The sequence below is a fragment of the Xyrauchen texanus genome, chromosome 32 (assembly GCF_025860055.1).
Source record: "Xyrauchen texanus isolate HMW12.3.18 chromosome 32, RBS_HiC_50CHRs, whole genome shotgun sequence".
NCBI classification, from domain to species: Eukaryota; Metazoa; Chordata; class Actinopteri; order Cypriniformes; family Catostomidae; genus Xyrauchen; species Xyrauchen texanus.
The window spans coordinates 35,053,269-35,125,357 of NC_068307.1; the positions used below are offsets into that span (position 1 = coordinate 35,053,269).

At 37.1% G+C, this 72,089-nt stretch overlaps 1 protein-coding gene across 1 annotated transcript; it reads left to right on the forward strand.

Annotated features, from left to right (window-relative positions):
* The first annotated feature begins 28,087 nt into the window (after positions 1 to 28,087).
* Positions 28,088 to 57,670, forward strand: LOC127625728 (kelch domain-containing protein 8A-like). Its single transcript, XM_052101092.1, is given in 7 exon segments — positions 28,088 to 28,240; positions 44,899 to 45,360; positions 47,360 to 47,377; positions 47,380 to 47,523; positions 51,319 to 51,537; positions 56,167 to 56,268; positions 56,356 to 57,670. Coding segments are annotated over 6 exon segments (1,062 nt in total). The 5' UTR covers positions 28,088 to 28,240; positions 44,899 to 44,984; the 3' UTR covers positions 56,559 to 57,670.
* Positions 57,671 to 72,089: the final 14,419 nt, after the last annotated feature.

The window sequence follows — 72,089 nt, forward strand, 5'->3', positions numbered from 1 at the left end:
GAGCAATAATAGCCCAAACAATTTTCCCTCTGGGGTAAAAACTACTACACTTTACTGCATGTTTCAAAGAAAAGTCTGGCAATGTCACTGTGTTCTTTGCTTACAAAAATGTTCTATGAAGAACAAGGTATTCGGAATGTCTATTTTTCTTCAAATACTGGATTACGAGCAAGGGTGTGGTAAACCCTCTTAAGATCAAGCTACATCAGGCTTATAGTGAATGTCAGAAATTGAAGGATTACTTGTACTTCAAGGGAAGTACAAAGAAACCCAAGGTTCCCGTCAAAGTGCTTGGGGAATCCACTACTCTCACAACCCTTTCATTATGCTATTGTAGTCTTGCTCATGGTGCACAGCCTTATATTGATTTAAAAGGTGAAGTGTGTAATTTCTGGAATATCATTACCAATCAGAATCGCAAAAATAATGATTGTTTTCAAACATATAATGAAATGGTCCCTGAACCAAACTTAAGCCATTGGTTGAGACACTGATGTTGTGTCCGGCTGATAGGGATGCTCAAACAAACTCTTCAGGAAATCAACCTACCAATGGCTTACGTTTTTACTTGGTTGTCACTGCATATTAAAGTGGGTTGCGAGAAAGTATTTTAACATAAAAAAAATCTGTTTACCATTTTTTATACAAAGGCAGGGGCGGACTGGGAAGAGAAATCGGCCTAGGATTTTACTTAGAAACTGGGCCAGAAGTCGTCGCTGCCCATTTCTGCATATCGCTGCCCCCTTCGGCATTTCGCGGCACCATTTTGTGGCTGTTCTGCATAACGCCGCGGCCCATTCAGCTTATCACGGCCCTTCGGCCCTGTTTCCCAGCCGGCCCTTCGGGAAAAGTTCTCCCGATGCCCAGTCCGCCTTGTGCAAAGGTTACTTCCACAATGTTTGCTATGTTGCTATCTAAAAAAAGGGCATCTATCACTATGGAGTTATCCTAATATAATAATTACTTATAATAAGATACATAATATTATTATCATCCTGGTAGACATTTTAAACAGACTGTGTGTTCACAATAATGAATATGAGACTACTGATATAGACTTATTGTATTTTATTTTTACAATGAATAGAATAGAGTAGGCTAATTATGCTAAGTTAAGGGTAAGATAAGGCTAAGTTAAGGCTAAGTTGAGGCTAAGTTGAGGTTAAGCGCATTGAAGGATCACATAAATGCAGAGAAAATAATTAAGGATAAAGATGATTTTCAATGTAACACCGCCACTGTGAACTGCAAACTGGCTTTTTGGTCTTACATTTTTAAGCATCTGTTGGGAATAATTTGTACAAAGATGATGATATCTACTTCTTTGTCAACAGGGATCTCTATGTCCCTCTCTATGCCAAGAAGCAGTAAATCAGACAGACTTTCCTGTCCACAGAGACTCCTCAGTCTGTACTTGACCAGTTTAAGTTTTGAGAATGAATGCTCCACTGTGGCTGTGGAAATTGGTAGTGTAGCATATATTTTCACCAGCTGATATAAGGCTGGGAACACAAGGTGAACACCGTTGTCTTTGAAAATCTCCAACATTACCTACAAATGCCCAGTGAAAAGTGCCAAGGTAGAGTGAAACACTCTTACTTCCCTCTGCAGCTGCTCTTATTCCTCAACTCCATAAAACCTGCAGAGGATATGAGCAGCTTCCTTGGCCTCATCATCCAACACACCTGTCCATTTAGATGCATATGTCAGTGTATGAAGTGACTTTATGATCTTGTTAGTCTTTATCTGCATTTTTGGGTTCTCTTTCCCTTCAAACTGTTTCTGGAGCTCCTGCAAACAGACATCCAGAAATGTGTATAAGAGTCTAACCCTGTAAAATTCTTCAAGTGTGTGTGTGGCTCATGATCTTCAGTTGCTGATATTGAGCAGTGCATCAGCTTTGCAAGTATTTTTCTTCATCGTCCATGACCAGGAATGGCATCAGGAATGTAAATACCTGCTGTCTCAGCATGGCTAGTAGCTCTTTCATAGATGCTCTTGAACTCTTCCTCAGTCCATAGGTCTCTTAGTTGATTGGCAATGCCACTCACTATGTCGTATGCAGCTCCCAAATCCAAGTCTTCCTTTTGAAGGGCACTGGAGGCACATGCCGTTTCAAGGAAGACAGGAGTTGTCATCTCCAAGCAAAGCAGGAATTCAAAGTTTATTGAATGCAGCAGTATCTTTGCTTCTCCAATGGCTGCATCAGGTGGATCTTGTTTTATTAGTGTGGTCAGGAATTTCACAACCGCTGGCAGGGTCTTTAAGGTCTTCATGGCTTTCTCCCTACATGCCCACCGAATGTCAGAGAGCCTTTGTAGTTCAATGTATGCTGATCTGGACACATTTCTTTCTGGGTCTTCACAAAAGAAACATGCCACTTTGAGAAGTTTGCAATGAAAGCGTAAAGCTTTTCCACCAAAGCAAAAAAGGTTGCCAAAAGAATGCTTGACTTTGCAGAATCCACAAGCTCTAAATTGTTCATTTTGTTATTGGATTCACGACTGAAGTCCTTTGTAGTGACCACTCATATTAGCAGCCCCGTCATATCCTTGGCCATATACACTCACCTAAAGGATTATTAGGAACACCTGTTCAATTTCTCATTAATGCAATTATCTAATCAACCAATCACAGGGCAGTTGCTTCAATGCATTTAGGGGTGTGGTCCTGGTCAAGACAATCTCCTGAACTCCAAACTGAATGTCAGAATGGGAAAGAAAGGTGATTTAAGCAATTTTGAGGGTGGCATGGTTGTTGGTGCCAGACGGGCCGGTCTGAGTATTTCACAATCTGCTCAGTTACTGGGATTTTCATGCACAACCATTTCTAGTGTTTACAAAGAATGGTGTGAAAAGGGAAAAACATCCAGTATGCGGCAGTCCTGTGGGCGAAAATGCCTTGTTGATGCTAGAGGTCAGAGGAGAATGGGCCGACTGATTCAAGCTGATAGAAGAGCAACTTTGCCTGAAATAACCACTCGTTACAACCGAGGTATGCAGCAAAGCATTTGTGAAGCCACAACACGCACAACCTTGAGGTGGATGGGCTACAACAGCAGAATACCCCACCGGGTACCACTCATCTCCACTACAAATAGGAAAAAGAGGCTACAATTTGCAAGAGCTCACCAAAATTGGACAGTTGAAGACTGGAAAAATGTTGCCTGGTCTGATGAGACATTCAGATGGTAGAGTCAGTATTTGGCGTAAACAGAATGAGAACATGGATCCATCATGCCTTGTTACCACTGTGCAGGCTGGTGGTGGTGGTGTAATGGTGTGGGGGATGTTTTCTTGGCACACTTTAGGCCCCTTAGTGCCAATTGGGCATCGTTTAAATGCCACGGCCTACCTGAGCATTGTTTCTGACCATGTCCATCTCTTTATGGCCACCATGTACCCATCCTCTGATGGCTACTTCCAGCAGGATAATGCACCATGTCACAAAGCTTGAATCATTTCAAATTGGTTTCTTGAACATGACAATGATTTCACTGTACTAAAATGGCCCCCACAGTCACCAGATCTCAACCCAATAGAGCATCTTTGGGATGTGGTGGAACGGGAGCTTCGTGCCCTGGATGTGCATCCCACAAATCTCCATCAACTGCAAGATGCTATCCTATCAATATGGGCCAACATTTCTAAAGAATGCTTTCAGCACCTTGTTGAATCAATGCCACGTAGAATTAAGGCAGTTCTGAAGGCGAAAGGGGATCAAACACAGTATTAGTATGGTGTTCCTAATAATCCTTTAGGTGAGTGTATGTTTTCCATTTTGAGGTCATTCTCACTGAGAACTCTCATGACCATTTTCTCAAGCTCTTCTCCTGTTGTGTAATCTACATGGCACAAGCCAATGCAGCACTCTTTAGTTTCCATCTGATGCACAAATCTTATGGCAAATGATGATTGCTCTGTATTGGAGATGTTAGTGGTTCCATCAAGTAATATTGAAAAAAATGGATGCATCTTGGATTTCACTGCGTATGACTTTTCGAATGTACAAAGCAAGGGCTGTTATAATATCATTCTGCATTCGATTTGAAAGGAGAGACACCTGTGGTCTTATCTTTGATCACTTTTGTTCTTTGACTGACTCAAGATGGAGTTGTAATGTGCTGTCATACTTCCCTAGGAGTTCAACTAGCTCCAGAAAGTTTTCCTTACTTAAACTACTAGAACTTTAATCGTCACCACGGAAGGCAATTCCTTGTCTTGCCAGGAACAGTGTTGCATCAATTAAACGACACAACAGTGACCGGTTCCTCTGTCTTTCCTGTTCTCTGGCAGCAAGCAATTCTTGGTCTGCTCTTTCAAATACCACGATTAAAGCATTTCTCTTGAGTGCATGCCATTTTATCATACTCTCCATATGAGACTCACTACTACTGTGCTCTTTGATCTTCTGTTTTTGCATTCTTCCAGTTTTCAACACCAGCTGTCATCCATCCACATTGGTTTTGAACCTGTCTTCATGGCTCATAAATAATCGACAAATAAAACAGGTGAATATTCAAGCCAGGCACTGTCAATGTACCACTGCTTTTGGAAAGAGCGCCCCCTTTCATCTTTAGAGAATTTCATATCAGGTCGGCATGGTCCTTTTTTGATGGCAAACTTGATATACCCTTGATTGGAATTGATGTCATATTTCTGTACTAAACCAGGATCTTTTGGATGTTTATGTTGTAAAAAACAAACGTACTCTGTGTCATTTTCTTCATCAAAGTCTGTATCTGGTGCTTACTTTTCAAATTCTTGTCCCAGATCACATTCAGCCTCTTCTCACTCTCACCTCCTCAACTTGCATCTCTGGGTGGTAATTTTTGCCTGTTAAATGTAATTTTAAAAAGATAAATTGATATTTTAATGAATACATCACATTTACTTTCTATTATTTAGTATTAGCCTATTTTGTTATGGCTATATTTGGCCACAGAACTCAATTTACTTTATTACTAGTTACCATATTTATTCACTTTTTTTTAACTAAATAAAGATTAAAACAAAATTGAAGGTTGCCCACATGTGATGAATGCCTTTTTGAAACCTATCAGTCTCAAATTACTCCCCTTTTTTTTTTTATCAATGTTGATAGAGAAACTGTCCCTTTCACTGCCTCCTCCTTCAAATTTTCTTACATGTTTTACCGTCTCTGTTTGTTTGGCATCTTGGCTTTACTCCCTTTATAACAAGAAGCAATGGCGCGATAAAAAACGTGTACATAAAAAAACAAAAAAAACAATAACTAATCAATCACACGTGATGCTACGCCTATATTTGTCATCAGACATTCTATGCGAATCTCAACGCTAGCGCATTATGGCAATGACGTCCCAGACTGTCTAATGGTATATAAACAGGGATTTTCCGACTTTTCGTTTCAAGTTATTAATATTCATTACTGTTTTGTACACGCTGTAATATTAATTATAATTCAAATGCATTTTATTGACCACACTAATGTTGATGAACTGTATCATGAGGGGGGCACTTTTAATTAATTTTGGAAAAGGGGAGGGACTCAAGCCCCCAGAGCCCCACCCTCTTCATGTGCCTGTTGCTATGCCATTGCTAGGGTCACTATTAAACCCTAGGAATACTTTCATTTTGATGCGAACGCTCAGCATCTGCGTACAGTTCAATGCAAGCCTGTCAAAGTATACTCCGTACTCTATCTGTGCACGCATACACAGCCACATACACCCATAAATATGTCTTTATATTCTTTCAGACTCGAGTTATATGATCTCCAGACCTCCTCACACATGCACTCTTGACTTGCACATCTATTGTTGTTGTTTTTCACATCTCCTGATGTGTAGGGTCAATTACATCTTCTAGTGCTTCTTCGAAACAGCAACGGTGTGTGAATATCATCCGTTACATCAAAGCCAGCTTGTTTGAAACCCTGTTTATGATTACTTTTTAATTAATAAAAAGTTAATTATCACATCTCTTTTTTTTTTTTTTTTTTGCTGAGATTGGCTTCCAAACATATCAAATGTATTCACAGTGGTAGCAATACTAACATTATCCTCCTTAGACCCCGCATCCACCTGCGTGGATATTATGTTTTGGCTTCACTATATGCAATGCATAATTAATTTCAATTAAACTGGCTGATCTCAGTTCAAGAGACTCTGAGCTGTCAGTAAAGGGTTAAACTTTCGATGCATGGAGTCATGTGATCAAACAATATGGCGTAAATCACAGACGAGTTTGCGTTGGGAGAAACACCAACAAAACGACACCTGGTAAGAAACCTAGTTTATACATTGAAACCCATTTGAGTCAAATGATTAGGGTCTATATTTTCATCCAATATGCCATTTTTAAAATTTGTGTGATTTATCGCAAAATGGCACGCTCACAGTGAGAATCAATGGATGCATCCAAAAACTGGAAATGTTGCTTTCAGAGGCTTTCAACACACTCTCATCGTGAAATCGTCAGGATTCATACTTTTCTAAATTTGCCTAATTTGTATCATATTATGCAACTGCACTCTTGTTTGAATTCCTACAACATCACTACATCCAATGACATCGCTGGACAGCATTTCCATCTAATACGCCACAATTACTTGCTTCTGTCACACACAACAGCTTCCTTTCATATTTACACACTCTACAGATTGGTTAAGTTTCGATAAGGTGTTTGGGCATAATATTAATAAGTATGTCCTTAACGCCTCGTGTGCGGAACTCTCGCTTACTTCCGTATTAGACATCCAGAAATGTGCACGTTCTGAAGTCGTACGAGTTTATACGAACAACATCATGATAGACCATATGAAATAAACAACTTGTAAATTATGTATGACTTTTCATGAGACTGGGTTGCTGGAGGTTAAGTAATTCACTAAATAGGGAGCAAGGGAGCATCATATAGCTCTCTATTTAGCTAAGTGCATTCAATCCAAACCTCCTATTTAAAGTGCAGTTTCAGGCTGGAGATGATGTTTGGACCACTTAACATTTTTGGCAGACATGGGACAATGTCAATCATTATATAGATTCAGAATTTATAATGTATAATTTTATTTTATTTAACATGGTTGGCAGTAATTGGATGATGCTGGCCAATACTTTAAATCTGAATTATTTATACATATTTCTGTAATGCCTGTAATTTCTGTAGTGCCTCAAACACTCCTGGAAACATAATAAACAATTTTATTTAAAAAATATGACTTTTTGTAGCTTGATATTTTTTTAAATGTCACATCTTAGTACCACTGTCCACATCCGTGGACATACATTTTTAGGAAAACTATTGTTTTTTTTTATATGTTTTGCATGTTTCTTGGGGCTTCTAGTTACAAATCTAAAAGGGAATGGAAAAAGCACACAGCTGTCACACAGGGGTCTCAGGGGGATAAGTGAAAAAATATTTTGATACCCATGCAAAGTAAATTTTATAACATTTTAAACCTAGAAGGATTTATATTGTCAATGGATTATATTTTACTTTTACTTAGCATAAGTCTAGCCTCGAGTTCAACAATGATTGATCCAGCTTTTACGCTTTCAATACAGACAGCCTCAAGCTGTTGTGGCACAACAGTTGCTTCCAGTGTAGACACTGTGTTGTGGTTTGGACTTTGTTCTAATGTGGCTTAGTGATTAAATATATGGCCTGGTGAACCAAATGTTATATATTCAAACCCCAAAAGGGGCAATCTTCTATTGTGCCTCTAAGCAAGTCACCTTGCATCAGAGGGACGGTCGCTGTAGTAAGTGTACTGTAAAAGTATCTGCTAAATGTCAAATGAATCATTGTTGTGACAAACTGTACATGGTCTGAGCAAGACACCTTCATGCTTCAGGATTACTACTACCCTTTAATCATATCCATCACTTGGGAAAGATTACATCAGGACTTCATGGTTACTACAGTGAAAAACCTCATGAAATCACTTTTAAAAAAGGACAATAGGTCAAAACTTCTTTTTTAAAAGCCAATTCATAGTTTTCATGTGACACATCCTTATATGAATCCTCACCTGGAGGGCAAAACAAGGCTTTCTTCCACAACTCAACAGTTATTTTTCCAAGGTCTGTTTAGCCAAAATGCCAATCGGATGCTCTAACCATCGAGGAGACAAGCCTGGGTTGTGCTTCTACAGAATGCCGGCCAAGAAAGAAAACCCAGAGAGGAGTGAGGGGACCATCAAGGTACACACGTCATTGCAGCGAACATTTCATCTAAGGTAAGCTCAAGTAAACACAGTATAATTGTTGTATTTTAAATAGTTCAGACATGGTTTGATTCCATGGAGCGACGCAACCAACTTCAGTGGCCTTGACAACTTACGCTAGCTAGCCGAACTGTTTCCTGAATCGGGAAACGGTTATGTTAACAGTTAGCTAACGCTAGCTAAATAATAAGTTATCTAGTTAAGGGGAAGGTTCATTTTCAGTCTTAAAGAGATAACAGCAAGCAGCACGCCGAACACAGGAACCAGTCGTCAAGCCGCAACTGTTGAGGGGCGGATGGAATATTCCACTCAAGCCCAACACTCACGGCAGCCCGGGCAAGCATGGCTGTCAAAGAGACCTGCTGGAATGCACTGTATATCCAACAGCAATGCATGTAGAGTTTGATGAATGGAACGGCAGTGGTATTCAGCTAGCTGTCAATACAACCGCTCGGCTCCGAAGAAAATCCGCACACTGGTCTCCCTTTTAAACCCATATGTCAGGGGGAGTGGCATGCAAATTCAACTTGCCAATTTCTCATTGGCCTTTTCTCAAAGATCTGAAGGTGAATTGGGCTCCCAAGAGCAACCCCTAGTGTCACTACGACTCCCAAGAGTGACCCCTAGTGTCACTACATCGACACAACATCGAGTGAGTGAAAGAAGGGGAACTGCAATGCTCCCGTTAGCATAGCAGGGGTGTGACTGTCACCAGAGATGTCTTCTAGCAGTGTTGTAGTTCTCAAGTCCAGGACTCAGACTCGAGTCCAACTCGAGTTGTGATATTGATGACTCGTCTCGGACTTGAACACTAATGACTCAGACTTGGATTTGAGCATTGAGTGCAGTCTGACTTGGAGGAGAGGACTCATTACAGCCATTAACTTTTGCGTTCTGTCCTTTTGTGGCATGAGCTCACATGCATGTCATGCATGTGAGGTTTCGCAAACATGAATCTCTGCACTTGAACGTGGATTTCCTTTGCTTTCACTCAAAACTGGACGCACATTCTAAAATCTCCCTGCTCTCGTTCAGAGAGTGCGTGTGCAACTCAAAACATGTCATGTGTAATTGCAAATTTATTATAACTCTGCCTGTTTTTTCATAGAAATATTTTGCCTCTGTAGACGTGGTATAGCGAGGGAGAATACCGTAGTTTGAGGAATCAACTCGCCATTTGGTCGGTAGTGCATAATACATGGATAAAGTCATACTGTAACAATGATATTGTGATGCTCACTGACAATGTAAGAGACATGAGCAAATCAAATAACAGAAACAAAGGACACGTTGTGACTCAATTCCTCTCAAAACTTTCACCTCAGTAAAAAATTACCTGCACAAGTTTGTCTAGAAGGCATAAAGGATCTTTCAGAATCTATGTGGCGGAACATACGTAGAAAATTTGAAATTGTAATGGGAACCTAAGATCATGTTGACGTGTGTTTATGCGTTTATGAAGGGTGTAGTTTTACAGAGATGTAGGCTAAAAGAGTAATCCTATTGTTAAAAGGACAAACATCCATCCATCCATGAAATATCATGTGGAACGCCTGAATTGTAATGAATTCTGATAATATAACACTAGACGACAACACCTGAGAATAAATAAATAAATGGCAAGAAGGCACTGTTGTTTACAGTGAAAAGTTATGTCATTTTTTATTTCTTTTATTATTGTATAGGCCTATATAAAACATTGTGATGACTTGAGCAGTGAGGACTCTGGATATAGTGACTTGACTACAACACTGTCTCCTAGCAACCCAACTTATAAAAATGCTGCAACGCTAGCATTTGTGCTACAGGTGTACGATTATCAGATGTGTATAATTCCATTTTTTATGCACCTTTTTGTGCAGGTATTTGTTAAATAAGCTTTAATTTGACTCATTAATATTATTAAATAAAACGGAATGTTTATCACTTGTATGCAGGTATCTCCCTGGGTGCAAACATGTTTATGTGACATCACGCACCTGCATCTTGGAGTTAAATCAGAGTTAGAAATATCTGTTCGAGTTTCCAAGTTGGAATTCTGTCTGGCGTTCCAGTGAACTTTTCCATCTCTGAAAGTTGGAAAATCCAACTTTCCGAGTTGAATGGAATGCAGCATTAATATGTCTGGTCTATTTTTTTCGGAAGAGTTAGCACATATTTAAAATGTACTGTCAGTTAGTACTTTTGTAAACTTTCAGGAGAACACTAGCATATAGATGGATTCAAAGGTAACAGACAAGGACTAAAAGCCAAAAACCTCCCTTTTTGAATGCATTGAGTCTTTAAATATTTTGGTTTTATTTTAGGTGTTTCCAATCAGATCTATTCAGGAATGTGATTTTTACAGTGTGTTATGTTTAAAACATTTCTAGACTGTCTTAACAGATGAGCCTTACAGTAGAATGAAAAAGTATGTGAACCATTTGGAATTACCTGCAAATTGTCTGTAAATGGAGATGATATAGTACTGTGGCTACTCTCCCTAGAAGTGGCCGTCCAGCCGAGATGTCTCAAAGGGCACATCGTAGAATGCTCAAAGAGGTCAAAAAGAACCCTAGAGTGACAGCTAAAGACTTGAAGGAATCAATGGAACTGGTTAACATCTTTGTTCATGAATCTACTATACTGAAAACATTAAACAGCCATGGTGTCCAGGGCAGGACACCAAGAAGGAAGCCACTGCTTTATAAAAAAAAAAAGCTTTGGTGGACTTTCATCAGTCCACCAAAATTTTGGTGGACTGATGAAAGTAAGTTTGAATTGTTTGGGAAGAACACGAAGCAATAAAAAGGAACTACATACCAACATCAAAACAGCATCCCGATGGTGAAGTAGGTGGAGGGAGCATCATGATTTGGAGCCTGGACCGCTCGCCATAATTGAAGGAAAAATGTATTCCCAAGTTTATAAAGATATCCTAGAGGATAATGTCAAGGTGGCAGTGCGCCAGCTGAAGCTCAGTAGAAGTTGGGTGATACTGCAGGACAATGACCCAAAACACTGAATATATCCACTACACAATGGCTTCAAAAAAAGGAAATCCACCTTTTGGAGTGGCCCACTCAGAGCCCAGACCTTAACCCAACAGAGATGCTGTGGAATGACCTCAAGAGAGACATTCACACCAGACATCCTAAGAATATGGCTAAGCTAAAACAGTTCTGTATGGAAGAATGGTCCAAAATTCCTTCTGAACTTAGTGCAGGTCTAATGCGCATCTACGGGAAACACTTGTTGGAGGTTTTTTTGCCGAAGGAGAATTGACCAGTTATTAAATCCAAGGGTTCACTTAATTTTTCCACAGCACTATGAATGTTTAATGGGATGTGTTAAAGACATGAAAGATTGGATTGGTTAATGTGTTGTTAGCTTAAGCACATTGTGTTTGTCTATACTTGTGACTTAAATGAAGATGAGATAAAACTTTTTGACCGATTCATGCAGAAAACCAGCTAGGTATTCACATACTTTTTCTAGCCACTGTATAGTATTATTTTTTACTGCTGTTTTCATTGGGAAAATACAGTACTTGTATTGCAGCAGTACTTGCATTCCATCAACTGTATTTAAGTATTAAAAGTATTTAAGTATTTTGGGGGATAATTCACACAAAAAATTATTGATATTTTGTGTAGGAAGATACCTCATACAGTATTTTCAATGTTTTCTCGATAGTGACACTCGGTTCTAGTATGACTCATTCACCCATCATCAGGATCAGATCAGTGGCTTAGGTTTTATTTGGTTTATAGAGACTTTTCTCAAGAGGCTTCTAATGAAAATAAGCCAGGTCAAGGACGTCAGTGTGAAAGAGCGATTTCAAAACACTGACAGCACGCCCAAGCTGGCAAGCTCTTTAAATTCACCAAAACACATCCATCACCGCATGGGTCCATTTTATATCTCTGACCACAAACCGGTTACTGGAGCACTGATAACACATCGAATTGAGCCCTAACTGAGTGGATGGAAAGCTTGCCAGCTGAGTCCAGGCAATAAGAGGTGAAAATGTGCCCCCATACTGCATTAATGTGTAATGTGGGATTTTAGTAAATGAATCTTGTGAGCAAAATGATCTTTTAAGAAAGGTCAGTGTGCCATATTGCTAGCCAGCACTGCGTTGTGGAGGAAGAAGATTATTCATCACAGTGGTCTCTCAAGGATTCTCGCTGGCCCAATCTTTCCGCCCCAATTTTCTAGCCTTGGTGTGGAGAGAAATATGGCAGGCCGTTGTCTTTATCACCGTAATTGGTACAAATCTGCACTACTGCAGGAGGAAGATGAAATGAGAGCTGAAAATAGACTCCTGCCTCATGAGCGGGTTGCCCCCAGGGTGCTACAAGACTGATAGATATGACAGTTAACTACTCCACAAGTGTAATATGTATTGTCAATATCTCCCACGGTCTCACAAAGTAGTGATTTGTGCCATGTAAAGTGGCTAACCACAGCATATTTTATGGCCACTTTGCCATTTTTATTATATATGAGCTAGCTAGATAGATAGCTAGATAGCTAGATACTAGATAGATAGATAGATAGATAGATAGATAGATAGATAGATAGATAGATAGATAGATAGATAGATAGATAGATAGATAGATAGATAGATGATCAAGATTTTGCAACAAACTACATTTGAACTTACTGTCGCCCACAAGAGCGTCATGAATCAGTATAGCATGCATGCTAATCACTAGGCTATGATTCTAACAGACATTGCATTGCTCTTCATTTCAAGATAAACAACAACTTTCTCTTTTAAAACTCTTTATTGTTGTCCTTCAATTTCATTACTCAACAATAAATTATTGCCTCCACAAAGGTTCACATGCTAACTTGATGCTCATTTCTGCACCACTAGCATCACCAAACGGAATTGTAAAAATAATCAGTTTTCTAACAGATTCCAGAAAACTCCCCCAGTCTTCTAATGGTTATACTAACAGACAGTCCTGCCCACAAACCCACACCGTTGGTTGAGTTTATTTTGCTGTGTGGGGCTAGACGAGTCTCTCCTATATCAGAGGAATGTTTTGATAGCGCCCCAGAACCACTGTTTTAATTTGAGGTGAAATAAATCAATATTACATCATTGATTGTAATAAAAATCAATACATTTTACCATCAAACCATTTTTGTCCATTAAAAAACCACATGATCATTATAAAATGTAAAACCAACAGCACATCAATTAGCATTTTCAATGTGACTGAATACTCACCACATGCACATTTGAACAGCCTTTTTTCTTGTGAACTTTGATTTTGGAAGTACATTTCCACATACATTTTTGCCAGTGGTGGCTCAGCCATTGTTGCCAACTTAGCGACTTTGTTGCTATTTTTAGAGACTTTTCAGACCCCTTTAGCGGCATTTTTTCAAAAAAGCGACTAGCGACAAATCTAGCGACTTTTTGGATAAACCTTAGCAACTTTCCAAATTCCAAATATCGCCAGTACTGTAAGCGTGAGGTCTTACTTCCCCGCTGCGTCTGCTCTGTTCAGTGAGCGGCTGAGAGGAGCAGCACATTCCGTTGACTGCACGCCAGCGGACATAGACATGAATGAGCTGCGCATGTGCACGCTGTGTTAGCAGGAACCAATCAGTGATCACATAGCAGCTGCCTTCTCCTTTGTTTTAATTCAAAACATTTAATTTGACCGTTTTTTCTTGGCATGCGCTTATATTCACTACTAATCAGAGTTTTAGTTCATTTCTGTTCGGTTTCTGAACTCTCCGAATTCAGATCGTATATTTACAGACTCTATACATTTTACTTATCCAAACACAACAATAAACCTTCTTCAAACTCATAAACATGTAACGTTAGCTAAGTTCCGTTCCGTTCCGTTGTCTAACAGAAAATATGTAATTGAGAACCGTTTTACTGGACATTCGGCTATATACTTATATAAAAACAGTATGAGCACGGTTTAGGGGAGATAACCGTTATTATAAACTGAAGTAGGCTACAGTACCGACAAATTAGGCAGAATGCAAATACGACGTGATGACGTCATTAATATGCTAATGACGCATGACGTCATCTGGCGACATTTAGCTACATTTCGAGCAGGCTTTAGCTACTTTCCATTGAAAATAGTTGGCAACACTGGGCTCAGCATTTAAGGCTCTGGGTTACTGACCGAAAGGTCGGGGGTTTCAAGCCCCTGCACAGCCAAGATACCACTGTTGGACCCTTGAGCATGGCCCTTGACCCTATCTGTTCCAGGGGAGCTGTTTCATGGCTGACCCTGCGCTCTGACCCCATCTTAGTTGGAATATGTGAAAACAACTGCATTTAATTGGCTCTGTACCTGTACCCTGTAAAGTTTTTTTTTTTTTTTATAATATAATGTATAATTTACTAAATTTACTGCATGTCTCTTAATGGTATAATGGTCATATATCTGGTATAATTATACGATGGTGCAAAACTGCTTAGTAACAGCTCCTAATGTGAATTAAGCTGAATAAAAATGTCACATCCTCAACAGCTATGCATAAAAGTGAATGATGACTGTGGCTTAAATTCTGCATAACATCCCCTTTCTGTGTTCCACAGAAGAAAGTAAGTCATGCAGGTATGGAACAACATGAGGGGTAGTAATAGATGACCAAATTTAAATTTTAAAGTGCTGTTTAAGGCATTTTGTAAGTACCCTAGTTTATTCCTATTTCCTGCTCAAATGTCAACAAACTCATCATGCTACTGCACATGTGGGGCTGGGTTGCCCATCCATGATTATCTCAAAGCAGTATTTTCCAGGAAGTTTGAAGGATAAGTCATGGTCCTTCATCTTCCACTTTCACACTCGAGCTGCACTCTGCCCTTAGGCAGCTCTATCCACAACTATTTGATAAAAGTTAGAAAATCCAAAGCATCAGCAAGAGTGCTCGGCAGGCCATTGCTATCGTTCGATAAAGCCTGACATCCACAGCATTTGATGCCAACGTGAAATGTTTTCAAACTTTTAAAGGAATAGTTAATCCAAAGGAAGAATTTTGACATTATTTACTCACATTTATGTCCTTCCAAACTTGTATATCATTCTATTTTCCGAGGAACACAAATGGAGAAATTTTGAAGAATGTCTCTATTTTCCATGCAGTCACAATGAATGAGAACCAGCGCTTTTCAGCTTAAAAAAAGGCATCTTAAAAGTATCATAATAGGGGTCCAAATTAATTATGTGCTATACTCAAAGTCTCCTGAAGTCACATGATAGCTGAGAGATGAGTAATAAAAATGGTAAATGGTAAATTGTCTGCACTTATATAGCACTTTTTTAACCTTAGCAGTTTTCGAAGAGATCCGAATTTGTCATCCTAGCTCACCATGGCACATTCATGATGTTCGATTCATGAACAAAGTGTTCAGAATGGTTTTGTGAACTAAATCAACTGATTAATTAAAAAGTTCTGATTCCTTTAAGAGCAGCGCATCGCTACATATCTCTTGAACTCATGAACATACGGCAGAGCAACATTGATTGAACCAATGGCGAGAATTTTGGCCGGTACAATCTGTTTGTTCAAATAATGGCAGATGGAGGGAGTTTTCAAGAAAGCTGTATGAATATTTATTCTTGCATTCTGTTTTGGTGGTGTATTTACATTTTGGGTGAACTGTTCTTTTAAAAAAATGGCATGTTTGTCTCCATGCCTATTATCTCTGTATTACTGTCCTGTTATTTGGCTTGATAATGCACTCAAAAATTCTGCAAATGCTTTCATCATCCCAAGGATTGCATAAATCAGCTGTAAATTAGCTGGGAGGCACTGGCAAGACGCTCCGGATGAGACCATGACGCAACAAATTCCTCACTCCATGCCCTCTCATTTGCATTTCATCCCATGCATGCTAATTATATGGTATGTTAATTTTGTGATTTTTTAATTGGCAATCAAGTTTTACAAAATGTGTTTTTTTTTTCTCTTTACCAAGTACCATCTTTATAATTAACTCAGTTGTCATCCTCAGTTCAGTATGAAATCTTGCTCATGAATGGATATAAACATCTGGGACGGTTTCTGATGTGTATAGTGTATAGACTGGATTTGGGCACTAATTTAGGTATAAGCAGGGACATAAATAATCTACAGACATTTGCCACATTATCTGCACTGATTTTAGGGTAAAGTCTTCAGAATGGATTTAAAGGTGATGCCATTTTTTTCTATATTAACATAGAAAACAACACAACTTTATCGTACCCCAGCTTAATGTGCAAAAACGAATTAGAGTAGTACTATCAAAACATTGCTCTGTTTGATTGAGCAGCCTGACATAGCAAAATTGGCACAACTAATGGCGTGAATCTGTTTGTCCATCCAATGAAAGATGAGGGGAGTGTTCAGGAAACACCTTTTGATCAAAGAAAGCTTCTTGGAACGTTACTTGCTAAAAAGGACTTTGTAAAGTAATCCAGTGCTCTTTGGTTGGGTTTCAAACATATACTCTATAAGAAAGTCCAAGGCACATCTTCCGGTCCCAGAAAATTAAATAAAGGCTTTTGAATTTTCTGGGACCGGAAGATGTGCCTTGGACTCTCTCCTTTTTATTTATTTATGTTTTTTGCAATTCAATTTGGTGACAGTGGCACAAAAATGACACACTTGACCTTTAAAGGAATATTCCAGGTTTAATACAAGTTATGCTCAATCGACAGCATTTATGGCATAATATAGAATACAAAAAAAATTATTTTGACTTACCCCTCCTTTTCTATTAAAAAAGCAAACATCTGGGTTACAATGAGGCACTTACAATGGGAGTGAATGGGACAAATTTTTTTAACGTTAAAATACTAACTTTTTCAAAAGTATAGCCACAAAACCTAAACAATATGTATATTAACATGATTTAAGTTTGATAAAATCGCTTAATTACCTTTTCCGTGTAAAGTTAAAGCCAATTTTATAACTTCGTTGCCATGACAATGTACAGTCAACAAACCCTAAAACCCTAAAAAGACAGTAGGTGCATCCCTACCCCCGAACACTTCTGCAATATTTTACGTCATTTTATAGTGTAAGTAGTGCGAGTAGTATGTTTACATTGAAAATGCTAAAAAAGTAGTGTGCTAAGAGTACTCGGATGATGCATTTTTTATACCATCAAAACAGAGTGTGGAATGTTGGACACCATGCACTCAGCGCACGCAGGTTGCCGTACATAGCGGAAGGAGCAGAGTTACCGGCATCTGGAAAAACAATTGTAAGTAATGGAGAACATGACAACTAGTGAATCTTCTGTGAAGACAGCACCTTACAAAAGTGAGTTAAGCGCTTTACCTTCATACCATGCTGTGTGAATATGTATAATATTGAGATACAAAGGTTGAACTGTGAGTGGATAGCACGCTAAAGCTAGCAGCAACACTTGGGTTTGAAAAATCACTTCCATCAGCTGTTAAACAGCGAACCCTTCCGTGTAGTAAAAAAAGTGTTAAGTGTTTCATTTGGGATGATACTACACTTTGAATTCATATACAATACATGACTGAGTGCATAGTACATATTGTAAGTGCATAGTGTAAAGTGTGTCATTTGGGACACAGCTTGTAAAAATGATGATTTAAACAACTCAAATGCAGCTCAAATAATATGTGAGTTTTAATTGAAGACTTAATGTAATTGCTTTTATACAATTATAAGCTTCACATTTCTGCCTTTAAACCTAAATTCATTTTTGTGGTAATCAACAGAGGTGGGTAGTAACATGCTACATTTACTCCATTACATTTACTTCAGTTACTTTTTGGAGTTTTTTTTATTTGAGTAAGTGTAAAAGTGTGTACTTTTTACTCTAAATACATTTCTAATTAAAAAATATATATTTTTTTACTTCATTACAATGGGCAGCATTCCTGTCGTTACATGACTGGGTTTAATTTTTATTAATGGGTAATTTATTGAGAGATTGTTGAATGGGACTTTAACAACAGTGGAAGTTCAGCTACATGCCCTGTCACAGACTGTCACTCAAGACATCATGAGTCATCATTGCTGCTGCATCATGCACTTCAAACAAAGTGAAACACTTTCTTCACTCTGTACAGTGAAAAAAGAAGTTTCATCATGCATTGCCTTCATTTAACACCAAGATAAGTGGAAATTTTAAGTTTAAAATTGCAGCTCCAACTTATGGCAGCACTCTGAGGTAAGTTGTGGCTTTAATGATAACACAGGCTTTTCTGTGTAATGTGATGGTCATTTTCAAGGAGATTCTATAACTGGGCTCTTATGACATCAGTTTTTAAGTGTACATTTATAAATCTGCAGCAATATATCAGTGCTCTTTGTCCCACATCTCGCATGTCATGAGCAGTATTTACACATTTAGCCCACGTAGCTATCGCAGCTATTTCGGGCTGATTAACGGTATAAATCCATGTAAACATCCAAGTTAAGTGTAAAAGCCATTTGCTCTAGCGTTCACGTGATTGACAACTGAAGCACAACAGCCAGCATTTCTGCAAATACACAGCGAGATGCAGGCATGAGAGATGTGTGGGCACGAGGCAATCGTATGCAAAGAGAGTTTTTCGTGGCAGGGGTTGGTGCCCTACGCAGGCTGGGTACTTTGCATTTAGGGAGTGGTGGTAATGCTGTACAGAACAAATGATCTAAATTCTTTCTACACTGAAAACTAACTACACTGAACTAAGAACTAAAAGCTATGAAATAGTGAAGTAGGATTTAATAAAGCATGATCTTGCTTTGGTTTATATTTCAGCATTATATATAATGTCCCTGTGGGACATTGTTCACATTTTCACCGTAATAATAATTACAACAAATTTAACTATAAATATAATGCAAGTGAATGGGTGCCAACATTTTAAAGCTCAAAATCACATATGTCATCATAAAAGTAATCCATAAGACTCCAGTGGTTAAGTAAATATCTTCAAAAGCAATGTGAAAGGTGTGGTTTAGGAGTGTAACGTTCTCTGTAAAAAAACGAACCGTTTGGTTCGCCACCCATGTTTCGGGAAGCATTGGCACCGTGGTCGGTTCACCTCAAGTTTAATAATGTATCTGGAGCACAAGTTTTGGTCAAGAAAACAAAGCATCAAACAGACAGGGACAGCTCAGCATGAGTGCTGTATACTGGTAATATATGTCTATAATTTGCATGAGGTTTTATTTAAAATGCGCACACTAGTTCTTCCTGTTTCCTTGCGCGGCTGTAATCTATCATGAGCATTAAGATGCCGTTAATTAACCATGGTTTTACTATAGTAATATTGTAGTAACCATGACTGCTGTCACCATGGTTTTCTGAACAGATATCATGGTTTTGATACAATTAACCATGGTTTTATAACAGTAGTTCTGTAGTTTTTATATAGTAACCATGATTTTAATATATATTTTAACCATTACAGTAACCGTGTTGATTTTGTGATTAATATGATTTTACTACAAATGCCATGGTTAAACTATGTTTACTGTTGTAAAAAAAAAGATTGGTATTTAAGGGCAAACCTGTTGAAGTGTTTACCAAATAGATTATTCTTTGGATTTGACAGTAATATGTTTTTTCTGAACAAAGCAAATACCGGACAGTACCGAAACCATGACCCTAAAACCGTGAGAAATTTAAATGTTACACCCCTAGTGTGGATGAGAAACATATCACTTTCAGTGTTATGTGCCAAGTAGTTTCAATGGAAAGTAGCAAAGCCTGCTCGAAAAGTCGCTAAATGACATCATACGCTAATTAGCATATACATGACGTCACCGCGACTCATTTGCATTTTGCATAGTGTCCGCCCTTTACATGTGTTTGCTTCTCTGTGCTTACAGTACACACTGTAATACCCTATTCATTCCCTATATCTATCAATCACTCAGAGAGAGAAAGTTAGAAGCGATGGTAAATTTCTTGTCTTTTCTCTCACACCTCGTTCAGCCATAACAAACCACTATTGCACTATTTGTCAAATTAAACTCTTTAAATGTAAAACTAAATGTAAAACTCTTTAAATGTTAAATGTGAACACAGTAGACACAGAGAAAGGTGTGCCTCCGAGTCTGGGCAGAAAAGTAAGACCACGTGCTCGTGGGGCAGTATTGGCAACTTTCTTCAACGGAAGTAGCTATGGTTTGTCCAAAAATTCGCTAGATTTGTCACTAGTCATTTTTTTTAATAAAAGTCACTAAAGAGGTTTGAAAAGTTGCTAAATCTAGCGACAAAGTCACTTTTCACTTTGGCAACGCTGATCACTTTCACATTCTTCTTCTTTTGTTTTTGGGGATTCACATTCTTATATACCCCCTGCTGGGCTGGGAGAAGAGCTTCAGAAAAAAATTACTTAAATATTAATCTGTTCCTCACCCATACCTATCATATCACTTCTGAAGATATGGGTTTAAATACTAGAGTCATATGGATTACTTTTATTTTTCCTTTATGTGCTTTTTGGAGCATAAAAATGTTGGCAACCATTCACTTGCATTATACCACCCTACAGAGATTAAATATTTTTCTAAAAATCATAATTTGGGTTTTGCAGAAGAAAGGAAGTCATGCACATCTGGGATGGCATGAGGAGTAAATGATGAGAGAATTCTCATTTTTGGGTGAACTATCCCATTAAAGTGATCATTTCCCTATCCTAATGTTATTCCAAACCTGTGTGACCCTTTGTATTCTGTGGAACAGAATATCTTAACATTCTGTCTAAAATATCCTTATTGTGTTGCATGGAAGAAAAAAAGTCATACGGGTTTGGAACAACATGATGTGAACGATGACAGAATTTCCATTAATAATTATAAAAATAATAATAATCTGTAATACATGTTAAATGTATATTATGTAATGGAATGTGGGGAGTTAACGTCCATTATGTTATTTGTGAATTTAACGAGTTACTCACTACTTGAGTACTCTTTTAATTGGATCCTTTCTTACTCTTACTCAAGTAATTATTTATGTTAACACTTTTACTTCTACTTGAGTAATTCTTTTTTTTAAAGAAACTGTACTTTTACCTTTGTACAGTTTTTGAATACTCTACAAACCTCTGGTAATCAACAATATGCCACAAATTCTGTTGATTGAGCTTAACTTGTATTGAACCTGGAATATTCCTTTAAACATGGTAAATGTGCTAAATAAAGCTGTGAGTAATACTTTATATTGGAAATCATATTAGCCAAAATAAGTAAGAATTCTATGTAGGCCTGGTAATAATCTCTTAAAACACACTTCACCAATGTATAATAATTATGTTAAAAACATATTTTTGTTTTATGTACAATGTGAGCTAACAAATTGCTTTATCAGCAGACAGAAGATATCTGGGACATTAAGTTCTGTCTGCAGTCTCAATAGTTTGCAGTCTTTTATGTGTTATTGTCAGGGGTAAAGAACTGAAAAGCTTACCGGTGTTTTGTAGCACGAAACAACAAGGAATACTTTTTCAAAGCCAACATATATGAGAACAAGGATAAAACAAATTTAAAACATTAAATATAGAAATTGAAAACATAAAGAGGCTAAACCTGGTGGCCTGTTAGATAATCAAGTTTGTCACTCTGATAGCGAAAACTGGTTGTTAATACAAATTTGAAAGGAAAAGCATGCAGCTAAAAAAATTTAACATTAACAGTTATTGTGATGCCCTGTGGAGCATCATACAACATCCTAACAATATGGGAATTATATTGCTCAGATGTTGCTCTTTCAGAGCTCAGATGGCATAATGAAAATCCCAGTTATCTTATTTAAGCATCTACAGCCTCATAGATTTGTCCTAAAATTATTATTTAGGAAAAATAAAAAGACAGTGTGATATTCTCAGTTGACTTTTAGTTTGTGTACTTTTTATTTAGAAATGTCCTGTTAAGTTCCTGTTTCCAAGTCTTGTCATTTCCTGTTTTCCCTTCTTGTTCATGTGTCTGGTTTTCATTGGTTCATTGTTTGATTAATTTGATTCTGTTCTAGTTTGTCATTGGTTTTAGTTAATTGTCTTGTTATCTTGTTTTAGAGTTCTGTTTGTTTATTGGCCTTTGTTACCCATGTCTTGTGTATTTAAACCCTCATGTTTGCCTGTGTCATTTGTCAGGTATTGTATGTGTAACCTTGTTGTTCTGCTATAGTTAGTCTAGCAGGTGCAGGTGCAGGTGCAGGTGCAGGTGCAGGTGCAGGTGCAGGTGCAGGTGCAGGTGCAGGTGCAGGTGCAGGTGCAGGTGCAACCTTGTTGTCAAGCCATAGTTTAGTCCAGTCAGTATACATGTACCTTGTTGTTTTGGTCCAGTCTAGTCTTAGTCATAGTTATTTCATGTCGTGTCTAGTTTTGTCATTATTAGTTAGGTCCTTGGTTTCTTGTTTTGTTTCCTTTCACACTGATAGTTAGGGATATTGGTTTCACGTTTTAAGAATAAACCGCACTTGGGTTCATCTTCACTTCGTCATCATCGTCTCTGCCTGTTTTGTCAACACTGTTACAGACAGTCTGACAAATTAAACATTGTTGATATGTAGTAACCGTATAGAGCTACAAAATTAACATGTATAGTATGGCTCCACTTGTAATAATTTGTATGAGATGGCAAAATCGTAAGATATTGTACATCTTATTGTATGAAGAAAAGGTGAGACTTTTATTCCAGTAGAGACCAAGTAATCAACAAAAATATTTTTATCAATCGATACAATACAGGCATCAAATTTTACCTAGCCTTCCAACCAACAATTTATTTTAAGAAAGGAAATGTCAGTGAACCTATTTGGTTACTCATTCCATATTTATTTCTGCAATATAAATGACTAATGTATGTCAATAACCTGTAATACGCTTCCTTGGTCTTGTTTCAAACCCTGATGTTTTTTTTTTATTATTTCTTTGGTGCACAACAGTGTTTGGGAAGCTACTTGGCTTTGCCAAGATTTGTGTACTGCTGCTGCTCTGAAGAGCATGTGCATCAAGTGTATGCTAGCTAGGTGTGCTTTGGCCTGCTTGGCCGAATGGCATAACGTTACTGAAGTAAATCTCAATGTTTACTCAACAGTGTTTGGGAAGCTACTTGGCTTTGACAAGATTTGTGTACTGTTGCTGCTCTGAAGAGCATGTGCACCAAGTGCATGCTAGCTAGGTGTGCTTTGGCCTGCTTGGCCGAATGGCATAACATTACTGAAGTAAATCTCTATGTGTGCCTGGGCCTGCTTGGCCGAATGGCTTAAATGACTAGTGAACTGACTCATGTGTATCTGGACCTGGAAAGCCCAGAACTTATTTAACTAGTGACTTATCTTAGCTATGTGTGGATTTATTTAAACTAATGACATAAGTTATAGCGACATGTGCCAGTGCAAGATTTGGCTATGGCTTATCTTAATAAAGTTACTTTTATGTGTCATGGCCAAAAGAAGATATTGCCGTGATAAAATATGCCTATAAGCTGATAAAAGAAAACGACCCACTTTTTCAGTGTCAGTGTAACTTTTGCAGCCGACCGCAGTGAAACCGGCTTTCTTGCTAACTTAGCTAATTGAAATGGTAGGCAAAGAAAAAGTATTCAAGTTGATTGGTTACCCCATTTCACTTCAAAGGACTTATCAGCTTACACCATGTGAGCCAATTGACTGGCTAACAGATAACAAGTTCAAAGAACCCATAAGCTTGCGCCATTCAGAGTTTCATGCCTGTACTTAGTGTATTTAGCTACACTACAAGCTACTGACAAAAAGTAATTTACTACATTGAAGCTATTTATAACAATCGTATGGTTTTATTTAATTTTGCAATTAGTTTTCATTTTGATAAATTACATGAACTGTCCAAAAGATCCGATTCAACTTGTATGATTTGGTTTTTCTAGCACAATATGAGAGTAACAGATGATTTGGGTGAGCGTGTTTGATGACTCTTTTGACTCCATTGCTGCCTTCGCAATACAATGTAACAAATGTACAATTTTTTGACACTACAGCTATACTGGTTGGAAAATGTAGCTCATTACTGGAAAAGCTACACTGTTGTGAAAATAGCTGAACTTCACTTAAAAATGTTTGTTGCTACTTTTAGTTGACTGCTGGTACACAAAAGTTAATTTCCTATTAAAATCATGGTTAGGTTTAGGGGTTGGGTAAAGGGTTAGAATTCATGGTTAGGTTTAGGTTTGGGTTAGTGGTTAAACTTAGGAAAAATCCTTATAACATTGTTCACTGGTTTGACTATTTTTCTCTATGGGGACAAAAGTCGAATTTGACTTCTTACTGTTTTACCATCTCACGCATATTATTACGACTTATCATAAGACTGGGTTGGATAATATGGTCCTTGGAGATTTTGTTGAAATATGTTTGAGTTCGTTATTAAATCTCTGATTTTTGATTGCAGACTTTGGTATCCAGAAAAATCTGACCACAGAGACATTGATAAATCTGACACTCTAAAGGAGGCACATGGGTCTTTTTCTCAGGTGGCAAGAAAGAAGCAGGACACTTACTCTAACAGGACATTTAATTTCATTGCTGTCTGCAGAAACAACTGAGATACTAATGAGATCTCATTTGTGATTTTTCTTTCTAGTAGGAAGAAAATCAGCAAAGTTCTTCAGGTGTGTGTGTGTGTGTGTGTGTGTGTGTGTGTGTGTGTGTGTGTGTGTGTGGCCAGAAGCAGTTCCATAGATGCGGGGCATTTTAATAAGTTCTCCAATTTGATCCCCATCACCTCGAGCAGTATAATACCCACAAAAGTTCCAAGATCAAAGGTTCTTTTAAAGTTATTAACATCCTAGTTACTTCACAAATGAGCGTCACACTATGTATAAATGAAAACCACTTTGGATTCCCAAGCATCCTTGCAAAAACAACATGGAATCAGTCATGACTATGACTTTTGATTCATCTTTGTTCATTTCAGTGATCAAAGTTAGAGCATGTTAAAAAGATACCCTTGAAACATCAAACCCTGCCTGAGGCACCTGCTGTTGTGTTGTCCTCTATCCCAGCATGCTTAGGAAGTAGCATCTTCTAAAGCAATGCGGTGTCACATGAAAGAAGAATTTTCTACATTATTCATTATTAACTGTACTTGGTGGAGTGTAACACAAAATGTGTCTTTTATTGTGTTTAAGAGTGCGTGTCTTTCATGTTTTATCACTAAGGCACCCTTAACATCTGACTTGTTGCTGTAATTACTTCTATCGGATTATCAGTACAAGCGGGTCAGGTCTTCAGTGGACTTGCCGAGATACGGAAAGGACTCGCACAAGTCTGGTCAAATGGCAGTGGAAATCTAGGGCATGTTTGAGCTTAATGTTATGATTGGTGTCGCCTTCTTCAAAAGAAGGATTTGGAGAGCTATGTATGAATTAATTATTGTTGCACAAAGGACATTGTTGTGGTGTGTTGAGATAAGATATTTACAGACAAGGCTAAACAAGGGAGGACTAAATTTAGAATGCCTTTTAGATTCGAATTAAATTCTTGAATTTGAATTGAGATAGCAAACATGAATTGAATTTAAAGAAGTAGAATTAAAGCTAATGTAACTTTGTCTGTGTTAAAATACTTTCCGAGCTTAATATGGACGCAACTATAAGTAAGCCGTTCATTGGTTAATTTTCTCGAAAACTGTGAACACTGTGTCTCTATGGCAATGAAAATATATCTGTTTGTTTTGAGAGACCCGTTTAGACCCACCACAACAACATTCCTCAATCAGCGGTGTGAGTTGGAGGCAGAACTATGTCTTTGTTTGACCAACAGTAGGCAAGGGGGTGTTTTTAGAAAGCTGTTTTCAAAACAAAGTTTATTTTTTCAATTTCAGTCAGTGGGGCTAGTGTTGCAAAAATTACATAACACATGTCACACTATATGTGTAGTTTTTAATAATATAGACGTTATTAATAAGCAAGCATGAAATGTCACATATACAAACTTGTAATAAAACATTATTTGTATTAAAAATAAATTTTACTCTATTTTTTTGTTTTATATATTTTCATGATATGTATTCTACACACACACTCCAGCATTGCAATCTTGATCAGACTGTTCATTATGCGAAATAGAGCGATATGTATCGCTATTTAGTTTTATTTATTTTTATACCGTGTATTCTCCGTGTAAATTCGTGCACCGAGACGTGACGCCCGTACCGTTTCGGTTCAATACGAATAACTTAGATGTACCGTCCCACCCCTAATATTTATCTTCATTAATGTCCTCTTCCTCACCCGAGTCTTCCTCGCTCCTGTCTCCCCCAAGGACAAGGAGAATATCCTCATTCGCCTGGCGGTCATCGCCGACGCCCTGACTAACATTAGCAGCTGCTGCATCTCCCCCGCTAGCAGCGCCAGCGGTGTCAGACTTAGTGCTGCTGGTGTCTGCAATTCCTGTGTTCTCCCAAAAAACTAGTGATTTAACAAAAAATGTGTCGATCCCTGGAACATTTTTTATTGTAGCTAAACGTCTAGCATCCTTCTCTTTCTTTAATCTTCTTTTTGCGAAACCACTCAATTGCCGTCTGTCCATTTTGGATTTTGATTCATTTTCTGTAGTAACCGTTAAAAAAATGACACATTTGCGCGTAATTGTTGTGGACCAACTCAACTGTGACAGATTGGGGAGGGGGGGAGTGATAGTGGTCATGTAATCTTCATTTATTTATAATTTATTATTATTATTATTGTTAAATTAGTGTTCATAAACAAGTTATGTATGGTCTTTCAAGAATTTCAATTTAATAATACAACAATTTACGAAAAATATTTTTAAAGCTTGTGTCATGTGGTGCCCCCTAGTGGTTGTGAATGGTTGGTGCCCCTGGGCACTGGCCCAAGTGCCCTTATGGATAATCTGGCTCTATATATATATATATATATATATATATATATATATATATATATATATATATATATATATGGACCATAGTGGAAGAACACTTAATATCCCAGAATGCTCTAATTTGCTGTATATGTCAATAATGATTTAAAAAAGTAAAATTAATACAATGTGGTGGACATTTATTGTGCTGTTGGGCAAAATTAAAAACAGTATTATGCTTTATACATTTAGAAAAATGTATAAATAGTTGGACAAAAATATTTCAGAGAATAAGTGTACAGAATTAATCAAAATTACATTTTGTAATTATTTCTGATTTATTGCTAATCTTGTTTTGGACTAATTAAGTTCCTCTATTTTGTGACTGTATTGAGTTTATTTGAAAATTCTATAAATTCCTCTTCCTAACCATTATTACCTGTATTAACCATTAATACAAAATATGATTCTGGAGTTTAAATAAAATATGTAACATTATATTATAACATAACATAACATAATATATATATATATATATATATATATATATATATATATATATATATATATATATAATTAAAATAATCTTTCAGGGTGTAATAAACACACACACACATGGAAGGACGCCAATTTTTTTATGCATTTTGTTTTTTAAAAACCACAATTACAAGCCATAACAAATTATAAGCATATATATTTGTGGTTAGAAAATAAGTAAATCCTCTTCCTGTCATTCCACTTCAACATCCTGTTGGGCGTGACCAATTCAAATTTCAACTCATGAATTGAAAAAGATGCAATTCTACATTTTGCCCAACCACAGAAGGTAATTAATACAATACAAAACCCCATGAGAAATGACTCCTGCAACTTTTCATTTCATTACAGAGATCATTTCTAATTTGCTTAAACACCAATAGGATGGACTGATGTATCCTACAGAATAACACGATTCCCCTTGAGCATTTGTGAGATTAATGTTAGAATGACGAATATGATGAAGGGCTGCGATGAATTTTTCATAATGACCCATATGAGAGAAAGTGAAAGAGAGGGAGGGAGAAACCGAGATGCTGAAATGGGATCCGCGGCTACTGTGATGCTGCTGGTGCTGCGGGGAGTCTGACAGAGGGAGTGTCTGTTCCATGCGTCGATTATTATTGCTCTGCGTTCGCTCTGTATCCAAAAGGGAAGCGCCCGAGAAGACTCGGAAGAAACCGAAGCCCCGGCCGAAAAGTAAGTGATTCGTTTTCAAACCTCTCTGCCTTGATGCTATGAGTACAGTATGTGCATGTTACTATAGAGTGGTGAGGATCGTCTTCAGTGTTTTGAAATGAGATGAGCTAGCCTTGTGAAACATGTGGGTCACCGTTTAGATATCAGGGCTCGCTATTTATTTACAAATGTGCTAATCAGGGACTAAAAGTGGTTCAAGAAACGAAAACCAAAAATGAACAAAATCTTTAGCAGAACGAAACCGAAAACCGGAACAAAGTGATTTTCAATTGTACCGGAGTGAAAACGTACAACCGGTTAATTTTGTTTCAATATATTTTTCAGGAAACTAAAGGCCAAAGGGTTAATCAGTACATTTTTGGAACTGCACCACTTCATGTGTCCCGAACAAATGAAACATGTGCTTTGATACTGAAGGAAACTGCCGCATCACACATTTATTTGCCATTGTGGATGTCACATTCTCTGAATGAAGACCTTTTTTAACAACTATGTATAATTACTACATATACATGCACGGCTAATTCAAAAACAAGGAAAACATTATTAGATGTACAGTATAGGGCTGGGTGATATGTAACAATTATTTTATTTATTATTACCTTAAAATATATCGCAATATCCGATTACATCGTCAACCCTCCTGCCGAGGGTCTGTGAATTTTTTTTAGCTTTATTGATTTACTTTAAAAATCGAATTCACGAAAAACATAAAATACATTTTTAAATTCAAGTTGTGCTTTAAACTAAATGAGAAAATTGATAAAATAACAAAGATATAAAAAACATATATTGTCTCCAACTGCTCCATTTGCCATGATGCAAGTATCAGTCAACCACAACAGGTGGAAAATTACTAATAGCATACAGATTAAGAATTAAAGACAATCATAAATGTAAAGATAATAATAATCATAATAATAAAGCTTAATAAATTCCCCTGCTTTCCCAATATAATGCTACCAAATGTGGTCTTATCAAATTTGTGTTTGGATTGCGTTTTGGTAATACAGTTAATGCTGACTAAAGAAAATAAAATAGAACTCAATTTTAGGTTCAAGGTGAACATGTCTTGTATTATTTTATGATTCAATCACTTTCGTCTTTGTTTTATTATTTAAATGAAGGTAATTAATGAGAAAGAGATGTTGTAAAATAATAAGCTTATATCATGTCCTGTGTTTTTTTATATATATATATTTAAACAAGCAAAGCGTGAAAACAAAAAAGAATAGAATGAAAGCATTTAAACTCACACAAAGCGAAGAAAAATAAATCACTAATGAAGTAGACTGACACAGTTCAGGACGAGTATAAACACTCGCCATATAATAGATATGTTTACATTGTATCTCGTCCTGTTTTTGTCGTGCTCAGTCAACTACTCATCTATACACACCAGTTTAAATGATGGAATGTCCCTAACCTCAGCAAGCATAGTCTTTCTCGGATGCCATGTTTGTTGTTTACAGAAGCGTTGCGGGGATCACATTGCTACGGGATGCTGCTTTCTGACAAGCTACACCTATACAAGAGTAAAGTGTTCACCGCTTATATAGTACATTTAAACGGGAACCCAGCTTTCTCACAGTAAGCCACATTCTCACAATAACCCACTTTTCTGGTGTCCATCTGAACGTACTGACAGAACCGTTTGCTCAACAAATGTGTTCAACTTGTGTCCACACTCAACAGCGCCACCCAGTGTATTCTATTATAACTGCCAGTTTTAGTTTGTGTGTTCAGGATTTAACATGCATCTCACTGTATATATGGCCAGCAAAGCAAAACTCTGCGAAATTCAAATAGTATTTTTACTATTCGAATAATTATTGCAGAACTAATATTCGAATATTCGACTACTTGTGCACATCCCTAATTCACAATGCATGTTAACTGTGTGGACATAAAGCAAAGTAAACTCACAGCACCTCCCGAGATGTTCAGAGATAATTTGTAGCATTCTCTTAGACAACACTATTCTTGTAAACAGTTTTCAGATGAATGAAACTCTTTAAAAACTCTTTACATGCGCTTGTGGAGCATACCGACATATGCTTGCTCCACATGACAGGCTCGTGCTGCATGCCTCTGAACAAACAGCGAATCAGACACAAGCATTGATGGATTTTCTTTGGCTGGTCTTAAAAATATTATAAAGTGTGTTTCTTCAAGCACATGTCTTTGTGACTAACAACATTTCTTGTCATGTGTCACTCCGAGACTTCTTACATGTCGCCCTGCCTGTTGCAAAATTACCCACGCTTGAAATACATTTGGACAAGGGGCTTGCGAACTTTATTCAGCCTGGTCAATGTTTAATATATTTGGCAAATTTCCAGATCCATGGTTTTGCCATTTCCCGATATTGTCGATCATCTTCTGGTCGCAATCGGGATCTTTGTAAAACATCGTCGCTATCTGATTACATCGTCCTATTGCCAGCTCTTACAGTAAAAAACATTTTTCTCAGTTGTTTCCAAATCTGCACTTAAGTATTGTTGTATTAATGCAGATCTGTAAATACAATTATATTGAACTATTAAATAACTGCTTGTTATGATTTCTATGCCAGTTAATCCACCACACAGGAAAACAATTCATTGCTTATTTTCACTTATTTTGAAGAGGCAAGTGGCTTATTTTGGGCTTGTATTCCTGACCATGTTGCTCGTTTCTCTTGCGAGATCTGGCAACACTGCAATAGGTATTTCACCCACCCCTTAGTGTAGAGTACTGTCATTTTAAATGAACGTTATTGGGGACCTAGGTAGCTCAGTGAGTATTGAAGCTGACTACCACCCCTGGAGTTGCGAGTTCAAATCCAGGGCATGCTGAGTGACTCCAGCCAGGTCTCCTAAGCAACCAAAATGGACCGGTTGCAAGGGATGGTAGAGTCACATGGTTATTAAAGTTATTAACCATTCTTTTAATTTGTTCTAACCAGCAATCTTTTGGAAAGGAGGCTGTAGAACCTCTGAACCAGAATGAAGAAATACATGCTCAGAATGAACCGAAATGAAAAACATTTCGTTTTAGTCCCTGGTACTAATAAATACAAAGTACTTTTTATTTTGTGGAGCTGTTTGTATATAGTTTTTACAGTACTGATTATTCCTATTGATTATAATTTATATTTCATAAAAAACATGCAATTTTATGCAATTAATTCAGCTTAACCCACTGAACATACACCGACTTAAAAGTTTGTTTGGGGAATAATTTCAGTTATAGGTTTGTTTTTTTATTCGTTTTTGTAAACTTTTTTTTTTGTGAAATGTAACGGGCTATTAAAGTTTGAATGTGTCTCATTGACTTTGACATTGTTTGATGTTCAGAATCGAACTTCACCAGTGTAGTATAACATTTCAGTTCAGAATGCATACTACCATCATAATCTGACTTTTTCTGCCATATCTTTATACAGCAAAATAGTAAAAGAGTAGTATGCCATTCCAAACTCATGCCATTTCAGCATCACAACAGTTATAAAAAAAAAATAACAATTGTTTTCTAAAAGGTTTCCCAAACACTCGCCGTATCTGTCACTGGTCAGAAAAACAGATAATCCTGCCTCAAACTCATGCCACTGGTTGAGCCAATGTTGTTATGTTATAGCCAGTTAGGCTACTCAAACAGACACTGTAAAATAAAGTATGACCAAAATGTGATTTTTTTTTTTGCTTAGTTTATTTAAAAGTTTTTCTTCCAATAAATCTTACAATTCAGCGTATCCATACAAATATTTCAGAATGTAATGTCAGATTTTGATTCAACAGCATACGTACACTGTAACAAAAGTATCTAGCATCTAAATGAGCTGGTTTTATTCAGGTCAAAACATTATTTAATATCTCTAAATTCATTTACACCAACAAAAGTCATTTATAAGAGTCAGATAAGTTCCTTAGAGTCTACATGGAACGCCATTTGCAACCCATTTTACCTATTTATTCTAAATATACTTCCAAGTTAAACAGGATATTGAATTAGAGAAAATATAGGAATGGACTTTATTTTATTCAGACTGTGAATTCGGTGACAGTAGGACAAAAGTTCTTCAGCTGAAACTGGACTGTTTACAGAAACTGGAAGTGTTGTAAAGGGATGTGTGAGCTGCAGTTTCCGGATTAAATGTCCAATGAGTGGCTCCATAAGCTAGTTGTTTTTAGTTGTAAATTATGTCATAAAGTCAACAGGGATGCATATTGTACTAACCATACACCCAAACCCCAACCCTAAACCTAACTATCAGTGGATTAAAAATGTAATGTAGTGTCTATATCGGGCGCGTTCGTTGATGCGACACGATGCAATGGCTTGAGGTTGTCAGCACTGGATGCATCGACACGAGCGCTCTAAACAGTTTATTTGTGTTGTTAGCAATAGTAGCACCAGCGTGTGTGGCGCAATATAGAACAGGACACCTGTTTACTGTCGGCACGAAGCAGTGAAGACAGTATCATTGATAATAATGGGTTCTATTGCTTTAGACGTGGGCAACACTCACGTCCGATGTAGAAAGAGTGTTAGAAGGAAAATTCAACCTCTGAAATTGTAATCAGCAATAAAAGAGATCTATTTGAGTAACACTGATGTGTCTAATTTTGTTAGGTTCAACATGGAACCATGGAACCACTGTGGTGGTAGGTGAGGAGAGTTCCCTGTTCAGAATGGAAAGCGCTTTAAGTGTAGTGTCAGAAAAGCTGTATATAAATATAACATTCATACATTCATTCACTGGCCATGATTGAATCATGTTCAGCCAAAGAGACATTTCTTTTGAGTGAATTGATGCAAATATGTCTGATGGGAGATCCCGCTTGTCAGTAACTCAGCAGAATGGGGTTGATGTCAGGGTACCGGAACATTCAGTAGCAACATTTAAAGTTCATGTATTTTCATGTTGTTTTATTCATAGCAAATTGATTGGTTCTTTTCTATATGACAGATGGTTGGAGAGGAGGAGATATTTATAATGTCAGCTGAAAAGGAAAGTTGTTTCAGTGGTGGCGTAAGTTATTACATTTTGATAAATGATTACAAAGACAACCTTATAAATCATTCACATTAAGACCAGGAACATGTAAATAAGAAAGTAAATAGGGCCAGTTTTTATTTTATGTTGACTTTAAGGTAGGGTTTAGGGCTGGGATAAACGATTATTTTTTAAACGATTAATCTAGCGATTATTTTTTCGATGCATCGATTACTCTAACGATTAATTTTTCAGTCCGATTCCATTTCGATTCGATTATCTCCCCATTAATTGACTAATAGCAATTTATACATGTTGATTTACATATTTGAATGAAAAAACTTGAATTCCTTAACATTGCAATATATGTTTATTGCTCTTAAAATTCCAAAATAAAAGACTATACAAGTGCAAAGTAATGCATTCTTAGTCAGAGGTAGCATTCAATAAAACCTTGAAGCCTTGAAAACACAGGCCTAGCTTACTGAAAAAAAAAGTGCATCTTGTAATTCTTCTTTCACATAAAAATAACAACAACATAGTAATACACTCTGCCACTCACCTTTTTCTTAAACTCAAAATTCAAAAATAAAATTCAAGTAAAAGTGTACAAGAGCAAAATAATGCATTCTGATGTCTAGCATTCAATAAAAAAATAAAAAGGTCACCCAGCCACCCTTTCTTAGAGCTATTGAAAGAATACAGTAACTATTGTAAACTTGGGGGCTTTAAGCTAATACAGAAAGTGCTTTTCCAACAAAAAATAAATAATTAAAATAAACATACAGAATTCAACATTTATGTTGAACATAGGCCTAGCTTACTTAAAAAAAGCATCTTCATTCACATGCAAATAACAAACACTCTGACACTTTCCTTTCACCTTAAGAATACTGTATGTGTGTGTGCGTGTGTGTGCGCGCGTGCGAGCGTGCGTGCCGGGTGGCGCCTCTTCAGGTGCTGGTGCATTGCCGTGGTGCTAGAATGGAAGGCCATCTCCATTTTGCAAAGATGACATATCACGGAATTGTTTCCTTTTAAATTAAAGAATTCCCATACTTAAGAGGAACGAGTGCGTGCCGCCTTGCACGTCTGAGGAGCCATTCGTGTTGCTACTACTCTCCGGCGCCGCCATCTTTGTTTTGGGTCTGACGAATCGACGCGCATATTTTGCGTCGACGTATGGTTGCAACCGTATGAGATTTTCACAGTATGATAACCGTGAAATGATAACTATTACACAATTATTATTATTATTAGATATCGATAGTCCTACATAGGCTATCACTTGGGCGGCCGCCGAAATATCTTCAACTGAGAACCATGACATTGTTCTTTCCCTGCTGTCCGCGATCCAGTACGAATAGACCTGCGACCCACCAGTTGAGAAACACGGCTTTAACTTACACACACACTCACTTATGTCAGACCCTTCACCTTGCTTCTCTCTGACATTTTCTCCACTGCGCGCGTGTGTGTGTGTGTGGCGTAAGTTGATGCGTCTGACAGGCAGACAATGAGGAAAAGAGATGCGGACGTGCAGGTGAGATTCTCCGTCCAGTTGCATATTTTTTTCAATACCGTAGATAAGCATCAATTTTCAAACCATGGAATACCGTGAAACCGGTATACCGCTGCAACCCTACTTTAAGGTAAAGTTTTTTTTTACTGTGCACCTGTGAGAGTCAGGTGAGCTACTGTAATTAGAGAGCATGTGTAAGTAGGTCTCTTAGAAAAAAAAATGATTATGTTTTGGGTGCTATTTTAAGAAATTAAGCAGTACTACCTCTTGCCCTTGGGTAAAGATGTCACATCTTCATCCTTGATGACAAGACTTTGAGAATGGATTATGTTAGTGTACCTGAAAGGTCACTGCCTTTTCAGGCCTTCAGTCAACCATCTCATTTAAATGCAATTGATAATGCAAATTAAAGGTTACCCTACTTTGACTCGCAGCAATCTTTCAGGGCATTTTCAAAAGGGGGAAGATTTGCTCTACACGTTTTCCCCCAAGGTCCAGACAACCCAATTTCTCAAGAGTGTTTCAGTCTCTTTTAAACTGCAAATGCATAATGTCTACCAGCTCCAGATATTAACTGTCTGCTCCTCATCACTGACAGCCTGCCAGGTTTTGAGAGTCGAGCTTCAGTGAATTCTCCTGCACTGGTGTCTTTAAGGCACCATGGGGGAATAGCCGGTCTGCTGATTAAGTATCCACAGCCTTGGACTCATTCATATTGTAGGAAGGTATTTCCATAGCAATTAGCTATGAGACCTTTTGGCTCTTGCTTTTGGGAAATACATTCCCAGCTTCCAAATGTAATCCTCCTCACCGAATCCTCATTCGGACCATTCTCATGCACATTATTATCCCAGTGCATTTATATTTAAATGACACGTTGAAGGCCTTTGTCATTGAATCGGATCCACTCGGTTTGATCAAAGGCTTTTTACAGGAGTCGTAGCTTCATTTATTAAATCAATAGAAAAGCTACTTTTTAGCTTGGATGACTTCGGTTCCATTGTGTTTTAGACACCCTGTCTAAGTTAGATTTTTTGGAAAGTATGTTGCATGGAGTTTCAAATTTAACATTGTCATAGAAAGACAAACGCCTTTTATGTAATCCTCCAGGAAATGGTGATGGTGGAATAGCATTATGTTCAGTATCATGCACTTCTGTGCTGAATTCAGGGTTGTTATGGAAATTATCTGCTCTGCTACAGTTGACATTGACCACACAATGAGCACAAAGGATTAAAGAATCACAAAATGATGTAAGAAGAGGTCAAGTGTAGTACTCTTTGATTTAGCTTTGTTATATTGTATGATTCTTTGATTCTAGGGGTAGGCGGTATTAACAAGGTTATATATCACAGTAAGAGTATTTTACATCATGGTAACAGTATATACCATAATATGGTTAATTTAGCTGGGAATTCAATTAAATGTTTTATATATTTATGAACCATATGGATATGGCTATTTTTGGATTATACAGAGAATAAAAAACATTACAAATGCAAGGTACTGAATTATTCTAAGATTATCTAAGAAAAAGTCTAGCATCAGTACAAAAACAGCTTCGCATTATGTAACACTTTAGTGAAAAAGACTTGAAACAGTCAAACAGTGTTATGAGCCACATTCAAAGCACATTTGTATTAAAATATCTGATATATGGATGCTTATGACTGCTCATTTTGTTGGGTGTAATTTAATTTGTAGGTTGTTAATCTGCAACAGTAAACAAATAAATAGGTATGGATGCTTAGCGCAGCATTTCAACATAGTAACAAATGGATATTCAACAAATTGATGGGCTAAATAACTCTAACATCATATTGCACAAAACTATCAAAGTACAAAAGTAAGAAATAAGAAAGGCTCCGATACGGAGCGGTGCGAAACCACTTGTGCACCCTGAACGCAGAATGTCGCACTTCATGGGCGATCCTCGCTGTGCATTCAAAAGCACAGAACTGCAAGGTAGTATTGGGGGTATACTGTATATCTAGTTCATGACATCAAGTAGTTTAAACCTTATTTTACTGCAACTATTTATTCAAGCAGTGTCAGACAGAATCAGCAAAAGACTTTAATCTCTCCAAAGCACCTCACAAATACAGGAGTATTATTCACAGCAAAGGATTTAAAGTTTGACTGTGATCATCTTGAAATCTATTGTTGATTTGGCTCTTTGATTGCTGTAAAAGCTGCACTTAAAAGGACTAAACTTAATGCATTAGAGAGACTAATCTTCTTGCAGAGGTTTTTAGCATGCTGTGTGTTATTCACTGTTAAGCACAGTAAGTTATCATCGGGCAAAAAATTTTCTCCCAAGAAGTTGCGTCATTTAATTCAGTTGAGAAATGCTTCTCCCATTAAAATCACTACCACTAAAAATATTATTGTTTTGAGTCGAACCCACTAATCAACTGGTCAGTTGTTGAATGACTACTCGGTCAGTCTATCAACCTGGTACATCCCTACTTAGTAGGTATCTCTTTTTTTAATGAGATCAGGCTCGAAAGTAAATGTACATTTAAATGGAGATTGGCAATTAATGGTGGAGAGAATCCCCTGCAGAACTTTAACAATGCTCTGTAGATAAACCCTGATTAAGAACCACACTTTTGTGGACATTAGATTTGGCGCTGTTTGAATTCTGGGAGGCTAATTATATAAAAGTCGATAAACGCTTACCTGCTGGGGCCATATGGATCTTGCCAGAAGAAACGATGACAACAGAACCTTAAACGGATAATTGTTCAAAGTCTATTGGATCATACTCATAGCTAATCGCTCAGGTTTAGGATAAAATTATGCACATTTAAGCCTAAGTTATGTATTAGGGGAAAGGAGACTAACTAATTAAAAGTTTGAGAAGGATGCATGCTGATTGTAAATTACTTCAGTTGGCGCTCATAGGCCTAATGTTGATCTCGAGCTGTTCAAGCAGTTAATTAACCAAAAGAAGAAGACGTGGCGGAGCAAATCGTTACAGATTGCAATTAATACGATTTGCAAGGCATGCCAAGAGTGAGCAATCCAGCTTCGTTAACAAGAGAAAGTCAGCTTGGGTCAAAGGACTAAGAATGCTGTAATTTCTGTTTGTTTGTTAATACATCATTAAAAGCGAAAGAAGTCTTCCGCTCAAAACCGGGTCTCCACATCTTAAGATCAGCTCATTGTTTCTATGGCAACATACCACTGCATACTGAGTTGAGTGTGTAAAAAAACATGACTTGAGAAATGTGTCTTTTATTGAGCTTTCTTTTAAGTTTCTGTCTTCTCTCGGATGAAACGTTTGACAGCTTGGCCTGTAAGTGATAGATAGAAATGAAGATAGTAAAAACTCCAGGTGAAAAACTGTGATTGGAATACAAAGGCAGAAAGAAAGTAAACGGTGTGGACTCAGAGGAAAAAGTCTTTTCATCTTACCTCGCTTTTGACAGTCAATTTACATTTGAGAATATCTCCCCAACTTGCGGTATTTTCCTGGCTCTTTGCTATTGTTACGTGAAATATTATTTAAATCTGAACTGATAATCTACACTACAAACGGTCTTCAAAGTACAATATTTTCTTCAGGTGACAGTGTCTCAGAACATCTAATTGGAAATGGATCCATATCTCCTGGTTTAAGAGAGATTCTATTGCAGATTAGCATATCAGTCTTTGGACTAAGAAGACAGTACATTGAAAGAAAATGAGAAGGTGTATTTATCTACTGACAGAGATAGCGTTATTTAAGAACTTCTTCAACAAACAATAGAAGAAGATGGAATATTCCCATTTAGGCCGCTTGATAAATGTGTCACTCTGGTTTGAAACCTAGTGAATGGACTACGTAGGTGCCATTTTAAGGCCACAGTCACACTAATCCATCATCATTTTTGTTTTCGATAGCACAGTTCTAGTGTGGATGAATGTAAACATAGTGATATCAATGCGTTTTCAAAAGAAAATGTGTTAGTGTAGACGTGGTCTAAAGCTTGTAATTATAATCAAAACAAGCTTATATCATGTCCTGTGTTTATTGAATTTATTTTCATATTTAACAAGCAATGCATGAAAACAAAAAAAGAATGAAAGCATTTAAGCTCACGTAAAGTGAAGAAAAAGAAATCGCTAATGAAGTAGACTCACGTATAAACACTCGCCATATAATAGATATGTTTATATTGTTTCTCATGTCATGTTTTTGTAAATCGGAAAATGGTTTGAGTTCCAGGACTGAGAATGAATATTATATGTAATTAATTAAGTGCTCAAGTGCACGAATAAAGCTTGCCACAGTACACCGGCAAAAGTTATGATTATGAATGTGTCGGAAAAACAGAAAGAAGACTGTCTGAACATTTGAATAATTTATTAATAAACTAGGGTTTTCTCAGTCAGTGTCGGCTGCAAAGATGAAGTTGACTCGTCACCTCTGCAGTATAGTGGATGCACCTATAGAGAGAAATGAACGTTAAGTTAAACATGTCATGCAGTAAGCGCGGTATTAATTTAGCTTCCACACTCCACACGAACACTTGGATATGCACCTTATAATAGCACACTTTTATCTAGGTTAACATTAGAGTGAGTGGCCATGTAAAGTGTAACGTTAGGCTACTACTTACATGTTTCATATGATAAGCCATGTATGAGGTCGATGAATGATTGGATTTATTGCCCGACATAATTACCACATGGACCAGCTGTGTTAACTATCTGTCCCTCACGGACTGCGTGACTTCGCCACTTCCTGTAGAGTTTTTTTTTCTGCGACCAACCAACTAATTAAAATTTGCTCGACCAAGCCTCTTCTCATCAACTAACATTTGGTCGACTATTAGAGGGCAGCCCTACAATGAACAATAGCATTTTGATAAAATAATTATGATTAATAAATGCTGTGAAACAAATACTGTATACACAATTGTAAAGGGATTACGTGTCGGACAGCTGTCCGTAAATCTCTCTTTCTGTCACACTGCCATCTTCGGTCGGCCTTTATCCCTCTCGAGGCTAATTAGCCTTATTAGGGGCCGGATGTGTGGAATCACTACCCGGCCCCGCCATCCACCCCTGCCACAACAATATACTGTATGCCTGAATAATAACCATGTTAGCATATATACTGTATATATACTATATACATATATATGTAAATGTAAAATACAGAGCAGAATATATTTTTTGCCATATGGGTTGAAAGAAAATGATTAAGCCTGTCTATCTTCTAAAACAGATAGCGATTCCTAGAACCTAAATGAGAGTATGAAAAAGCGAAAGAGCAAGAGAGAGCAGCTCATTTACACCATGATTGGACTTGATGAAGTGTTCGCCTCTCTCTGGAGTCCCAGTGTAGTTAACACACTCTTCTTCTCAATCACTGTAGGCCCAGAGCACTCAACCTGTAATAACCCAGTTTAATTGTTATCATAGCACTGTCTGATAGCTTACAATGAGTGCAGAGCAACTAAACACCTCTATTCGGTGATCATCTTTCCAGCGAATGCGATCAGGGATGTGCCCTCCACCTGAACTGCCGTAAAATGCTGTTGGAATGGTTTTGAGAGGGTTGCCTGGGAGCTTTTTCGTAAGTAGGCTTCTAAGTTCTATGTGATAGCAACTGATGGGGAGTAATTAACTAAAACTAAAAGTAACAATACTTAACTTGAAGGGATTGTTCACCCAATAAATAATATGTAGTGTACAACAGTGTAGCTTTCCCAGTAGTGAGCTGCTTTTTTCAACAAGTAGCCTTTTAGCATGACAAACCGCTATGATGCTGTTTTTTAATGACACTTTGTATTGCACACACAGCCTTTAATAAAGTACAGCGACAAAGCAACTGGAAATAATACAGTTTCAATGAGAGTTGATATAGTTGGATACAGAAGTTGAGTAGGAATGTAGCATAGACACTTGGTGACTTCCAGCGACTTAATCAATGTGTGAATGCCCCTTCAAATGTGAGAGAATTGCTTATTTCAGACAGTTCATGTACAATATGTTCAATAAAAGGAGTTGCTGTTTCAAGGCCCCTGCACTGCATTTTGTCTTATTTTATACAAAGTAGCAATAATTCTGATACTGATTATCATTCCTAAAGGTTTTTAATAAGTGATTTTTGTTTTTATAATTTACACACATTACTTATTTACCATGAATGCTAATGTTTTATAAGATTCAAAGTGATAAAAATTAACTATATAAGCAAGTAGTTACTTATGATTGGATCTATTTCTCCATCCGCTCAACATGCACAAGCAGTTGCAGACAGCGCTTAGTTGTTATTCATATATTTAAATTCAAATATGTTAAAACATTGATAATATACTGTTATAATAATGATAAACAAACTGTTATAATAAATGAGTATGTGTACACAAACCTGAGAGCTTGGACAACGCATTGCCAATGGACAGTCCGTTTAACATGCCTTACATGCATTCTTGCATTACAGTGGTGGTAACAAACCTCAGTACACAAGGGGGCGATAGAGTTATCTTCAAAGTCTGTGCCATTAAACTGGATGTGTTTTTATTCAGGTATGTTGCAATTCATATATTAACTTTAACTTACATGCTCAGCAATACTGTCTTCAAACTGTTGACCACCATGACAGTAGTTGACTTGAAAGAGACCTGCTTTTACAATAGGGCTGCAACTAACGATTCTTTTGATAATCGATTAATCAAAGGATTATTAGAACGATTATTCAACTATTCTGCAATTATTGCAATGATTAATCATCAGCCCTTAACTGACTATTCAGTGTGTACCTTGACTTAAAAAGTTGTTTTAAACGTGCTTACTAACGAGAAAAAAATACTTTTTAATTAAGTTAAATTCAGTAAAGAATTTCACTGCAAAAATTCTATTGTTATTGTCTATGTCTTTTTTTCCATTTTTCTATAAATCCTTAAAGCAAGATACATTTACTTGAGAAGCAACATATAAGATATTTAGACTTGCTTTAAGAGAAAAATATAAGTGTATTTTTTCACTTTGTTATACTTCTGCAAGTGCAGTAAAGACAAAATATACTTATATTCAAGATCTATTATCTAAAAGCAAGATAAATATATTATAAATCATATTATATTTTTAAAGGATTTTTAGATATTTTAAAATATGTATATTTTTAATATTATATTCAACTATTTTTTCTTCGGCTGTATGGCTAATAAAGAAAATGTAAGTTGTTTTAATGAGTTTTAGATATTTATATTGGAAAACAAGCCAAAACAAAAACAAATCAAAAATATATTTTGTTGGCTTGTATAATGTGGCAAAGACTACCCTCTCTAACTTTTCTGTTAACTTCAATCCATCTTTTAACTCATCTAAAACAAACTTTCTCTTATTAATAAAGCTGCAAATTGCCATTTTCTTCAAATGCACAGTGACATATATTATGATTCAATAAGTCGAGAGCCATCACGTTATAATCTAGCTGCATTAAGCATGCGTGGACAAGAGTCGAGCGTCCCGCGCCAGAGAGTGTATCAGCCGGGTGCCGTTTCAATCTCTCCCCCTTAGATCGGGACATTTGCAAAACTCATAGAAGAGGCGCTTACAACACAGAGAATTGACAGTTTTGGAATTTGTAGTTATTTACATGATCTGCTTCCACATTATTTTAACTTAAATAAACCTTTATACCATGGGTCTGTTGAATGCTTGATTCTGATTGGTTCACAGACGTTCTAAGGTGTGCAATTAATTTTCATTTAATGCATGGCTATATAGTAGATCCAGGTCTTGGCCGCATAACGGTTCCATAAAATTTCGCCAAAATATTTAATTATTTCAAAAAGCCCTACAGGTTACCACAACAAAATTACCAATTAAAACAAAGACAGTGGTTAAAATAAATCGGTTAACAATGTCAAACAATATCTATACTACATTTATTTCAATTTCGGTTAAAAATAGTCCTAGCGCTCCCTCATCTCCCCCGCACTTACACACCCTCATACACACACACACATACAGTACGCACACACACACACACACACACACACACACACAAACACATTGAGACTCAAGTCGCAACCAACAATTAGAGCCGCACCCCCGCGACTTGGTCAATACAACAATTTATTTTATCCTAAATATCTTTTATTGTTTCAATGTATTTCGCTCTAATAGGCCTCACATAGCTAGCACACACACAGTAAGAGAGAGAGAAAAGCAGTGCATCCTTCATTGCTAGTTCTAAAATGAAGTTTTCAAATTAGCAATGAATGCATGAGCTGTATCAGAGCAAAAGCTGAATCTGTCGCAGAAGAAAGTAGTCTCACTCGTAACAGCATTTTAGGGCCGAAAACCAGAAAATTACTTGAGGTAAAGCCCTGAACATTGTCTTAAGTGTGGTAACTGTGGTATAAACCTAATAATTTACACTTATACCAAGGTTACCGTGGCTCCGCTGTGCATCGTAACCGCATTAACAATTAGAGTGCATCTGGATTGTGAGCTGTGTAATTCTTCCTCTCCTCAGACGTGAACTGCACTGCTGCTCTCGTGCGTCATCATTAGAGTTCAATGTGATCTAATATTATGTTAAATGACATCAAACGACTATTCGACAACGTCAATTTTGTCAACAGTTTTTTATTTTCGACATTGTCGATAACGTCGACTAATCTTTTCAGCACTAGTTTACAAACTTGTGTAAAATATATTTCCGCCTTAAAGTGAGTTGCTCCTTTCTTTGCTGACATAGTATTAACTTAAATAATGTAGCTGCAACACAAATGTTGTTCACTGGTTGTGACAGCAGTCTGGGAAAGTGGTGTATTCCTCTGTAGATTCAATAATTGATGTTGTAGGAGAAGCAGGGGAATTGATTCTCCAGGAAGAACAGGGACTAAGGGAGAAAGAGAGAGGTGAAGATCATGGTTTCTTGGTTACTGATAGATGCTAAGCTCTGGTACAACAGCCCACTTCAAACTCATTGTGTACACAGCTGAAGAGAGCAGAACAGTTGTGTGAAATTGGTTGCGTCAATTGCATCAAGTGAAAATGCTATTCTGGGCCATCTCTCATATCTCTGCCTCCACTTTGATGAAAATAGAATGGGGAAAAAGGTTTATGAGTGTTTGCATAACTTAAGGTGACTTTACAGCCATAAATACGACAAAATGAGCCTTTCTGTATGTTGGCTTGGATACTTGTTAAAAAGGTGAGCCTCTCTTTCTAGATCCAAAGACATTATAGTGTAGATATAAACATTTTATATCAGAATGTATAGTGGTTCATGAGGGATACTACAAGGATATTACCATGGGTAAGCAGTGTTCATAGGCACAACACGTAGTGAAATGCACAACATTTAAATGTGGTCAATCACTGTAACGCAAAGCTGAGTGGATTATTGTGTTCATAAAATCATGACAACAATAATGTGATAAAAGGAAGCAATGACCAATAAACAGTTATACAGTATTTATTAATATTAATAATCATTCAAATGTGTGTTGTGTCTGTGCACATGTGTGATGATTTTGTGTGTGCAAACACACATCCACATATCCACAACTTTGTATTTTGTAGGGTAATCCATTAATTTCCAATGGCCGGTCATTTTTTACCAGAAACACAACTAGTGTAACAAATAAACAAAAAAATTTAATGGAAATGGTCCAATTTTTTGTGTTTTTAAATACCATATGTGAACAAAGTCTTGGAATTGCATTCCAATTGGATTAAGTAAAAAAAAAAAAAAAAAAAGGAATAATAAGGAAAAATGACCAATCACAAGATATTATATGTATTAAACAAGTTTGTTGCAAAATATTCAGATATTCAGAGTGTAGGGATACCAACTCAATTGCATCATTCACTTTGCATCTTGTAAGCGGATGCTTGGTGATGGGCTTGTTTGGCACACTTTGTTTTGCATAATTCCCTGATTGGTGGATCTTTCTCTGCTGGATCATGATTTGTGTAGATATTTACCAAAAATTCCACTGTGAAACATGTAAAAAAGAAATTGAAATAATGCTGACTGATTACTCCAAAAGAAGCATATACCATCGATTAACAATCTCGGACCTCACGGTAGATCTGTCTTTAAAGGTTTATAAGTTATCGGTGAAAATTAGTTTGCCTATGGAAAAACATTATGGGATTTTTATTTCTATAAACATGTAAACAAATAACTGTGTCTTACAGGTGCTGACCCCAAAAACTGAGGTGGACATATTTGGTCTTGTCGCCTTATCCAAGCTGCAGTCTGTATTTGCTGGTTGGTCAGGGCGATGACTCTGCCCTCGGCCCATGAGTTTCACTGGCAGAGCCTAGCATCTCTCTCCAGTGGCCGTGTGTATCACTCATTGGCTGATGTTGGGGGGCAGCTGTATATGGTAGGAGGTTGTGATGCATCGGGTCGACCAACCAGTGCTCTTGAACTCTACTGCCCTGAGGTGGACCGCTGGGTAAGTCTTCCACCGATACCCACGCCGAGAGCCGGGGTAGCAGTGGCAGTCTTAGGGAAGCAGCTCCTGGTTATCGGTGGGATGGGAAAGGATCAGCGCCCCTTAAAGGCGGTGGAAGTGTACAACACAGAAGAAGGCAAATGGCGAAAGAGATGTTCGTTGAGGGAGGCGTCCATGGGGCATTCTGTAACTGTAAAAGGTATAAAAACGGAACAATTGTAGGTGAAGTGTGTGGGGTGGGGGGCGTGTTTGGAAAACCTGATAGAAAATAATAATTTTTGCAATTCCATTTGGTGTCACATGCACTGATATTACACACTTCACCTGTAAGTTCCAAAATGGTGTTTGCTACCCATATATTTCCATAGTCTGCCATATTTCCAAGGAAAACAGGATATATATATAATAAAAAAAAAATATATATATATATATATATATATATATATATATATATATATATATATATATATATATATAGGTTGGGATTTAATTTATCTGTCTAGAATTTACTGGATTGTGAAAAGTGGTCTCTTGCTGCCTTTCCTCCTAGGAAGTTCGTACTTCCAAGGTCACAATTCGTAATTATGATGTGATGTGCGCTAAAGTGATTTTAGTTGGAAAGAATGGACCTATTTTGCAATTTCATACTTCTTACTCACTTTTTCACATACTGACAAAGACAGGAAGATTTTTAGCTCCAATGCAACAAAACGACGGGCAAAGTGTCACGGTCTTTAAATCCTATGTCTCTTCCTTGTCTCGTGCTTTGTTTATTACTTGTGTGTGTGTGTGTGTGCGTGGATGTGTGGGCTTGACGACTCGTTACCGTGATCAGCGCTCAGCCGCAATCACTCCTCTTCACCAGCTGTTACTCATTTCAATTCCCTTTAAATACTCACCACTTTCTCATCTCCTTGTCAGATCGTTTGTTTGTGATGTCCGGTTGTGTTGATCCCTCTGAGTTCCAGTCCAGTTCCCTCGTTGTCCCTGTTTCGTGTTCAGTTGGCTGTTACCCGGATTCGTTGTGTTTGTTCAGCACTCCTCATCACTCTTCTCACCCCATTCATCTGACCATTGGAGCCCCTGCGTTACTAAACCTTCACCCCGGACTTTTCCCCAATCTTCACATTTTGACTGTCAATAAACTTATTGTCACTTGCAACTTGCTTCCTAGCTTCATTCGTGACACAAAGCTTCGCATTAGGTGGATAATTTATGCTTTATTTATTTATTTTAGCATTATCGTGCGGCCACATACACTACCTCAGACTACTAAGTCAAAAGTTTAAGGTCACTTACTCATTCTTTAATATTATTATTATTTTTCACATTTAAGGATAATATTAAAGTCATTACAACTATTGAAGAACAGAAATGGAACTATGGGAACTGTGTTATAGGAATACAAAATAAATCAAAACCATGTTATATTTTAGCATCTTCAAAGTAGCCCCCATTTGCATAGACTTTGCAGAAATCTACTCTTGAAATTTTCTCAACCAGCTTCTTGAGGTATCACCATGGTATGCTTTTTAAACAGTATTGAAAGAGTTTCCATCAATACTGGGCACTTATTAGCTGCTTTTTTGTTATTATTCAGTCCAAGTTATCAATTTCAAAAAAGTTTTTTTTAAATAAAATTTTAGTTTTGTAATTAAATAAACTAATATGGTGGCACAATTATATTTTTGTCAACAAACTAATTTCAAACATTTTAGCATACGCCTTCAAATCAAAAGGTTTTTAAGATCATGAGAAACATTTCAGTCAAGTGACCTCAAACCTTTGAACAGCAGTGTATAGTGATGGAAAATCACGAGACACCCATCCCACTCATAAATGACACCTATGATTACAACCAAAACCAATTTTCTTTCACCGTGAGTCATTCATTGACACGCTGGCAACTTGGAAAGTCAGTTTCCCAATGATAATATTGACTTTGTGATGGTGTTCAAATGCGGTCATATCGTAAATAAGATCATTCTGACGTGACTTGAATTTATTTTATTTTTTTGTAACAACTTGCACTGATGAGCACAACTGCCAGTTTTGGTTTAGCCTGTCAGCACTTGAAAAGTGTAACATTTATGCTTTGTTTACTGCGTATTTGACATTGTAATGTGAATGAATGCTTTGTTCAAGAGTTCTTTGTTCAGAATAAAGACCTTCATCTCAGTTTCTTTGTCTCTGATCAGACGGCAGGGCTCTGTCTGTTGGGGAATGGGAGCAGACCTCCTACCTAAAAGTGTTCTCCAGCAGTACGACCTTCGCAAGGACGTGTGGGCGCTTCTCCCGCCCATGCCCACCCCTCGCTATGACACCAGCGTCTGCCTAATGGGCTCCAAAATCTACGTGGCAGGTTTGCTTAGAGTATCCTTGTGTACCTGTAATCTCTCCTTGTACTTGACACATACGCAAACATAAAACATGTGTGTTTCTGACCTCAAACTGTTAAAAATATAGACTGAAAAAAAAAATGATGGGATGTTTTCTAAATTAAAATAGAGAGAGTACATCATTTCTTAATTCACTTCTACAAATGCAAAAAGTACAATTTTACATTTGGGGTTAGGGTTAGGCTGTGCTTAATGTAATTAGCTTATGATAAGAACCAAAATTGTGGATCTGGATCGAGGCAAGATGGAGCCGTTGTGTGTGGTTGGCCGTCTGCTAGCCAGCTCATTTCTTTTTTTTATTTTTTTTTTTTAATCAGTTTGTTTTTACTTTGCTGGTGTACGTTAAATGCATCTCAATATAAAACAATTATTATCAAACAAAGATCTGAGAGGACCACACTCCAATTTCCCTCCCCCTCCCTTCTTGACATCTGTCCCAACATGTCTACACTGACTGCCATGGACCTTTCCTGAAAAAGACAAGTTACAAGTGTCTTTTGAAATGTTATGTGACTCATTAAACAGATAACAGAAAGCAGTGAAAGCTGCTAAGTCTAAGTATTTATACCAGGAAGACTCACAGACTTTATTAAAAGTTTAAGATTACATTTATTTGATGAATATGAAGCAGGAATGTAATTTCTCTTTTTGGTGTAAGCCCCTTCTGGCAGTCTGAAGAAGTTGTACTCTGAACCGTCAGATCCTTCTGGAGATAGGAGGCAGGGGCGAGGAGCCTACCCCTGTGCAGGTCAGGATTCAACTGGTGGTGGTGGGGTGGTGGAGGTTGCTGTATTGGCACCCTGAAACAGCAATGTGATAAATTGTAAGCAGGCTTATAAAGTGATGGCTGATGCATGATTGGCTTGGAGTTACCTAGCTAATGGTGAGATGATGTACAGCTGTGAGTCTTCCCACTAGAACTACGCTGTGCTTACATTTCTTGGACATTATAGCAAAAAATCGTTGTAGAACTAGGACTCTTTTTACCACTATAAATTCTGGTAGTAATCCTCCTGTTGTAGTTCACTTTGATGCATCAATTACAGTATTTGAAAGTTTTCTTTTTCACAGATAAAGTAGTTGATATTAGACAGCATATTATACACTCAAATTATGAAATCAATCTGATTCTCCATCTTGTACATTTATTTTTTATGAATTTGAGTCAATTTCTTTTAACTCACTTGAAATCATTAAACTACTACATCTCCGTATGACATCATCCCCACACGTTTTCTTATTCAGGTATTTCACCTCGTTGGGCCAAGTACAGGGATTGTCCCGGAATACCTTAAACATGCTACTGATACACCCCTGCTTAAAAAGCCAAATCTTGGCTTGACAGTCCTATCTAATTTTAGACCAATTTCCAATTTACCTTTCATTTCTAAAGTTTTAGAGAAAGTTTATATTTTTTAATTGCAAAGTACTTTTAAAACATTCCAGTCTGGGTTTAGGAAACATCACAGTACTTCGTCTGCTCTTTTAAAAGTTTTAAATGATATCCTGTTATCTGTAGATTCTGTGATATTTCTGCTTTTAGATCTATGTGCTCCGTTTGCTTCTGTAGACCACAGTATCCTTATTTCTCGCCTTGAACAATGTGCGGTATCAAAGGTTATGTTCTCAGTTGGTCAATTTGGATGATAGAACTTTTTCAATTTGTATTGATGGTTTCTTATCGCCTAAATCTACTTTGACCTGTGTAGTCCCTCAAGGCTCCATTCTTGCCGTAATTTTGTTTTCATTATATATGTTTCCTTTGGGATCTATCCTTAACAAACATGGAGTGTTGTTTCATTGTTATGCAGATGACACTCAAATATATTTGCCCTTGAAGCGCAATGACAATAATGGCTTTAAGTATAAAAGATATTAAATCATGGATGTCCTTAAACTTTTTCAATCTAAATGAGATTAAAACTGAGGTTATTGTGTTTGGGCATTCAAGCATTAATCTTGATTTTTGTGATTTGGCATCTTATGTTAAACCCTCTGAAAAGACTAGGTGTCCTATTTGACTCTGCACTGAAATTTGATAAATAGATAAATGCAGTTGTCAAATCCAGCTTTTTTTCAATTAAGACTTCTAGCTAAGGTTAAAAGTTTTCTATCATTTACAGTCAGGTCCATAAATATTGGGACATCAACACAATTCTAATCTTTTTGGCTCTATACACCACCACAATGGATTTGAAATGAAACGAACAAGATGTGCTTTAACTGCAGACTTTCAGCTTTAATTTGAGGGTATTTACATCCAAATCAGGTGAACGGTGTAGGAATTACAACAGTTTGTATATGTGCCTCCCACTTTTTAAGGACATGTCCGTCATGTGTAAAGGGATCAATGGAAAGGAGGAGGCGAGAACCGGCTTGATAATATAAATGATAGTTTTAATGAGAAACTTAAAACAAAGACACAAACACACATGCAGTCAGCCTTTAACCCTCACGGAGGCATAATTGTGTGGGACCGGGTGTGTAGGATCACGACCCGGCCCCGCCCTCCGCCCTGCCACAGATAGTTACCTACGATATACATGATAGAGCAAAATCTATATCGGTTTACACTTTATATCATTATATCTCCCAGCCCTTGACACATCAAGATTCTGAGGCTTCCAAAATTGTCTTGGACAATGGTGGGGCCATGGAGTCAAAAAGTTTGAGAACCACTGTTCTAAGATACCTTCTTTTGGCCAAATTTTAAGGTACCATCACATGTATCCTCATGGTTAAAACGGTCTTAGAATACATACATTGAAACAAGATCAGAAAAACGATCCATCCAAGATGGCAGGCAATAAGAGAAAAAATTTGGTCCTAATTTATATTAGGTGTGCTAGCATTAAAATGCATAAAATACAATGTGTTAATAGTGTAACTACATATTGTTCTGAAAAAAATTCACTTTTACACAACATTCTTCATTTGCTGCAGGGTTAGGTTTAGTTAAGGTTAACAGTGTAACTACAAATGTAATTAAATGCAGCTACTTTAAATAAAATGCAACAATACATTTGTACTGTACATAATAAGAACATCTTAAGTATGTAATGTATCAAATTCTTAAGTACATAGTAGTTGAAGACACCTAGTATAATGCGGGTCCAATTTTTGATTATAAATATACTTAAAAATAACTCGATACCAAAAAATATGGATACAAATTGGCAATATTACACAGTGTTTTTGTGCTGTGTATTTTTATGCTTATTCAAGTATTGCATCATTAGTTTTGTGGCATGTTAATGTCAAACTCTTTTTATATTAATTGTGAATCAAGTCTCCCATGCGCTTTTTATGAGGAGCACAATTTATATGACACACTGATTTGCAGTGGTTTACAAGGACATTGTTTACGGTTACAAACTGGTAATTACAAAAGGGTATTATGCTATAAATGTGGTTTATGAGGACATTTCTAGTGTCCCCATAATTCAAATCGCTAAAAACAATTTACTAAACCATGCTTTTTTTTAAATGTAAAAATGCAAAACGTTTTTTGTGAGGGTTAGGGGATAGAATCTATAGTTCATACAGTATAAAAATCATTATTTCTATGGAGAGTTCTCATAAGGATAGCCACACCAACGTCTGTGTGTGTGTGTGTGTGTGTGTGTGTGTGTGTGTGTGTGTGTGTGTGTGTGTGTGTGTGTGTGTGTGTGTGTGTGTGTGTGTTTGTTTGTTTGTTTGTTTGTGTTGATCTCTCTTTGCCCTTGTCAGAACATTTCACTCAATATCTCTCATTACAGGTGGACGTCAGTGTAAGCGTTTGGTGAAGGCATTTGAAGTCTTTGACATGGAAAGCCGCACCTGGTTGTCTCTACCCAGTCTGCCTTGCAAGAGATCATATTCTGGGGTCTTATGGGACCGAGCAGGACGTCTCTGTTGGTTAGGAGGCCTCAGACAAGGAGGAATACACCAAAGTTCCAAGTTTACCAAGAACGTAAACATCTTTGACACCAACCAAGGTACGATTAGCTAGTCGTTTTAAATAAAAAATTTCTGGTTTAGATTTAAAGGAACAGCGTAACAGATAAAGGATGGCCAAGAAGGATGCGGGAACTGGCTGAACAGTCAACATAAACTTTAATGATATAAATGAACTTTAAACAATGCGTCTCTCTCTCTCGAACCAGTGTCTCCGGCTCCCCCTTATCTCGCTCTCCCTCTGATTAGCTGATTCAGCGCTGGCCATGCTCCATCACGGCTCGGCCATGCCTTCCTCCTCGTCACAAACAGGTTTCCCGAAAAGGAAAATTCTGCCTGAATTTAATCATATTGTTGTTCCGAAATTTTACACAAAAGGAGAATTTTGGAAAAATCTTTACGGAGCTTTACTTAACAGCTCATAGTGGTCATGTCAATTCAAACTAAACACAGCATAAAAGTGCAATAAAAGTAGTACATATTACTTGTACACTATATTCCAAGTCTTCTGAAGAAATACCGCAACTTTGTGTGAGGAACTTGGAACTTTAACTACTAGTAGCTTGGGAAGCAATGGTCATATGAACTACTTTTATAGTGTTTTTGACTTTTTTGAATCTTGACAGATGTTATATTAAATTGGGAGGGTGAGTAAATTAGGACAGAAATTAGTTTTTTTAAGTTAGCTATTCTTTTATCTGTAAAATTGGCAAGAAAAATAGTTTGTGCTATTAAATCTTTATTTTGCGAAAAAGTATGTTTCAATGCCCAAATATGTGAGTAATCACAAGTAACTCTTTTTTTATTATTTGATTTTTTGTTTCTTTTTTCAGATTAACTCAAAAAAGGTGTGAAAAGATACAAGGTGTGACAAAATGTAGGACTCGCTGAAATGAGTTATTGATTTCTATCCTAGTCCTCGCGCTTTCTCTTCCTCGCCATCATTTCCACAAAAATTTGATCATTTCTAATCGAATTCAGCAGATGGGAAAATTGCACAGACCTTTTTTTTGCCCCAAGGGCGATAAAAAAGTTACTATCGTCAGTGGGCAGAGAGGAGGTCATCTTGAAAAGACTGAACTTTGCACAGTACCATATGAATCATTTCTTTTTTAAATTATTCTATTACTAGTGCATGTGTCAGCCAACAGGTGCATGTGCTGGCATAAGGAGAGCGGCACAGGGAATTAAACCGAGCTATCTAATTTCCTTCTGCCCGAATGCGCCACTGGCAATAAAAGCCTTCTCATACAAGTCTCCCAATCTAATATAACTAGGCGATAAGATCTCGGGAAGGGGGCGTTAAATGATGCTATTCAGGAACATATTGTCATATCTTATCCAAAGCTCATTCTGGTTGAGAGCTTTGCCCATCTGTTCTTGGTCTTTACGCAGACTGCAACAGAGACGGTTAGATCTCTGGAAAATCCCTGTTTGAACACAAGATGGATGTATTCTTTACTGAAGGACTCACTTTGAAAACCTTACCCAAAAATGTAACTTCTGTCATTATTTACTCATCCTTATGGTGTTCCAAACCTGTGTGCTGTTATTTTTTTCATGGAACACAAATGGAGAATTTTTGACAAGTCTTTGCACAGCTGTTTTCCCTACAACAGTTCATATTGACCATGTCTGTAAAGCTCCAAAAAAGACAAACAAACATTGAAAAAGCCGCATAAATGTAGTCCATATGACTTGTCGGCTTGAAAAACAATGGTTCATTTATAATTAATTATCAGTACGCTTTATAAAAACTCTTTGAATTCAAATGCAATATCCAGAAATAATATTAGCCACAGAATGTAGAAAGGTTGGCACTTCTAAGAACAAGTAATATTTCAATTTTAAATCACTCTCGTTCTCACAATAATGAGGAAACACCGTCGTTACAGACATGATGGTTGTGAAAGTGGCACTTACCTATACATGATGAGGTAAAACAATCCAAAACATTTTGAAACCAGCAATCATCATGCTATGATATTTAGTTTATTTTTTACAGTTTATGTATATATATATACAGTATATACACCAATCAGCCACAACAGTAAAGCCACCTGCCGAATATTGTGTAGGTCCCCCCCCGTGCTGCCAAAATAACATTAACACGGGTCAGGAGCTTCAGTTAATGCTCACATCAACCATCAGAATGGAGAAAAATGTGATCTCAGTGATTTCGACTGTGGCATGTTTGCTGTTGCCAGACTGGCTGGCTGGATTGAGTATTTCTGTAACTGCTGATATCCTGGAATTTTCACACACAATAGTCTCTAGAATTTACTCAGAATGGTGTCAAAAACAAAAAACATCAAGCGAGCACCAGTTCTGTGGATGGAAATGCCTTGTTGTTGAGAGAGGTCAACGGAGAATGGCCAGACTGTTTAGAACTGAAAAAGTCTATGGTAACTCAGATAGCTGCTCTTTACAATTGTGGTGAAAAGAATAGCATCTAGACTGTTATTCTGAGATTGGTGCTGTTTTGGCGGCACGAGGGGGACCTACACAATAGTAGGCAGATGGTTTTAATGTTATGGCTGATCGGTTTATGTATATATACAGTGAATATATATATATATATATATATATATATATATATATATATATATATATATATATATATATATATATATATATATATATATATATTATCCAATCCATGTTCAATGGAAATTATTTATTGTTGGAACAATACAAATAAATTTGCCACATAGAGCTATCACATGATCTCAAATCCTGGAATATAGTGCACAAGTTGAATGGAATACTTTTATTGTGTTCATCTTGGAGCTTGGCAGAATGACATGAGGGTTAGTAAATGACAGACCTTTTTATTTTTTTGGTGAACTATTCCCTAAAGCAGTGTTAGACCCAAACAGTGTGTTTTTCTAATGATATGCCACTGGTAAAGACCCTCACCACCTGTTTTAAGAGATTATTAGTTTGTAATTGAATTAATCACAAATGGCATTCATTTTGTTTCAAAAGTGAGTCAAACAAAGGGTTGAATTTTTGACCAACAACAGAGAAAGTATTGTACGCTAAGGGCTGAGATCAATATCCTGTCCAAAGTTGAAAGGCCCTTCATTGCTCATTCAAGTCATTCTTACTGAAACGGAACCTCATATGTAACTGATTTGAAACGCTCAACATAGACAAAAACTCTCACGTGAAGTGCTCTATTCCATTCTAATGTCTGTTCAGCATAAAAATACTATACTTTTAGGGGTATCTGAAATGAAACATGTCCATACATTTTGTCCAACAAGATTTTCCTTTAAATTTAAATGAATGTATGGGAAGGGGATGTGTGTAGTATAGGTGTGACTGATCACCATTTTGTTACCTTTTTTAATCACATTTTTGCTTTTAGTCTCTCATTTAATGAGGTCATAAAACTTCATCAACAAAATTAACAAAATGCTGTCCAAAATAGTTTTAGATGGAGTATAGCATGGCTGGGCAGTGTTGCTGATCCATTAGAAAAAGGTTTCACATTAAACATCTGTGTACATGTCTTAGCAGTCAAAAACTCATGACATGTTGTGTTTTTAAACCATACGGCTTAGAATGTGCATGGCTGGGGCGTTAGCGTTTCTCAAACAACTGTCATTATTTTACAGCTGTTTGTGCGTCTTTGGCTGTGATTGTGCTTTTTGGCAGATTAGGTTGACTGAGAAGTGTAAATAATATGCCAAATTAATGTTCTACATCTGTGAAACACAGAAAGCAGAGAAGCTCCTACTGCCTTTTTTCAAAGCAATTAAAGTGTTCTAGCTCAGTAATTTTTTGAATAAATGGTCCTTACATTTATTACGGCAAGCTATTGGCTTAGTTATTATACAGAAATTAGATCCTGAAAATGGAAAACAGTCTGTCAGCTTTAATCGACAAGTACGCAGGCTCTTATTTGTAAGAAAGTTCTCCATTTGTATCTCCGCTTAAGACTTTTTCAACACGTCTTAGGAAAAGCTGTCAAACATTTTCAAATTGTAAATAGCTTGTTAATTTCCTCTCACATTGTATAAATCTGATTTATGGCGTCATATGCCCAATTACAGAGTGAAGTATTTTTCAATGTTAAAAAACTATCTTCAATTTCCATTTAATTTGCAGAGACATCTATAAGTAGGTTGACTTTCATGAAAACTATAAACACTTTCACTATGTTGCGCTCAAAATATTGCTCCATTTGGTTGAGGGATCTGACATGTCAACTTCTCGCTCAATCGATTAACAAGAATGTGGAGCAGGGTAATAATAGTGTTTGGGAAAACTCTTCGGAAAATTGTTATATTGGCAAATCTGTTTGGTGCACATTTCACCTTTAAAGCTGAAGTATGTAACTTTTTCATTGTTAAAACACTCATTTATAATATGCAGAAACAGCTCTAATTAAGCCATTTGTAGGTTATTTTTCTTGAAAAACTATAAATATTGTGTGTCTGTGGCGCTATAAAATTCGTTTTGGGTGTTTGTTTTGAGTGACCCGTCCTGACCGCCACAACAACATCGATTAAAACAATGGCGTGAGTTGGGGGTGGGACTGTTTGTTTGATCAGCAATGTTTATTTTTGCAATTCCGTTCAGTGGCACAGAAATCACACACTTCAGCTTTAACATTTAGCATTGCTTTGTTGTTCTTTGTTTGTGTGTGTTTTATTCCATAGGATTATGGTTGAAATCAGAGGACACGCTACCTTTGAAGACTAAGCGAGCGGACTTTGCCGCAGCCTTAGTACGAGGGAGGATGATCGTGGCAGGGGGTTTGGGTATGAACAATATATCTCCATATATTTATCAACTATACTGTTGCTGTCACAGTTGGAGTCATCCAAACATCTGGTCCCTCCTTACAGGCCATCAACCATCAGTGTTAGACACTGTTGAAGCGTTTCACCCTGAAAAAAGGAAATGGGAGAGGCTGTCACCCATGGCCACGCCTCGTTGCTCCACCTCCAGCATTGTAATTCGTGACCGCCTACTGGTAGTGGGAGGTGTCAATCAAGTCCCAAGCTCCGCCCATGAGATTCTGTATGTAAAAGAGGAGGAGATTCTTTAACTGCCAATGTTAAGATTTACAAAAAAAAAGTTGCCTTCAATGATCAGTAGAACACTAAATATTAAACTACGGCCAGAAACATACTCTACGCAAGTACGCAAATGCAGATGTGAATGCTTGAACAACATATTGCATGCAAACAGTCCTGTTGTACGTACTGTATTTTGGGATCCAAATGTCTGAGACCACTAGTTTAAAATGCCTCTATTTTGCGTTTTTCTAATTTAATACAAACAATTTCCATTACAAATTATATCATAACCATAACAATATGAGTGAAAAGATGAATGGAAAAAATTTCAATATACTTGATAAAGTATATACTTTGAATATCTCCGTTTTGCACTCAATCTATCATCGACTTTGTGTAAAACATATACGGTAACAAGTCTCAGTACTCAAGGGGGCAATACACTTACCTTCAAACATCTGTGCCAATAAAGCAGATGTGTTATTATTAGTGCTGTCTATATAGTGCTATTAATTTAGTGTGATTTAGTAAATAAAAAATACTGCGTCAAAAACTGAAGCAATTCAAGCTTGAAGTACATGTAATGTTGTTTTTTACAAGCCCTGTCAGCAGGGGGCAGTCGGCGTACTTCAACATTCCTCACAAGCAGCACACCTGCAGAGTGAGAGATGGTCAAACGGGACGTGTTCTTGACAGCTGGTAGAAGCTCAACAGAATTCAGGGATCTTAAGACATAATTTACATAGTTTCACTACTTGACACAGCATCCTAAAAAATTTGGCATTTATGACACTGAAAACCAGTGAGATGCTCCAAGAGCTGGGGCTGGGAATTGATTCCAAAAATAATTAATTCTTCGATTCTGAGGAGATTTCAAAGCTTGGAGTCGACTCTGCCCTGGGGAATAGACACTGCTCAGGGCCGTGTCATGTTCCGACAGCCATCAGTAACTCGCTCCGTTTGTTCATCAATTAATCTGTATGAATCAATCGCACAAGCCCTTCATCACATCAGACAGATGTTTTCCAGACCGACGTTTGTGGTCTGCTGGTATTTTACTTTGGAATTAAAGGAGTAATCAAGTAAAATGCCATGTTTGTGACAGAAAATTGGCATAAAATAACAACTTTCCAGATGTTAAAACACTTCACAAGACACAACAAAGAGATGACAGAGGAGTATCAAGTATCACTTAGTTAGCTACCCAGTTTACCCATCTATTAATAGGTTAAATTTATATTTCCAGTTCAATACAACAAGAATTAATTTAGACTTATCTGTGTTACAGCGAGGCACTTAAAATAGAAGTGAATGGGGCCATTTGTAAATGTCAAAATAATGATATGGTCGTGAATAATATGGGAAAAACACCGTTTTAACTACCATTTCCAGTCTGTCACTCACTTCGACGTTGTGTCGAAGAAGCGACACTAAGGGTCTCTCTTGAGAGCCTCGCGTATCTCTGAACTTGAGAAAAGGAAAATTAGAAATTGGCAGACAGAATTTAGCATGTCCTGCCCCCAGACATGCGGGTATAAAGGGAGGGAAATGCGCCTGTCCATTCAGAGTTTTTCTTCGGAGCCAAACGGTTGTGTGATCAGCGAGCTGCATTCATGAGACTGTTCACTTCATCTCTGCAAGAGCATATGCTGTTGGATCTACAGCGCATATCAGCGGCTTTCTCCTTCTCTGCACAGCAGTGCAGCTTTTCCCCTGGGCGCTTCGACAGCGCTTTTAAAAGAGAATGTTTTCCAAAAAGAGTTAATTTCTCTAAAAGAGCAATACACAGCTGGCGTTGAACGTCCTTTTCAGGACGCATCTTTTTAAAGATGTCTTTCCTCCGCTCTCACTACCCTCGATGGTGGAGCGGCTCCAAGCTGTCTCCGCCCTGCATGCCATGGCTACTAGGCCAAGGCACTTGAAGATCTGCACTTGGGTAGTCCTTTTCCTGATGTGCTGCAGGAACTGTGTTTGACGACCGATCGCACCCCCCGGGGCCACGAAGGTCACACCGCCGGCACTCGGACGGCGATGGCCACCCACGTGGTCCTGGAGCAACATCTATGGCTGGACCTGGTCAAGATATGGAAGGTAGACAAAGCACGCTTTCTCAAACACCCCTGTCTACCAGCTATTTGGCGACACCGTTGACGACTTCGCCCAGCAGTTCTCAGCGGTGAAGAAACAGGCGGAGGCCACATCATGCCCTGCTGCCGTATATGCGCGGGCCGTGCTCCATCTGCTCACCGAGGGCGTCTTCCTGTGGCTTCCAAATGTCAGGCAGCTCCGCTTCAACCTGGGCCAAGCTTCAACAGGTGCTGTGCAAGGTCAGGGAGGACAAGGGACAAGTCATTCTGGTGGCCCCCTACTAAGGTGGCCCCAGCCGCTTTGACACTATGCGAGAAACATAGAGAGAAAAGGCATGGCTGGCGCAGCTTGCTCCCATGCTTGGAACATCTCGTTGTTCCCCCGCTCCGGGGTGTAGTGAACCAGAAGGTTATGACGATTTTATGGGGCATTGGGGAAGGGTACGTGCAGTCTTGCACGGCCTGATGCTTTGGCACGCAACTGCCTGCCCACACCTGCGTCAGCAGCGCATGTACACAGTTCAGCGCATGGCGTGATTAAATATGGACCCCTAGTATCGCTTCTTTGACACAGCGTCGAAGTGAGTGACAGACAGGGAACGTCTTGGTTACTATTGTAACCTTGTGTCCTCCTGGCCATGACGCTGAACCGAGCCACTGTAACGGCCGAACCTCATTCTCATTTAGTGTAGCTTCTTTGACACAATGTCTCATTCCCTCCATCAGGGAACGGAGGTTACAATATTAACCTAGACGTTTTCCCCAAATGTGTAAAAGCTTCATGAACACTCAGTTTTCATTGATCGTGTGAGTTGTAACACCTTCTACTGATTGGTCAACTTCAGGTAGATCGCCAAATCGGCTCGTTCAAACGCAAACATCTCACAAATTCAAGCCAACAGTGCCTGAATTATTTAGACAGTTTTAAAAATTATCGGGAGGTCGTGAGCTGCTCGTAAGCCACCCAGCTCCACTCGTAATTCCTCTCACACGATGTGAGCCAACTATTTCCAAACGATCTCTCCAGACTGGAAAAAAAACAGTCGGGAACTCACTCGACAGCCGAAAATCGCACGTGTACGCCCATTTTAATTTGCCTCAAACTTGCCGCAACTTTGCTACTGATTATTTTCATATGGAAATGAGCTTTGCGGCAAACTTGCAGCAAATTGTGCATTGTTGCCAAAGGTTTACTGCAGGTTCATCTCTAGCGGTGAAGAAAACTTCTGGCCAACATTTGCAGCTCATTTGCACATGAAAATACTGAGTGGCAAATTTGTGACAAGTTTGCTGAACTCTAGATTTATTTTAAGGTAGCTAGCGCTAAAAATGTTGACAGTTAAACTAATTTGCTTATCAAGATACTATTCAAAAATGCGCTTGACACTTTGACAGTAGTTGATCTCAATGAGAATATTGACTGTAGCAGTTTATGCTAATGCATGCTATAGCGCCCCCATGTAGTAATGCTGAGAATGCAACGCACACAAACTAATTCCGTTCTGACACATTTTATAAGGCAACAACGAGTTACGTACTTGCATTTACGTACTTGCGTAGAGCATATTCAAAGCCTAATTTCTGTGCAACAAGGTTCTCTTACGCTTTACTGTTCAAATGAATAAAGCACACTAAATCCTAGTGAAAAGCACACAGTAGGGAACAACACAAATGTATTGTTCCACAAAACTTGCTGTTAATGCCATTTTTTTACAGGATGCACAGCCTAAGACAATCTGCCTCCTAAGCCGACAACACGCTAACACTCACTGAACAATCTAAGCCAATAACAAATGCACACACACACAGCTACACACACTTCAAAATGAGATTACATTTTTGTTTAAAGAGAAACTGATTCAGTCATCTCCCTATAGCAGTGTTTTGAGATATGTTTAGGGTATTTACAGGGTTGCTTATGAATCTACAGCAATTTTAGTGTTATTGTTTAGTAATACAGCAGAAGTCTTACTATTAAAGTGAAGTTTAACTTAGAAATAGTGGTCGATATGGGTTTTCCATTAACGGAGGGCATCGTCACTGATGGCAGATATAATACAATTTGATCATAGCCAGTGAGAAGTACACAAGATTGCTGAAATTAAATGAACACTTACAAATACTTACTGTAGACAATGTTTACTCAGATAAAGACCGTTTGCACTCCTGAATGGTTATAAGCAGGGGCGTATAGAACAAATGGCACAGAAAATCTTGACCGATTAATAAGCATGGCCGATATGTATATATATATATATATATCTATCTCAGTCTGTGACAACTTATAAATATTCCTTGTGCTCACTTGATGTTATTGAAGCCCTCTCTGTGTTTATTGTATGAAGGAGGAGTGATACGTGAAAAGAGTTCGGTCAATAAGTGTCTGGTTTGTTTGGTGAATATATATATATATATATATATATGGTCTGTTTCATGTTAAAAATAACTTGGCACTGCTGTAGCACACATGCAATCTTTTTCTAAATGTTTACAGGGTCTTTGCAATATATGGTAGCACATAAAGGGTATTATGTATTTTGTCTTAAATGCTATATTACTATGATTGTGTCAGGGTTCCGTGATGCAGTATTTTTAGGCACTGAGTGTCACAATTGAAACAGACTTTTGAGAAGTTACTATAGCAATGGCCAACATTAATTATTATAATATTATAATATTATTATTATTTTGACACTTACACCTCATTTCAAAATGTATGAATATCACTTCATTAGATAACAAAATATCAAACCATGTGGTGTTTATTTTAACAAAAAGATTGAAGCAATGAAATATATACTGTATATGTTTAAGTGTCCAAACTCCTTTTTTGACACTCTATGTTTAAATACAGTTTATTAGTTTTATGACTATTTTAATAATGTTTCACTTGTTTCTATTGACCATAAGCTCTCATTGTTCATTCACTAGGATGTAATGTGTCTTGGGAAGCACGTAGCAATAATATTAAGCACTGAATTAAAAGATTTCCCATTTTGCCATAAAATTAAATGTGTCTCAAATTGTCCTACATTAATCTTTTTGTTTCCCTGTGTTAAATGCACCATGCCACTCTTATCAAGAGAGTAGACCTGAAATAAAAAGGATAAACAGCTGATTTTCTCTTCTCCTTTTATTTAATAATGTCAAATAGTAGACTCACTTACTCCAGTCTTGAGCAGATAGCACTTGACACTGAATGAGGACAGACTCTAACCGAGTGGACTCCTGGCCTGAGGTTTATTTGTCTCTATTGATTTCGCTCACCTCTGCAGAGGTGAAATGTGTCTCACGGTCCTGTCGGCCACACTCGCACCACAGAGATGCAGTTAAAAAGTACTGCAGTGTTTCTACACAGTTTATCTGCAAAATTAGGCTAGTGCTGTTGTATTATGGTGCTGTGGTCTATTGGCCTGTTCTCCTTGAAGTGAGAGGCAAAACAGTATGATCTGATAGTTAAACTATTTGTGAACAAATGCTGTCTGGGATTTAAATTTGATCTGTGAATAAGAAAACTGTCACGATAGACGTCATATTTGCTAAGCATTTGACAATGTTCAGTGGGTTGTTTTGTTTTAAGGTCTTATCACGTTAAATTTTCACAACCCATATTTTCCACATTTTTCTTGGAAAAGTGGGTCTGTTCCAAAACCTAGTGAGCTTCCCCTGAAAGCGGCATTATAAACTCCTGAGACCCGAGCATGAATGCTTGTGTTCATTTTCCATTTCCCTTTTACGATTTGTAACTAGTAGCACCTAATAAACAAGATACAAATTTGTTTTACAAAATTATAGAGCAGATAGTTTTCATAAAAATGTATGTCCACATATGTGGACAGTGGGACTTTGTTGTTAAAAAAACTGTTAAATGTTAAAAATATCCAGATTTTTTACATCATATTGTTTCTTATATTTCCAGGAGTGTCAGTTATTCATGTTTTTGAGACGTTACAGATATTACAAATTCAAAGTAATGGCCAGGGTAAAATGGTAAAATGATGCCTTATAAATTCTGAACCTGTGTACTGATTACCATTGTACCATATCATCCGCAGCCTGAAACTGAACTTAGAGAGTTACATAGAGAGTTATAGGATGCACCCTTGCTCCCTATTTAGTAAATTACTTGACCTCCTGTGTGCTGTCTGTCTGCACTGGTCTCAGAACAGTTTGAAATGCACCTTATTTTCATCCTAACTCCATAAAAAGCTTTTGGATGAACCCATTGATTCTCAATGAGAAGATGCACAGTAAATATAGTAATGCATTTACTAATGTTAATGAATAGAACTGTATTGTACAGTGACAACAAAATATAACAAAATGATATTAAAGTGAAGCAAATTATCCCACAGATTTACAGAGGCAGAACACTGTGTCCTCTCAGACAAGGGAGGAATATGGACCATGTGCAACTTGGACAGGTTAAGCTGTTGCACACCCCGTGCCACCCTTTTGGCCCTGCCCCAGTTTTCAAGTCTTTACTGGGTGATTATTTGATATGATACTGTAGGAGATTGACTGAAAGACCTGTAATTAAAATTATCAATATTTTTTTTTATTATTTATGCCTTAATTTGTGTTAATGCTCGCTTTGATGACCCATCTTCCTCTGGCTTTACATCATGAACATTTTCCAATATTATTTATCTATGTTATGTGTAATAGAAATCATGTATTTATTGAATATATTAACTGATAGCAGTTGGGCAATTATAAAAATATATATATATATATTTTTTTTTTTTTTTTTTAAGATAAAGAACAAATTGGCAAAATAAAACCACACTTGCATCCATTCAGGCAACTTTGATCAGGACAGGACAGGTCACGTTTTTTGAATGTCTTAAATATTAACAATATTTCATTTAATATTAATAATAATTATTTAAATAAATGATGTCATTTACAATATTAGATCAACGAAAATTTTTGGTATGTTGTTGTTTTATTATTTTTCCTTCATATATGTCATTCTTTTAAAAAAAATAGCTGGATTGTGTTGAATAATTTAAAATAATTTGTATTTTAATAGTAAAAAAAAAAAGTGTGACAACTTGCCCCCCGTATCGCCTATGAAAAAAAAAAAAAAAAAGATTGCTTAAATGCGGGATCACCTGCATCAAAAAACACTGTTCATATCACTGTGCATTCTGAGCTCGATAAGGAGGTTCCTTCAAATTTCTTTTTCCATCACATTTTCCTTTTTCCATGGCTGGTAGTGATATCGATTCTTTCTGACGAACCGGTTCGCAAATCATGGAAGAGCGTTGAGAATATGAGGTGAGTGGCCAAAACATTTGGGAAACGGAGTGGTGACGAGTAACATGTTGGAACCACAAACATTGTTAATAAACATTTTTTCGATGAGGAACGGAATTTATCTGGAGCAAGTTAGACTGACTGCATCAGATGATCGTCCGAACGAACCGATTCTCTAAAATTACTCGGAATTCTCAACGCTAGCTGTTGGTCCAAGAGGCTGCAATTATAATATTTGCCACTTGATGGCACTGTTAATCAGTTTATTCCCTCTTCCTACCATTCCCTTTCATCCCAATATAAAGAGCCATATCAGCCTTATAGCCATTTGATATAAATATATACATTTCCCGTGGAGTTATATTATATCCTAATTAGTCAGGCCAGATTATTAAAACTGAACTTCCAGCTTCCAGGTCTGAGAACAGGTGTACAGTGTATACCATCCAGAATTCTGCATATCATTAGATTATATAAGCAAGTTTGCATTGTTCTTTAACAGCACACAGTGGTGTATTTCTAGCAGAAAAATACATCTTTACACTCTCATTTTTTTAACCACTTCCTATTCTAGACATCCAGCCTCCCGTAAGGGCACACGGGGTGAAATGTTCTGGGGTGAAGTTCCAGTCAAGCTACTCTGTAACCAAGCCTTCCTGAGCATGGTGCCTCCTGGCTCCATCCACCTGGACCATTTTGAGATCACGTGACCTCTCTGGGCCGCAGACCACTGGGTGACCACCAATGCAAAGTAGCAGACCCTTGGGGTGCCGTTGGGGATGGCTTTTGCGCCATGCGCCTGGCCTTAATGGAGTGTTTTCCACATTAGTTGTGTTAAGCTATCTGCGGCACAGCCCTGAATGTATTAAAGCAGAGGCTTAACGAGTCAAAGAAGAATAGGGTAAAAATTTAGCAGACGTTTGTCTGAAGTGGAAAATACAATATGCACCAAACTAGCACGCTAACTGCCAGAATGAGGAACAAATTATTCCATTTTATGGGTATTTCAGAGAACACAGCAAAAGGCAGGGTTGAAACAATGTTCTGTTATATTTAATAATAAACTGTACGTGTAATTGAACACAATTTCCATTCCTAATTTGTAAACAAATAAAAGCATACTGGTACACACTTAAAGGGATAGTTCACCCAAAAATGAAAATTCTCTCATCATTTACTCACCCTCATGCCAAATGTTTATGACTTACTTTCTTCTGCTGAACACAAATTAAGGTTTTTAGGAGAATATTTTAGCTCTGTTGGTCCTTACAATGCAAGTGAATGGTGACCAGACCTATTAAGCTCTAAAAATCACATAAAGGCAGCATAAAAGTAAGCAATAAGACTCCAGTGGTTAAACCCATGTCTTCTGAAGCATTATAATTGGTGTGGGTGAGAACCAGATTAACATTTAAGTCCTTTTTACTATAAATCTAAATACTATACTTCCCCCCCCCCTTGTTTTTATACAAAAAAAGAAGCTGAAATCACAGTTACAGTAAGACACTTACAATGGAAGTGAATAGAGCCAGTCCATACACATTAAAATACACACTGTTTCAAAGTATTGCCACAAGACATAAACATTATACAAGTTTAAATAATTTTAGTGTGATAAAATTGGTTAAGCATATCTGTGTGAGGGTAGTGTCACACTAAAATCATTTTAACACATATCATGTTAATGTCTTGCGCTTATACTTTTAAAACAGTATGAATTGTAATGTCTATGGACTGGCATACAAGTTAAGCTTTACTGACAGAACTGTTGTGGTATAATGGAAGTTACCCCAGACAATCATTTTACATGTCCCTCAGTTTGTAAAAACAAATTAAAATCATATTTACCGCAAAGCACCTACACTACAAGTCTATGCAACATTTATTTAAAATGTAGCTCAACCTTACGACACCTTACAAGTCGTCCTGAGGATTTCTAAATCCTTAAGAGTGACTCACAAAGGGCCTGGGTATCTCAGCGAGGCTTGACGCTGACTACCACCCCTGGAGTCGCAAGTTCGAATCCAGGGGGTGCTGAGTGACTCCAGCCAGGTCTCCAAAGTTACCAAATTGGCCCGGTTGCTAGGGAGGGTAGAGTCACATGGGGTAATCTCCTTGTGGTCACGATTAGTGGTTCTCACTCTTTATAGGGCGAGTGGTAAATTGTGCATGGATCACGGAGAATAGCATGAGCCTCCACATGCTGTGAGTCTCCGCGGTGTCATGCGCCACCCGGATTGAGGTGAGTAGTCTCGCCACCACGAGGACCTACTAAGTAGTGGGAACTGGGTATTCCAAATTGGTAGAAAAGGGATAAAAAAAGTTATATAATAGGTGTGGGTGAGAGACAGATCAATATTTAAGTCCTTTTATTACTATAAATCTCCACTTTTACTTTTTTCTTCTTTTGTTTTTGGCAATTCAAATTCTTCATGCATAACGCCACCTACTGGCCAGGGAGGATATTTATAGGAAAAAGCAACTGCAATATTGATCTGTTTCTCACCTACACCTTTCATATCATATGGATTACTATTATGCTACCTTTTTTGCTTTATTGAGCTTCAACATTTTGGTACCAATTAATTTGCATTGTATGGACCTACAGAGCTGTGCATGTGCATGACTTTCTTCTGTTGAGCTCAAATGAAGATTTTACTTCAAAGTGAGTGAGTGAGTAAATGATGTGAGAATTGTAATTTTTGGGTGAACTATTCCTTTAAGGACAGTTATATTTGCTCAGTCAACACATGGAGGTTATTCTTTACATGTTCTGTTTTAATATGGACAATGACCCAAGGGTCTTATTCACGGTAACATTGTTAGGAGACTGAACTTGATGACTTCTAGGTAAGCTTGTCTGTCCCCATATTATGTTGCATAACTATAAAATTGTACAACTGTACTTGAACCAGTCAACAAGAGAAAAGGGCAAATGTTAACTCAGCAATTAGAACAGCATATGGCTCTCATATTACAAAAACCTTTTTACATAAACATATGAGTTTACCTCAATATTCCAGCCCTTACATTCCAACTGTTTTGTTATGTGCGCTTTGAGCATAAAAAAGGTCAAGAGAAAATTTTTTTGAGTGGAAACACACCTGAAGAGAGAAAACCACAACAGAGTTCTCCCCTTCAGATGATGCAAGCAGAAATATGGGCGATGACTCGTTTTGTTGTTGGGTGAGCAAAGTAAACTGTTGTTGTTTCCAGTAAGATGTGTCACTAAAGGTTAAAAGCAGGGCATGTCAACAAGGCCGACGTGTAACCATATGTAGTCAATACATCATTTTTTGGCAATGATCCGATATAATGGCAAAGATGATAAATAAGGGTCCGCACATGGGGGCTGCCATGTTACAATCACATGACCAGCCGAATATTTTTTATTTTGTTTTAATTGGTTAATTCAGTGTTTACAATACAACAAAATCGGCAACTTATTCATGAACTCTTTTACATAACAGACTGAGTTTACAATCAAATTAGCATAATTAAAAACAAAAGTAGAAAAAAAAAGAAAGAAAATAAATAAAAATAAGATAACATTTGTAGGGGTTTGTTATACAAGTCCAAAATGAAAACAGGTTTCTGGCTTGGGGAATATTACATATTTTCAGCGAGTCCACATATATAGATGTTTCTTTTTTGAAAATGTGTAGTTGGGATGGTGTTGTTAGGTAAAATAATTTGTATAAAACATTGTTTCAAAATGTTTACATTATTTATCAAAAAAGTGATTTTAATAACAAATTTATGCCAAATTTAACAACATCCCAAGTAACAGAGGGTATAAGAGGATATTTTGTTTCAACCAGTTGTACACATCACTCCAAATACTTTGTACAGAGTTGCAATAATAATTCAGAATAATTCAATAATCAGAATTACAGAATTAGCATACATTCGAAATTTAACTCTTAGAAATTCTTTAGTGGAATAGATTTCATTTATAATTTTAAAGTGCTCTTCTTTGCATTTGGGGGGTATGGGATAAGAAATATATTTCCTTGTCATTTCACATCTGGCTTTTCTATTGTGATGATTAAGAATGTAAGTTCGTCTTGCGGTACTCAGATAGCATTCTTGTATCAGACATTTCCTCAGAAATGTAATAGTGCAATGTTAATCTATAAAATGAACTTGGTTTATCCTAGGCTCATGAATCTTAGGACTTGCCACTGTGTATTTTACATGTTCTCTTATTAATCTTATCATTGGTATGGCCAGCCGAATACCACTCACTTAATCTCAGTAACCGTCCTGTTACTGGACACTTTCACTCATTGATTAAAGTAATCATGGTTGACTGTGAATACTACATTTCTACAATGGCATCTGAAAATGAAAACTATTGATTTTATGGGTGTACTCAGTACATTTTGTCTTTGTCTCATCTTGGACTTACACTGACACCTAGTGGCTTGGATGCAGCATCATTTAAAATCAATAGTTTTCAGTTACAGATGCCATTGTAGAAATGTAGTATTCAAAGTCAGCCATGATTACTTTAATGAGTGAAAGTGTCAAATAACTGGACGGTTACTGAGATTAAGTAAGTAGTATTCGTCTGGTCATGTGATTGTGACATGGCATGCATTTCATTATAATATTGAACCAATTGGCTTTTATTTTAAAGAAGTATAGCACAGTTGGTTACAAATCACTGCAAAATGTAGTTCTGAGAAAAGCCACATGGTTTGATATTGTGTTATTTAATCAATGAATGTCACACATTTAGAAGCATCCAAAAGTGTATAAAACTTTGTGTGGCCACTTTGCATAGCAAAATTGGTCATTTTGAACATATTTATGTAACATACAAGAGGAGACAGCAATATCGTGTCTCTTGTTTGATGTTCGGAACTTGGTGTGTGAACTACGGCCCAGAATAAACAGATATGCTGTATAATCTGTAAAATCAATTCTTTCTGTTCTTACATTTTATTTGAAATGTGTGCAATTGAGTCATTTGTGGCATTGAACCTTGTGCCAAATGCAAATGTACCGACTTCTAAAACTGAGAAGTCTCTTATGTAATAATTTGGCATACATTTACATATACACATTTGGCTTTTTATTTGCTTTTATCCAATGAGACTTACAATGCATTCAAGGTATACATTTTAACAGTTCCTGTTTCTTAATCGGACCCATAAGCATGGTGTTGCAAGCACAGTACTACACCAGTTAAACTACAGAGGCATAAAGCCTCATATAAGGTGTATAAAATGTAAGAAGCATTGCCACTCTTGATCTGAAAATGTAGCGTACTAGGACAGTGGACAATTGTACACTTTGCTTACTGACTGTCCAAAAAGGAAGAAAACATGGGGCACAGCGGACAGATCTGGCAGAGACATCCGAAGAGTTGCCAGGAGAGAGTGGTTGTCATGATGTCGTTACTATGGATAGATTTGTTTTGTCGGCTCATCTGTTAGAAAACAAGGAGTGAAAACACTCCTTGCTCATTCTAAGCATCCATAAAGACGAAGAAGTTTGCAAACCGCCAGATGGTTTTAGATTAAGGTTCAAAGGGTTGATCTTGTGAGGATCACAGTCAGCCTTTATCTGAGATCCAATGATCCAAAATTATCCAAATCAGTAAAATATAAAATATAACTAATATAACATTTGTTTTTATTTTTTTTATTTTTTTTTGTAAGTGATGCTATAGGTGTATAAAAAAGTACAGTGTAAAAAAAAATATCTTACAATGGTACTCTGAAAATAGTCAAATTTACAAATGTTTTGTTGCCAAGTGAGCATGAATTTCTGCCAAATGGTTTGCGGCCAAACACATAAAAACAAGAAAACTGAAAATAAACAAAGATCTGTTTGGATAATGAATGTATGGACTCATACAAAAATAACTGTTAACCCTTTAAGCTCTGATTTTATTTTATTTTTTTAAGATTTCCTGTGTCAGTGACATACCCAAAATGTATAACTATATATTACAAAAATAAAAAATTATAATTAAAAAAATAATTATTATTTTAGAGGGTAAAGTGCTTGGTATAATTGTAGAGAAAAAATTTAAGACTTTATGATATAGATTATGATACATTCTGAGAGTTTCAGCCTAAAAAAAATAACAAACAAAATTGAGCCAAAAATGTACAGGACTTCATGAGATTTCACAGAATGATTGCCTTATACTCAAATAATGCAATCTCATTGAGTCAAGTGTCATTTACATGGCGCCATCTCCTGGTGGCCATATGTAACATTGAGCTTCATGTGGATTATCTAATGATCTACGCGAAAAATAATCGCCTCCTCTAAGTTATGGTATTTTATATTTTATGTTCTCTTTTATATATCGTGAAGTTATAAGCAAAAACGCTTCATTTAAGCAACACCAACATAATTGTCAAAGACATATACTTATCTATTAATCGCATTATATTTAACTGTGAGTAAAACAAATAGGCTGGTTGTGTTCTAATATTTGAGAGCTTTCCAACAACATATGACACATGGTTATTTGCTTAGTTGATGTTTTTACTGATTACAATAATATGCACAGTGCAAATAATTTTTGTAATAAATTATCATAGTGGGACACTTCTAAAAAAAACATTTTGTTTGACAATATCAAAGCACTTGCTCAGTTTTGGTCACAATTCCTGCATGTATTGGAAAGTAGAGCTTCTAAGCTTTCAAACAATGCATGTTTTTTTGTTGGTCAAGACTGTAGTTATTTATATTTTGACAATCATTTTTTCGTAGACCTGCACGTCCGAGCTTAAAGGCTTAAACATCTTTCTGTTATACAGTATAACTTATATCTAAATGTACTTTAACAGAATATTTTTGCATTGAGATAAATATTCTATTCTATTTCAACTGGGATTCATTAACAGCCCTGTTTAACAAAGTCAAGTTTTCAAAGTCACTTTGTCAGATGACCTATAGTCAATCATTTTTCTTAATTTATGAGTCTTGATCTAATAAGCCAATGACTTTACATTCCATTAATTAAGGCCAGTCTCTAGCCCAGTTCAATACAGTAAATTCTCTCACCATCTATCAGCTGATGTGAATTTACTGAACTTCATTTGACTGCAGCATTCAGTCATTTCAAAACCCACCTTGTTGCTCCGATGGATTAACTTGTTCATCTGCATGGTTTAGTTCACTCTCATGAGAATGGCAATCATAGCTTTCAACAATACTATGCTTTAGATTTCATAATACTCTTTGTAATATTATGGCTAGATTTTTATTAAACGCCATTCTTAATGTATGAATCATGAAAGATAATTGCACTTTTTCTAGATAACACACAATCACTTTTATTGTTAAAATGGCATACAGACATACAGTGAATGTGGTTGCTTTGTCTAAAAACACCTATTGTAACTGACATATACATATACAGTAGGGTTCAAAAGATCCCATTGAAATCTGTTTGAGGATTTTGAACAATTTAAATAAAAAGAAATATTATGAAATAAAATTAATAGAAAATATCCATGGTTTGGCACCATTTCTAGATCATTAATGAAATAAGGTCATTTTAGTTAAGTTAAGTAACGTTGTTAAATAATGCTGTTAATAACGTTGTTGGGACGGGAATTTGTATAGCACCAGGAATTTGTATAGCACCACAGAGACAGTGTTTACAGTTTTCGAGAAAATGTACCTATGAATGGCTTACTTATGGGCGGCTGTGGCTCAGTTGGTAGAGCGGGTTGTCCACTAATCGCAGGGTTGGCGGTTCGATTCCTGGCCCATATGACTCCACATGCCGAAGTGTCCTTGGGCAAGACACTGAACCCCAAATTGCTCCCAATGGCAGGCTAGCACCTTGCATGGCAGCTCTGCCATCATTGATGTGTGAGTGTGTGCGTGAATGAGTTACAGTGTAAAGCCCTTTGAAAACGGCTAAGGTTAAAAAAGCGATATATAAGTGCAGACCATTTATAGTTGTCTCTGCATATTAAGCTGGTATAAAAGAAAGTATTTTAACACTTCAGACATATTCTTATTTATATAGTTTTATAAAGTTTTTTTTTTTGCACCAAAACAGACATTTAGTAATATATATATATATATATATATATATATATATATATATATATATATATATATATATATGATATATAAATGTTAATGCCCACTGTTATGATTGGCTAACATTGTGCACCCCTTCGAATACGGCCATATTTGAAAATCAATTGGAAGAGAATGAACAAGCTC